A 72,089-nucleotide genomic window follows, 5' to 3' on the forward strand; every position below is an offset into this window, starting at 1 on the left:
CGCGCTGCTGAGACGTCACCTCTCTCACTGCTTCACCTCCCAATTTCGATAGACGCTCCTCGAGCGTTCATGGCTCATCCGAGCCACGTGATATTTGTGCAGAAGGTTCAAACACGATTTCCAACAGCATTCTCGGCGGCATCGACGCACTGCGAGATAACGGCAGAGCAGCGCCCGCCGCCGTGCGTTCACTGATCACGCGATCACTTCGTGGGGAGTAGCAGCTGTGTGCGATGACTGAGAAGACTAGTTCTCGTCGCTGCGCAAAATTTTGCAATAGAGAGTACAATAATTGGAAGCTGCTATTTTGCATCTTTAGCTTCCTACGTAATTTTCGTGGCTTAGGTTATTTATCGATGTTTTAAAAGATGGTTTAGGTTGGTTAGGTTATGCTATACCCCTGTCACACGGGCACTTTCATTCGAGATTGACGTGAATCGCGATCGAGTTTTCGAGCGCGCTCGCCGCTACTACACGGCACGTTTCAATCCAGATCGAGAATTTGCACCGGTTGCTCTCATGTACGCCAGATGGCGCTAACATTGCACTACGTGGCCGGCGTCTGGTAACTTCGCGCGGTCGTAGGTATGCGTAAATATGTAAATGTTACCGCACGCTTATTTGGGTCAAGCCCTTTGACAGTTTGGGACGTTAGTTGAAGTTGTTAGCTTTGTGCCATTACTTAGCGGGGATGAGAGTATCACCGCTTTCGTTCGATCGTGCTTGAAAGCCTCGATCGGGGTTGGAGGACCAGGATAGAGTTCCAGCGCGATCGGGCTCGAACGCGATTGAAACTGCCGTGTAGCATGCGCCTGATCGAGCTCGATCCGGATCGACTCAATCGCGATTGAAAGTCACCGTGTGACTGGGGTATTAGGTTCCTTTACGTTAGAGTACGTTAATGGAGGGCGAAGTAGTGCTGGACGAGGGAGTTTTTCATCACAACGCCGGTGGACTTCCCTTTAGTGGAGTGCGTACTACACCTTTGGCCGGCACTGTAGGCGTAGCCATAATCGTTTCGACATCTTTCCCCTTCTTCATCTTTCAGCCTATTACCCAAGCCTGCATTATAGGCCCTATTCAATGGCCGTAAACCGTAGCAAAAAACTTCAAGGTAAGCCTCCACTCACGCGCAACACTTGAGTGGCGAAGCTGCTGTAGATGAGCTTTCCTGGACAAATAGTGAAGTTTTGGTATTATTGTTGTAGTTCCCCGCGTGGTAGTAATCATCATCGTCGTCGAAGATTTCGTCGTCTTCTTCGTGGAGAGTGGCTGATGCAGTCATAATCAGCATTGTTCGCTTCTACCAGTTTACCTGGCAAAGCTTGCACTAAGTTGCCCAATTCTTAAACCATAGAAAAGCTGCATTTTCGATTGGAAAAAACTTTTATTCAGAAAAAACTTTTATTTGGAAAAACTTATATTTGGAAACATTTTTATTGAAAAGCGGCCGACTTTTTTTCTGCGTGAGCACTTAATGACACGTTGCCACGCATTTGTGCAACTTTAAAAAAATTATTAACATGTTCTGTGGATGTTATGCGCTATACATTGTAGTCATCGTCATGTGCCTCGATATGGTCATGGTCCTCATGGAAAGCCGTCAATGCACAGTAGCGCGTGACGACAGCGCTGGAGTCGCCAATCGTCCCGCAGCAGCCCCGGGAACCGCCATCATTTCAAGGAGTCGCCACAGAAGACCCAGAAGAGCGGTAGGGGAAACTGAAGCGCCTCGGGATCTTCAACGTGTGGAACGAAAAAGAGACTTTCTGGCATGTTTTCTTTTACTTACAAGACTCAGCTCAAACAATTTAAAAGCGAGTTGCTTAAGACCTTTACTACCGTGGTGAGAAAAGAACAAGCTGCGCTTTTGCTTGAAACTCGAACGCAGCACCCCAACGAAGGAGTCATGATCTTCGTCGAGGAGATGAAGTGACATTTTCGCAATGCGGACACAGAAATAACGGAGGAAAAGAAGCTGAGGTTTCTGATAAGAAGGGTAAAGCGAGAGCTCTTCGTGGGACGTATTTCATTTCATTTCATTTATTCGTCCTTAAGGGCCAGGAGGCATTACATAAGGGGGGGCGTACATCAAGGTTGTAACATCTTCGCAAAAATGTAACAAGGAATAACAGAAAAAAGGAAATAAAAAGACAAAAATCAGCACTCAAGTGATGGCGTACATCGGGGTTTCAACAACTTCGTAAAAAAGTAAAAATGTTCACAAGTTAACAAGGGACAACAAAAGAGGAGATAAAAAGGAAGGAAATTAACACTCAAGTGACAAGGCGTACGTCGAGGTTGTAACATATAAAAAAGCGACAATGGTCACACATAGTAACTAGAAACAACACTAGAAGGAAATAAAAGCAGGAATGAACACTCAAGTGACTACAGCAAGACTAAGAATAAATTTTACAGGAGTGTAATAACAGACAAGAAAAGAAGAGTGAAAAAGAGATACGAAGAAGGCAGGTGGGTTGTTTAGGTAGCATCGTTTGGGTTGCTGATATACGTTAGTTTTTCGCGAAATTTTGTGCGATCGCTGCACGAAGCAATGTTATCCGGCAGCGCGTTCCAAAGCGTGACGGTGTGGGGAAAGAATGAGCTGCTCATCGCCGTCGTGCGGCCCTGTATCGCCGCCAAGGGGCGAGTGTGAGATATACGGGACGATGTCCGAAACGGGCGTTTCAGGAGGGCGTGTCCTGACCGAGTGAAGTGAAAGGTGTGCAGGAGGCAGAGGCGAGAAATTATGCGCCGCGAAGCAAGCGGTTGAAGAGATAGAGTTTGTTTTAAGGCGGTTATGCTGGTTCGTCTTGAATATGCTGAAGCAATGAAACGAGCAGCGCGGTTTTGCACGGCTTCTAAGTCATCGCTGAGATAAGCTTGGAATGGGTGCCAAATGGATGATGCGTACTCAAGTTTTGGTCGAACGTATGTTAAATATGCAAGTTTTTTTATTTCGGAAGATGCGGATTTTAAGTTGCGTCGCAAGTACCCAAGTGTGCGTGAAGCTTCACAGCGGATTGTTTGAATATGTGTCACCCATGATAGAGATGGCGTCATATGAAGTCCTAGATACTTGTAAGCACTGGTGTGGTCAATAGGAACGGAGTGAATGCAATAAATGTTATTCATGGTGGTGTGTTTGCGCGTGAAAGACATTACTTTGCATTTTGTGAGGTTTAAAGACATATGCCATTTTTCGCACCAGGTAGCGATGGTGTCTAGACCATGTTGTAGGGCGATAGTGTCATTAGGTGAAAGAAGGGGGTTATACAGGACGCAATCGTCCGCGAAAAGGCGCAATTTTGATGTTATGTTGGTAGGGAGGTCGTTGACGTAAATCAAAAACAAGAGTGGAGATTAGCCTGCTCCCTGGGGAACACCTGAGGTTACATTGGTTAGAGCTGACTGGAAATTGTTGGCGCAGGTAAACTGGACGCGTCCAGTTAAAAACTGTTCAAGCCATTTTATAATGTTTGGACTGATACCAAGGGGAGTTAGTTTTGCAAGCAGATGTTTGTGAGAAACGCGGTCGAAGGCCTTCGAAAAATCCAAGAATATTGCGTCAATTTGAAGATTGTCGTCCATGTGTTGCAGCAGGTCATGTGTGAATTCGGCTAATTGAGTTTCGCAAGACAGAGATTTACGAAAGCCGTGTTGGAAGGGGTAAAAAAAGTTGATTGATTCTAAGTAAAACATTAGGTTAGATGCTATGATGTGCTCGAGGAGCTTACATGCCACACTGGTAAGAGAAATCGGGCGGTAATTGGAAGGTGCATCGCGCCTGCCTCCTTTAAAAATGGGGACTATTTTCGCTTTTTTTCCAATCGTCAGGCAAGGTTCCTGTGCTTAAGGACTGTTTGAATATAAGGTACAGAAATTTACTAGAGATATGTATAGTACCTTTAAGTAATTTTGCATTGATGTCATCGCAGCCTGCTGATGATGATATTTTAAGAGAGCGGATTAAGTTGGTTATGCCATCCAGGGTTATTTGTATTTCAGGCATTGTTTTGGGGGAGAAGTTGGGCAAGGGTTCTATAGGCCAAGAATTAAAATCGTGGAAGACCGATGTAAAGAATTCGTTTAGGGCTGCTGCGGAATCACTGACGCCTATGGGTTCCTCACTTGCATCGACCAGGTTTATCTGGTTAGTTTGTGGTTTGGTGGAAATGGTGCGCCAGAATTTATTTGGGTTTGTGCGGAGTATTGAAATCAAGTCAACTTGGAAATATTTGTCTTTGGCGTCATTTAATGCTTTGATGTATTCAGCCTCACAGAGGCGGTGTCGCTCCCATGCTTCTGGACTGTTTTTGCATTTTGCGGTTCTATACAGGCGCTTTTTCCGGTTTAGCAGTGATTTTAAGTGTTTGTTGAACCATGGGTTATTCGAGTCTGATTTTACAGTGATTGTAGGTATATATTTCTTTTTTAAGCTGAGCAACATGTTTTTATAGAGTTCCCAGTTGGTGTTTACTGAACGAGCCTCGTACGACTTTTCAAAATTTTCATAGTAGTGAGTAAGTTCTTTATTTATTAATTCAAAGTTTCCTCTATTATAGTCTGTGATTAATTTCTTCGTAGGTGACCGTCTTTTTATTGGCGTACAGAGGGCTACATGAAGAAGGTTGTGGTCGCTAAGTCCGGGCAGTACTGTTACACTTGATACATCATCAGGGCAGTTGGTGAGCAAAAGATCAAGTACGTTGTCACCTCTTGTAGGCGTCGTTATTGTTTGGTGATGGTTAAAGTCTAGTACCAAGTCTAGAAACTGTTTGTGTTCATTCGAGGGCGACTGATTAGCCACCGCGAGAAGGGACCAATTGATGTGAGGGTAGTTGAAGTCTCCAAAAAGGAAAATTGGCGCTTCGGGGAATTTATCTTTGACGTTTGTGAGGGAGTTGCGAAGGTGGTCACAAAAAAGCGGATTACTGTCTGGTGGTCGATAACAAATGCCGAACACTAATTTAACCGATGAATTGTGCACGCACACCCATGTGAGCTCAAGGTTGTCATCGCGGCTGACGAGTGAGGATGACAGGCTACTTTTAACTCCAACGAGAACGCCACCACCTCTCTTGTCCTTTCTATCATGGCGGTATAGTGTGTAATTTAGGTTCAAGGGTAAAACTTCACAATCTCTAATGTTGTCATTCAGCCATGTCTCAGTGAGAAGAATTACGTCGGCGTCAATGTCTGTGATAAAACTGTGTAACTGATCTCGTTTCGGGACTACACTTCTAATGTTGGTGAAAGCAATGTTGATGTCTACAGAAGAGGATGGACGGTTGTTTGAATGACCTTGGTTGTTTGCTCTGCGTCAGTTACCACATGCTTCGGCACTGAGATGATGCTGAGGGGGGAACGGCGCAAACGCAGGGAAGTCTTCGCACTCTAAAACGGTATCGGTTGCCGCGTCGTAAGAATAAGATTTACTTCTTACGTGCAGTTTATCAACGGAGAGTTTGAAGGCACACTTTTGAGGTCGGATGAATTGTATTAATTTGGAGCGCGCGTATCGAGTAGCGGGAGCGAAATATTCTCGGATGGCGTAATCAGTTCCCTTCAGTTGGCGGCCGCTAGCAAGGATATTTTCTTTAGTCTTGAAATGGTTTAACTTTACAATTATGGGTCTTTTTTTGTTGTTACTAAATTTGCCTAAGCGGTGGGCACGTTCGATAGCGTTCTCGTGCAATTGCAGCTTCAAGGTGGCAGAGCAAAATTCTACTATTTTTTTCTCAGCTTCCTGCCACGTCTCTTTTTCTGCGTCATCGATACCCAGGAACAAAAGATTGTTCCTCCGCATTCGGTTGTTAGTATCTGTGTGAGCCGCTTGGAGGACCGCGATTTCACGTTTGATTGCATTTGCCTCGTGCACAACTGGGTCGGGATTATTTGTTGGTTGCGTGATTTCCAGTGCGGCAAGCCTGTTAGTGATATCTGTGATCATTTTTTCCTGTGACAACTGTGTGGTCTTCAGATCTTTTAGCTCAGTTTGAATAGCATTTTGGCATTCTTGAAGCTTACTTATGGCAGCCAGAATTTCTGTGGTAGGACCAGGGTTTAGCTCAACGTCACCGGACAGAATCAGCAACAAGTGACACAGTAAATCAAATGTTCGTAACCCACCAAGACCGTGTCCGAATTCGCGTCTGAGGCCGCCGCGATGAAGAAGACGCTCGAAACTCGAACGAGGCAGTACGACCGCGCAATCCGTGCGCTGGTTTTGGAGGCGAGCGGAGCCGGGGATATTTGTTCCGATACACTAAGCGAGGCAATCTCCGCCGTAGTAAGGGAGGAGTTGCGGAAACTTTTCCGCACGACGCCGCAGCCCCAAGTCGCCTCCCTGACCGACACGATCAGAGAAGAACGCACTGGGAACTTCTACGCTGTCGGAAGCACCCCGTGAGCCACAAGCTATGGCCTATTCCGAAGCTCTTCGTCGACCCCGGCCAGCTCCAACTCATCGTCATGAAGCCCCGCTGTGCCGCCGTCCACTGCTGCCCTCCCGACTCCCTGTAAATCAAAACCAGACGCCGAGTAAGACGGACGTATGGCGAACCCCCGATAATCGTCCGCTTTGACCCGCCGCGCTGGCTCAGTGGGCAAAGCATTGCGCTGCTGAGTACGAGTTCGCGGGTTTGATTCCAGGCCGCGGCGGCCGCTTTTCTGATGGAGGCGAAAAGCAAAAACGCCCGTGTGTACGAGATTTCGACGCACGCTAAAGATCCCCAGGTGGTCAAAATTAATCCGGAGCCCTCCACTACGGCACGCCTCATCGCCTGCGCTGCGTCGGCGCGTTAAACCCTGCAATTAATCAACCATACAATCAATCAATCAATCAATAAATCAATCAATTAATACACACGTATTAAAAGCCACCTCAATCACGTTTCGTCCTACAAGTACCTTGGCGTGTATATTTCCAACAATCTTTCTTGGAATACAGATGTCGAATACATTACAAATAACGCAAGTCGCAGGTTAGGTTACTTACGCAGAAACTTTTCTTTAGCACCGACTAATCTCAAGCTTTTACTTTATCAAACACTGGTAAGACCTAAGCTCGAATATGCTTCATCGATTTGGGATCCTGATACAAACTGCCTCATTGACAGCACAGAATCGTTCCGCTCGTTTTATCCTGTCGAACTTTTTTCGTATGGCCACTGTTACCACTATGAAAACTATTCTTCACTTACCTACCCTTGCATTGCGCCGTAAAATCTCTCGCCTTTGTCTTTTCCATAAGATTTTCCATGGTATCACCTCCCTCAGCAACATTATTTGCAGCGCCCATCGTACATATCATCTCGTAACGATCATCATTTCAAAGTAGGCATTCCCAGCGCCCGCACAAATCTGTATTTCGAATCATTCATTCCGAATACTGCAAGCGAGTGGAACCACCTTCCAGCCTCGGTTGCCGCTATCAGTGACGTCACATTGTTTAAAAATGCGCTTGCTAATCATTTGATGTAAGTCTTCACAATATAACTACACGGCCTTTTCTGGTCTTAAACAACAGCGCAAAAGACAAGGACTAGGACAGAAGCACAGAAAAGTGCTGACAAACAACTTAGCGTAATTTAGAAATACGCTTGTCACACATAAAAATACACAAAAAACAGAAGATTTACAAAACCATAAGAAAACGTAATCACGTCTTGTCATATCTACAACCACACGTTTACCCATTAAGGTAATTTATCTCTTTTTGTATTAAAGCCACCGACGGCTTGCTGACGCATTTTTAGGGGCGAAGCTCCTAAAGCCATGGGTCTGTCCATCCCTTGTGTCTCGTGGTACGTGACCCCCGCATGCTTTCGGAGATGTCGCAAAGTGGGCCGCGTTGCACGCGCAAGAACCGGCTGCAACCGGCAGCGCAAACTCGGCACCGGGAGCGCGAGCTTGTCTGTGTTCGCCAACGGAGGCGCGAGCGCACGTGCACTGCGAGGGGGAGATCACGCAAGAGAGAGAGAGAGAGAAAATTTTATTTGCCCTTTTGGCTAAGGCCTCCTCATTCCAGGGGGCCATTGGAATTCCTCGTTAGTTGGTCTTCCAGGGGTCTAGCCGGGAAGGCGGGGTGCCTATGGTCTTTTGGACAAAGCTTGCCAACACACTAAACTTTTTTACACCCTTTTTGGCCGAAAAGGGTGTAAAAAACTTGTCCCATGGCTAACACCTTTAAAAGGTGTTTTCGCAAAAAAAGGGTGTACGGACGAAAAAAGGGTGTAAGAACAAAAAAAAAGGTGTTGAGGATGCTCAACACCCTTAAAGGGTGGTGAGGACGCTCAACACCCTTAAAGGGTGGTGAGGACGCTCAACACCCTAAATAAAGGGTGTTGAGCATCCTCACACCGTTATTTAAAGGTGATGGCATGCGCAGTACCATCGTGTTGCGCATGTCATCACCATAGCCTTGGAGGCTTGCGACCTATCACCATGGTGTCCTAATGCAATTCATGGCGACAGGTGTATGTCTGGAGGCTCTGTAAGTAAATGAAATGCAACAATTTATGACTAATGGCACAATTTTAAGTTATATATACAGTGATCCCTCGTGGCATCAAACTCGGATATCTTGAAATATCGGTTAACTTGACATGACACACAAAAAAAAAACGTAGTAGTCTGAACCAAAAAAGAAGAAATAATAGAACTTCACAATTTCATGCACGTGACGATCACAACATTGGTGCACTAGAGGGACCACTGAAAACCGTTATCAGTGTGCTCACTACACATTAGCATTCAAGTGATACAACTAGACAGAACTGGACCCCCACTACAATTGCAATCGTGTTTTCTGGTGGTAGCTTCCAAAAACAATATCCCATGTGATGTGCACCCGTAGAGAACTTGTATTGGTATTTGTCGTCACAACTTTTTTAAAAGGCAGACAATCACATTTATAAGTTCTATTGACCATAAATTGCAAAATTTCTTTTGTGTCAAAAATCTTGAGACTCAAGCCGAATGAAACCACGTTTTCCGAACAAACTTTTACAATCGACAGTAAATGTTGCAACACAAAAAAAGAAACAAGAATGTTTGCAAAATTCTGTGCATGAATCCTAAGACTAAAACTAATTCACAACCATAAACTATGATTGAGGTGTCTATCAATAAACATTTTGGCAACTTCCCTTAAAACTTTACAGCCAAGCACATACCAAATATTAAGATACAAGCAATTATGAACTTCCTTCCCTCCTAATGCAATGAGGTGGACACAGCAGTCTGAATTATAAAGAACATTTATCTTTGACCCATCCTATAGCCGGTATTCATTGAAAAGTTTAGCTGTCAATTTCTTCGTTTGGCAACACTGAAATAGCCACGAACATGGCTGACCGCGCGGCTCGTGCCACTGCGGCCGCACGCCGAAGAAAAATATAACACCGACGTGCGTCGCCTGCTCCGTTTCAACTGATTCTCAACAGTGGTGTCATCAAAGTTGTTATTAAAAGCACTCGCGTTGGAGTCAAGGCATTACTTTGCGTTCGGCGGGCTAGAGCTTGGAATGTCCAAACCATATCATGCGCTTAGCACGGACAAGTACCGCCAGAATCCAAGCACACCCTTTAGGGTGCTTGGATTCTTTCGCCGCAGGAGCACCCTTTTCTGCCCAAAATATCATAGGTAGGAGCTTTTCCTGCAAAAGCACCCACCTAAAGGGGTACAAAAAGGGTGCATCATCCTCGGTTCACAAATGGCGCTGCAGGTGTGCAGCCACATATGGCACAGTATGACACACAATTACGGTATGAAACATTCGTGCTTTCCAAGCTCCGTTCTATGAGACATTCCATTAAAGCTCAATGTCAGCTGATAATTTACTTGAACTTTTTGACCCACCGATTTTTGAAACATCCATTTATAAAGTCTAATATTACAGCCAAATCGCAGTACAGAAGTTGTATCATTAGAGGATGTTGATTATTCGAAACGGTGTTAAAAATTCAATTTTATGTTCATTTTACTAAACTGCAGCGCACATCCTTCGAGCTTCACTGCACAGCATAAACGTGTTATGCAGTGAAAGCAAGTAGGCGTGCAACAGATCAACTGCACAAAAGTTCTTCGAACCTTAAAACCCTTGGCTTCTCAGCATTGCATCAAACTTCCAATCACGGTAGCTACTCGCAATGTTTAGTGCCTTATTCTTGAGCTGAACAGAAAAGCTCATATTAAGGCAGACCAAATACAATATGTATACTTCCCTACTTACTGTGGCTTTATTCTACCCATAAAAGTTGGGTCCCCACTGCCACTTATTTTATTTTACATTATTCTTTTTGCTTCATGAAAAATGACCCCACATAGCAATACCAAGAACTGTAAACATCACAGAACAATGCATATGAGTTCCCTGGTTGAAATGTGATGACATTGTTGTTATAGCAGTATTTTATCATGAGTCTAGCTTGTGCATGGTGCCTTGCATTATGTCCCTGCTGGTGGATGTGGGGTCATTTTTCGATGCTGCAAATGAAAAGCCAACAGCCAGTGCCCATTAGTTTCGTCTAGTATTACGAGGTGCGTCATGGGAACCATCAAACCCGTCTATAGCCCTTTTTAGAGTTGACTAGAAGTAAAATCAGCAATATTATCGATAAAACGTTTAGCATCTTTTTATTAGTAGCTTTAGTGTTGCTACTTTCCATAGTTAGGTTTTTTCTGCTTTTCTTAATGACATTTTTGTTTCGCTGAGAAGGTGCATAACCAATGAAAGCTTTTCTGTAAACCTTTGGTAGCTATGCAATTGTTAGAAAATATTTTACTAAATAAGGCAGCTTAAACTTAGAATACTTGCATTTAGAAACATTAAAATCAATTTAAATTGATCATACATTTCTGGCTGTTTTTACACAAAGCTGCACATGGGATATTAAGTGCACCACGAGAAGGGCTCTGGATTAGCTTTGGCAACTTTGGGATATTTATTGTGGACTTAAATCTCCACACATGGGCATTTTCACTTTCTGCCTCCACCAGGAAAATGGCCACCAATTTAGAGAGCTATTCTTACTAGTATTTGATGTACATTTTAAAATAATCTCAAGTATTATAGCCACAAAATTATTCTCTACAACAGCACCCAGCGGGTGCTGTTATAGAGAGATTCTGCACTACACCAGACAATGTACTACTCTGTCGAGAGCTTTGACATCTACAAAGCAAGCTAATACTGGTAAAATGTTTCATACCATAATTACTGCGTGTTCAAAGCTCACGTGTGAAGTACAGATACTGGTGCCTCAGCAAGAACCGAGGATGAGCACCCTTCGTGGTTCTGAAAAAAAATAAACATGGAAAAATGCTTTAAGCAGGATTAAGAAACAGGGTTGAAAGAAAGTGAGCAAGCAATTCTTTCAAAATATGCAAAGCAATGTAAACAAATATTTATTTCAACTTCATGTCTACAAAAGACAATCTCATTAAGTCTTAGGTAAAAAAAAGAGCAGAGAGCACTTATATAAATGCTACAGGGAACCTTCAAGCCAAAAATTGCTTGAGCACTTAAACTGATCACTGTTCAACAAATTCATGAAAATTGAATGGATGAAAAACCAGCTGTAAACACAGGACACAGTTAAAAGAGAACAACGGGACAAGCTTATCCCGTCGTTCTCTTCCGTACCCTGTGTTTTCCGCTGGTTTTTCATCCATTCAAACATGTACCAACTAGCACAGTCCGATGCCTTGGTATCATAAAAAGACGAATTGTCACTCCTTACAGACAGTTGAAAAAAAAAGAAAGTATAAAGCAGGTGACAAAATTAAAATGACAGCAGATTGGTTAACTTAATTTTAAGTGATAATATAAAAAATAATGGCATGAATGAAAGTGAGCAGCAACCAAAGGACCATGATGCTAGGCCGACATTCCACTTTGAAGCAAAATATCCGCTTTCAACGCTACATAGGCCAAACATGCAATGAGGCAACCCTTTAGGCCCACAAAAACATACCATATACTTTAAAAAAGCTACAATTTAGTTGAGAAAAACTGACCACAACAAATTGGAATTGACAACTAGATACAGTTGTCACACCCAAGCAAGCCGGCGAAGATGAACAGATATCTAGCTGTCCTACCCCCTATTTGTGCCCTAGCCTCTGATCCGCTGCAGCAAACAAAAAAATTGTTTATATGTAGAACTACGGTCTACGCCCGTTAAAACGGATCCGGCAACAATGGACTTTCAGTTACAACAGACCATTTCTGTTGGTTTGTCTGGTACCCATGCATCTTAAATGGAGTCCACTCCGCTCACAACGGACCCGGCTAGAGCAGACTATTGGCTACAACAGACTAAATTTTAGGCGAAAATTGTTTCGACTGAACGTTTATAGCGGACTTCCGCGGGGACGGCGCCCGGTGGGGTTTTTCATTTATTTTCGCAAGAAAACTATTATGTCTGGCAACATTGCTGGCAGCCGGGTCGTTGGCGCAGCCAAGCCAAGCCAGTGGCTTTTTTTTTGTGCGACCAGCGGCATGAGCGGCAGGGTAGCTGATTTCACTGTCGGGTAAATTAATCGTAATTAACGCTGTTGAACACGAGGAAAAACAGGGTGACATCGCCAGAAGTACAGGCCTGTCTAAGCACAGTGTCCGCTGTACCGTCAAGAACAAGGCCGCTGCCGATAAACGCGACTCCGGTGAGATTGAACACAGGGCAATCCAATACTCGAAGTGGTGCACTCGGAGGCAAGTCTGCCCTCGTCAGTTTTTTTATGTAATAAAAAACTCGGGTTCAGTGAAGTTCGGCTTTTATTATTCCCACGCATGCACCGTTCCCGTTCCGTTCGGTGAAAAAGGTAAGAAATGCCTCAAGTAGGGGTTGTTCCCCATCCATTGTGTGCAATCTGCCAGTAACCGTGCGCAGTCCAACTGGTCTAACTTTCGATTTTACAGCTGACCGTCATCAGATTATTTCATTACATCTGTTTCAATGACCAGAATAAAATTGCTAAAAATGTGGAATCTGCCTTGAGGGAACGTCAGGCAGCGATCCGATTTGTTTGACGAACGGTTTCGGGAAGACCTGCCTCGTCGTGAGGGGATTTAAAAGAGCCTCGCCAATGCTGATGGGCACGACTGAAGTTTTATAGCTGGTTTTTAATTGCGCCTAGTTATATTCTTGCGTTATTTGCTCAGCTCATCTTGCGTCTTTACACGCTTGACCACATGCGCTAGGCCTTTCGAAGTGCCGGTGCTAAGTTTTGGAAACGGTGTTTACGCGATTCTTTGCCCTCGCGCGAACACTGTACAGAGGTGCTGCAGGCATGTAGAAAGAACAAAGTGTATGTACTATGCATGCAATATCGGTCAAAGCACCCACTGTAGGGCTCATAGCCCCCCCCCCCCCCCCCACGTCGGATACTGCATACTTCGGCTACAGCGGACGTTTTTTTCTGGATTCAGAGGGTCCGTTGTAACTGGCGTAGACTGTATTACTCTTGGTCAAACATAGACAGTTCTAATGACGGAGCCAAGTAGGTTCCGAATTGGGGAACGCTTTGGATAAAGTCCTTGGTTAGAGTATTATATTTGTTTCCATCAAACACAAAAAAATGCATGGTAAAGCGCTGACATTAACTTTGTCTACTGCGGTTCCTTCATGGTGACATCACTACAGCAACCAAAAATACAATACAGTGCATTAAAGGGGCCATTGGGACAACATAGAATTTCGTTTCGTTCGACATATTTCCTGTTTTATAAGTGCCCCCAGCACTTGACCGGCAGCAAATGATGCTGCATTCACTGAGAAATTAATTTAGGTTAAAAGTCTGATTCTGCCACCATATCGTGTGTTTTTGGGATGTCAGCAATGAAGCTATAAGTGCGTGTAATCAAACAAACTACTGCGTCACTCGGGTCTGCAGCCTTGCTAGCCATCAGTCCTCCCAGGTGGAGCTACCATACTCATCCACGAACCGTTGTTTGCCATTGCTTTGTTTTTGACTGCGTCTGCACCTGGCTTGTTTTCGTTACTGTAGAAAGTAATGGTTTTGTGAAACATGGGGTATCCTCGACAAACAGGGTCACGTAAGACAACATCGCCTATGCCAATCGGCCAGTGCCGTGCAAGCCAACTCCAAAGCGGCGGAGTGCTGTCCAGCTAAACAAGCATAGTGCACGCCGTACCAACAGCAGTGCACATCGATACTTGTATGTTTACGCGTATTTTCGTAACTTTCATTGTTTACTGCACCATTTTTACGGCTGTAAAATGAATATGCATTACATATAAGCGCAAATAGCTCATTCGGCATGTTTATAAGGCCTGCCCCATTTGCGCTTGCTTTTGCTGGCCTCAGCCAATCGTACAGCTGGGGACATATGACATCATAGATACTGCTGTGGGAAATGAGCTAGTGGGTCGCATGGCCATTCCCTTTTTCCTAATTATATAGCTTATTCGAGTGAAGTGCGCATTAAAAATGGTGTCAGTATGATTCTAACGAGGCAATCTGTCGAATGAACGAAACTTGTGTGTTGTCTGCATGGCCCCTCTAAGCAAAAGCAAGGCAGCCAATTTTTTTATTTAGGCTGCCTTCATGCACACATTAGTGCTCTATTACTGCCAGAAACTCATTACGGGACTCCTGATATATTTACAGTTGCAATAAAAATCAGAAATAGAACGAAAAATCATTGGACACTCCACAATGTCCTAAAAACAAAGGAATAATGTGCGAGTGAGCTACCTAAAACACTGCGACAGAAGATCATATTCATCAAGGCAACTAATAAAAACCATGGCTAGTGCATAGCCACCACGCAGCTCATTTGTTAAGAGCTTATGTGCGTCCCCACAAGTTGGCTGTGTAAACCCACTGACACCTAACAGAGTCCAAGGTTCGACGAAAACTCGTCAGGGGAGGGTGAGTTATTGATGAAATACAAGCAGGCACTCGCCTGATCAAAAACAAATAAACAAATAAAGACGTTTTGGGGCCCCTACTGGTCCCTTCATCACAATGGAAAGGGGTGAAAGGTCGCGATTATTTATAGGTTCGGTGGCGCAGAGTGTGCATGTATATCTCGGGGAAATTACCCCGCGACCGGTTAATCACGCTTTTAGTTGGTTGAATATGCACTGATTCTAAAAGTAGTCGTGTCGACAGGCGCTTCTCTGATGTGATTATAGTTGCGGAATCCAAATCGATGACGTGGTCAGTAGCCAGGTGATGATCCGCCAAGGCATTTCAGCTTGCATTGCCTTTTTATGACATCGTTCTGGTGCTATTGAATTCTTTTAAAAATTTCCAGTTTCACCTATGTAGGATTAGGAACGAAATAGAGACGCCGACCAGTCCACACAAAACGTACTGACGTTTCGGCTTCCAGCACGGAAGCCTTGTTTACAATAAATGCATCACCAGAAGTGGGTCGTTTAAGTGGGCTTGAATAATGGCTGCAAAGAGCGTGCGTAGATCGGGTTTAGATTTCAGTCGTTACGATGGACTGTGTTAGATGTGGTCTGAATGATTAGTGATTCCAGATGTAGCCGTGATGCGGTCACTTTTTCTGTAGCGACGATTCTTGCATTGTCCCAATCAATCTTGTGGTCACTCACGACGGCGTGTTTGGCTAAAGCATTGTTGCGGATGCTTTTATTCTTTGCGTGACGTGCATGCTGCTGCAGACGATTCTTATAATTTCCTGATTCCCCGATATACACGCCGTTGCAGTCTGCACAAGGTATCTCGTATACCACACCGGGGAAGCGCTCCTTGGGCAAGCGGTCCTTGACTCTCACGAGCTCATGGCGCATCTTTTTGGCTAGAACGTGGGCCACCTGCACGTCATATTCCCGTAGGACACGTGCCAAACATTCACTTGTTCCTGGAAAGTAGGGCACAGGAGCTCGCTTCATCGGGGCAGGAGGCACGTCCAGTTGTCCCCGTCGGGTAAGTTGGCTTTCCGTTGCATTTATAAAGTGCCTCGGGTAACCGCAGCTAGCCAGGTCGTCCCACCCCTTTGCCGTGTCCATCGCCGCATCCTCGGGCTTCGAGCACAATCTTTTCGCACGCTGCAGTAGCGTGCTAACAACAGCCCTCTTGTGGGAAGCGGGGTGCACGGAGTTGAAGTTCAGGTAGCGGCCTGTGTGCGTTTCCTAGCGGTATACGCTGAAACGTAGCCTCTGGCCCTGCCGAGACACGAGGACGTCCAGGAAGGGAAGTTTGCCATCGGCCTCCTCTTCTGACGTGAACTGAATGGCACGTTCCATACTGTTGAGGTGGGCCAGCAAGCTGTTCGCCGCGTTTTTCTGAACGACGCAGAAACAATCGTCGACATAACGCAAGAACACTTTTGGTTGAGGGGCAAAGGAGGCTAGCACGCGTGCTTCCAGCGCTTCGATGGTCAGGTTCGCCGCCGTGACCGAAATAGCGGCACCCATTGGAGTCCCCTGCCTTTGCTTGTAAAAATGGCCCATAAAGACGAAGTACATATTGTTCAGGCAAAAATCTAGAAGCCTGCGTAGTTCTGGCACATCCATCAGTGATCTCCCGGGCAACGTCTCATCAGCCTCGAGAGCAGCGGTGCATACGTTGACAGCCAGGTCAATCGGAACGCTCGTGAAAAGGGACTTCACGTCGAAGGACACCATCAAGTCGTCTTTCTCGATCACGGTGTTGCGAGTCTTCTCAACAAAATCGAAAGAATTACGAACGTGAGTGGTCCCTTTACCGACAAGCGGAGCCATAACTTGGTGCAGGAACTTCGACAGGTGGCCCACGTTCCAGCCAAAAAGATGCGCCATGAGCTCGTGAGAGTCAAGGACCGCTTGCCCAAGGAGCGCTTCCCCGGTGTGGTATACGAGATACCTTGTGCAGACTGCAGCGGCGTGTATATCAGGGAATCCGGAAATTATAAGAATCGTCTGCAGCAGCATGCACGTCACGTAAAGAATAAAAGCATCCGCAACAATTCTTTAGCCGAACACGCCGTCGTGAATGACCACAAAATTGATTGGGACAATGCAAGAATCGTCGCTACAGAAAAAGTGACCGCATCACGGCTACATCTGGAATCACTAATCATTCAGACCACATCTAACACGGTCAATCGTAACGACTGAAATCTGAACCCGATCTACGCACGCTCTTTGCAGCCATTATTCAAGCCCACTTAAACGACCCACTTCTGGTGATGCATTTATTGTGAACAAGGCTTCCGTGCTGGAAGCCGAAACGTCAGTACGTTTTGTTTGGACTGGCCGGCGTCTCTTTTTCGTTCCTAATGTACCCTTCCGGCCAGACAGGATTCCGTCATGATCTCGATTTTACCTATGTAGGATGCGTTGCAATCCTTGCATGGAATTTTGCAGGCAACTCTGGGAATCTTGATTTTTCTAAAGGGTCTTTCACGCATACCAGCTTCTGATTAAGCCTGTTCGTTGGCACGTGTGCAATTTTAACGCCATATGTGCCAAACCCCCTTTCAAGAGCTTCACTGATGCCTTGCGTGTAGGGGACGGCAGCGGGGTTTTGCCTGTATTCTTCAGGAACCCTTTCGGGGGAGGCAACTGAAGCCCGCAATTGTTGCGTCCTCACAAGCTTTGAAGGGTAGCCGTTGCTGCGAAGGTCCTTCCTTACCACGGCTAGCTCTTGCTTGCACAGACCAGGCTCAGAGCAGATTCGTGATGCGCGTGAGAAGAGTGCAGCGGCGACAGAGCGTTTTTGGCCTATAGGATGCGCAGAGTCGAACCCCAGGTATACCCGTGTGGGTCGGCTTTCGATACACACTGGTTGTAAATCCTTTGGCCGACCATCTCACAAGTATGTCGAGGAAGGCGATCTGTCCATTATTTTCTTGTTCCGTGGTGAACTGGATGCTTGGAACACAAGAGTTAAGATGCTCAAATAAAGGCATTACGTCTCGGCGGTGGATCACACAAAAACAGTCGTCTACGTAGCAGACAAAGATCTTGGGGCCGTCTTGTACGAGCATAGCGCAGAATTTTCTATAGCCTCTAAGGCAATATTCGCACAGACTACTGAAATGGAAGCTCACATCGCTGTTCGAAACCGCTGCTTGTAATAGTGTCCGCTGAAAACAAAATATGTGTTCTGCAGGCCAAATTCCAGGAGACGATATAAGTCTTGCGTCTCAATTGTCGACCATGAAGGCCGAGATACATCGTTCTCGAGTAGATCCTTGCAACTCCGGACCGCGTAATTTTGCCTGGAATTTGGCCTGCAGAACACGTTTTGTTTTCAATGTACAATGTTACAAGCAGCGGTTTGGAACAGTGATGGGAGCTTCCGTTTCAGCAGTCTGTGCGAATATTGCCTTAGAGGCTCTAGAAAATTCTGCGCTATGCTTGTACAAGACGGCCCCAAGATTTTTGTCTGCTACGTAGACGACTGTTTTTGTCTGATCCACCGCCGAGACGTAATGCCTTTAATTGAGCACCTAAACTCTTGTGTTCCAAGCATCCAGTTTACCATGGAACAGGAAAATAATGGACAGATCGCCTTCCTCGACGTACTTCTGAAACGGTCGGCCAAAGGATTTACAACCAGTGTCTATCGAAAGCCGACCCACACCTGGGGTTCGACTATAGGTCAAAAACGCTCCGCCACCGCTGCACTCTTCTCACGCGCATCACGAATCTGCTCTGAGCCTGGTCTACGCAAGCAAGAGCTAGCCGTGGTAAGGAAGGACCTTCGCAGCAACGGCTACCTTTCAAAGCTTGTGAGGACGCAACAATTGCGGGCTTCAGTTGCTCCTCCGAAAGGGTTCCTCAAGAAGACAGGCAAAAACGCACTGCCGTCCCCTACACGCAAGGCATCAGTGAAGCTCTTGCAAGGGTGTTTGGCACATATGGCATTAAAATTGCACACGTGCCAACGAACAGGCTTAAGCAGAAGCTGATATGCGTGAAGGACCCTATAGAAAAATCAAGATTCCCCGGAGTTGCCTACAAAATTCCATTCAAGGATTGCAATGCATCCTACATAGGTGAAACTGGAAATTTTTAAAAGAAGAATTCAATAGCACCAGAACGATGTCAAAAAAGGCAATGCAAGTTGAAATGCCTTGGCGGATCATCACCTTGCTACTGACCATGTCAACGATTGGGATTTCGCATGCATAATCGCATCAGAGAAGCGCCTGTCGACACGACTACTTTTAGAATCAGTGCATATTCAACCAACTAAAAACACGATTAACCGGTCACGGGGTAATCTCCCCGAGACATACATGCGCACTCTGCGCCACCGAACCTATAAATAATCGCGACCTTTCACCCCCCTTTCATTGTGATCAAAGGACCAGTAGGGCCCCCAAAACGTCTTTATTTGTTTATTTGTTTTTGACCAGGCGAGTGCCTGCTTGTATTTCATCAACACCGAACTAACCCGCCTGAATCACCACTTTATAGACATTGAGCAATTCTTTGAATTGGTTTATTGTAGAGAGCTGTCTTGTTTATTTCCTTATTTTTTTGGCATTTCCTGTCTCATTTGAAATTGGGAGACCAGATAGCTTTTACTACGGGTCATGCACTCGTGAGAACAAATAATTGATTTCACTTTAAACAATTTTCAGTTCTGTTTTATTGCTCACCAGCCAATGACCTGAAATATCAGAGGCTCTTAAAACATATGCTGGCATTTCTTTCCTGCACTGTAGTACAACTAATCATGACTTTTATTATATTTTGTTCACAAATTGGAATATTTAGAAAGTATTCAGCTGAATGAAAATGTTATTTCAGAAGCATGCGCAATCAACAAGTCCTCAATGACTCTCACCACATGGTTCACTTGTTTCTGTCACAAATAACCTGATTGCAGCCACATTCCACCCAAGACGAAGGTTACATACCCTCTGGGATGATGAATATTTAAAATGCCTTACGAGTAAGTGCTCAGCACATGAAATTGTGGCATTAAAATTAAAACAGAAGATCCCTCTGCGGCATCCTTCACTTGGGGCAGCGCTTGGTCACAAACTTTGAGAAGCTGAAAAATGCTCCATGCGCCGCTCCAGCCAGCAGAAACAATGCAGGACGCAAGTTGGTAGGTGGACCGTTGGCATCCTGCGATTGTGAAGATTTTTATTTAGTAGATGCTCTTCTTTTTGTACCACTGTTTATTTCTCCTTTAACAAGCAGCTGAACTCCTGCAGGTTCTACGAATCATGCAAGCATAATAAAATGCAGCAATGCCGAACAATTGGCAGGGTTACCTCAATTTTTCTTTTCTAGGAATGAAAACAATGTAGGTAATCTATGCACAACTACAATCAAACCTTTCAATTTTTACCTACTTCACTCCTAACAAGCACACATACACGTTAGACATGTGAGCAAGCTGCTAAATTAATGCCCACAAACTTAATCAGGCATCAGAAATCGGCAGAGAACGACGTGTCACCTTTAAATGGCACTTTTTTCGTTCAAAACACGTAAATGGGCGAGAAAGATACATAACTATGAGTTGGTACCCTCATCTGGTATGGTTTTCAGGCAATGCTTACATCTCACTTCAGTACCTTCAGGTGGTGGAGATCTTCGAAAACTCATTGCGGGCAAGTGGGTTGTGTTCAAGCTCTCGTATCTTGCCAGCATATGCTGGATTCCAGCATTCCCAAATCAACGTGACGACCCGAATGTGGTGGATGCAAGAAAGAATAAGCACACGCCAAGGGCGTAGCCGAAGGTAGGGTAAGGGGAGGGGGGGGGCGGTGCCCCTCCCATAATGTTTTATGCCAAGGCTGGGGTGCAGTTTAAGCAGCCTGAAAAACCGCCTAAAGTCACCTGCAGGCGCGGAACCTGCAGTTTTAAGGACATTCTTGCTCATATAAAGCTGACAACAAAGGCAATGTCAACGTCTGATCCATGCGCCCGCTCCAGATGCTGTACCTGTCAATATATACAGCCCGGCTGCATTTCGCGCCGGATACACCGACAAGCACCGGGAACCTGCCGCGAGCCGATCGAAACAGCCCCACTGTTTCACTGGCGGAACAGCATGGCCGGGGAATGGCAAAACAGCAGGAAAAGCCTCATATAGGCTTACATGTTGTCGGGAGCGTGTCATTCCTTGTCTTTACACTGATACAAAGTATAATCACATGACAGAGCATGTCGCTGTATTTTGTTCAGTCAACTATCAATCCTTGATATGTTTATTTTTCTACCGACATCGCATTTCATTGACTATTGCAGTTCCATAATTTCTGCTGCATAAAAAGCATTGCTCTGCCCATCTTGTATTTCCTCCACATCAACAAAACTACACAATTCTCCTTATTGCGGAGCTTTGTTTTTTTGGCACTATTCCACTGTTTCCTTGACCTCCCTTTAGAATCAGCATTCTGTATTTGCTTAACCGGAATTTTACTGAAGCCATGTCTGTTTCAATTTAACAGATAGAAATAACGAAATTTAATAAGAAACGTGCAACAAGCTCAACATTCAACAGCAGTGCAATAAGGTGTTCCGCTTAGCGCAAGTTAACTACTCACGTTACTAGCACAAAAAATAACAAAAGGCGATTACTTAAAGGAGCCATGGAGAGAAAACAAAAGTTTGTTTTATTCGAAAGATTAGGTGTTTCATAGTACCCCAAGCGCTTTTCCGGAAGCAAATGATGCTTTATTCACTGAGAAATAAGGCAATTTAAGCCAAAATTTTAAATCTCCCGCTAAAATTGCACATTTCGTCATGTGAACAGTGGCGTCATACGAGCCGGTCCATGAAACATATACTTAGTATGTAGACTCCATATAGCACCCACACGCGGGAGTCGACCGAGACGGCGGCCATTTTAAAAATACTAGTAAAACCTAGTGCACCCGCAGCCCTAGTCATGGAATCGCCTGATCCGGAGAACAAAACTCTCGCCGAGGAGCTCGGGCTTGCATTTAACAACCTTACACCACTTGAACGCTCAATGCTTCTAAGTGCACGAGCGGCAAGAGTTGTGGGATACGCGGTGGACGGGAAAGCGACCATTCCGCGATAGCCACAACAGACGAACGCCCAGCCGTCGGCACCGCTGCCTCGTCAGCCCCGTCGCGACGGATGAATACAGACTGGTACGTATGTGCCGTATTTTCAATTTTAGTAGCAGTATCGCTTATGCCAGTTGGCCGGTGTCGTGTATGGAAAGCCGTTCGCTCGAGCTCTCTGCTCCGACCAGAATGATTTGAGCGTCAATGGGCGGTGTGTACGGCAATTTTTTTCCCCAAGGTCAGAGCGCTTTGGCGGCGATTTGACGAAGTCGGCGACGAGCGCCAGCATGTCCGGGTCCCTGCCGTAATCACTTCCTCGGAAATGAAGCGAGCACACTCGTACTTCCTTTAGCTCTCTTTCTCATCCGTTTGCAAAGTTCACAAAACATAGCCACTTGCTTCGCCGAGATTCGTCGTTGGGCAGCACATGAAAGGAGATCTCACCGGCGGGGATGTCGCACTCCCTCGACGATTTGCCCGTACTACATGGGCATTTCAAAACACAGCAACGAAATTTCATTGTAAAGTGCTCGAACAAACCGAAGTTTTCAGTGGTTGTAAACTGTAAACGAGCTCGTAACGACAGCAGCAAGCCAACACGACCTCCATACCGAAACCTGTGCGACGAGTGGCACTATCTCGTTGCTGCTCTGTGTTCCTTACTCCCCTTGTTTCTATTTTTACCTTTCCTGGTTGGCGATATGGCGGCCAACCTCCTGTGAAGGGATTACGATACCAAGCAAGGTCACGGCTGTGCGTGCTGGGACGGTTCGTTGGCCCCGAAGAGCCTTGAACCCGAAAATTCGTCTGCGCGATGGTGGCGACGGCGAGATGTCGAGTTCGGCTGGCGGTAGTTTCGTACGCATTGGCATACACGCTTGCATGTTCGTTGGGAACTTCAACCATTTACTCCACCGTTCTTTGTCATAAAAAGAATGTGCAGTATGTTTCACGGGCATTTAGCTCGCTATGCAAACTGTAAGCCCTGCCTAATATGCGCTTGCTTTTGCCGGCCTCCGCAAATCGCAGAGCATTCTCGAGTGACATCATAGGTTTGTTGCGGAAAATGAGCTGGTGGGTCGTGTGATCATTTCCTTTTTTCCTAATTATGTAGCTTATTTGAGCGAAGTTTGCGTTATAAGTGGTGTCGTTATGGTTCTAACGAGGCAATCTTTCGAATGAACCAAACTTGTGTTTTCTCTTCATGGCTCCTTTAAGGACGAAGACGCACGTTTGCTAGCTTCACCGCCATAATATACGAATGCGCCGCATGTACAGTCCACTGCGATTCGAAGGTTGTCGCGGGAAAGCTACTCTTTCAAACGAAGCAGAAAGAACACCAGCTTTAGCAAATATTCCATGCAAGTTTCGTTATCGTCGGCGTAGATAAAGGGCAACCAAGTCCAAGTCTGTGCTTGATAACAGCGAATGTACAGCTTGAAACCCAAAGGGTGGCAAGTCAGTCGTGCGGGCCATTGTTGTATCATGGAACAGCCAACAAGGGAGCAAAGAGTGCGAAATCTCGATTTTCATGGTTCCGAAACGAAACCATGGGCTGGTGGAACGCTTGGCCGCTCGATGCTGGCGCGATAACCTTCAAATCGTGCTCGACTGTACTTCATAGCTGACAAGAAAACTTAATAGTCCCTTTTCTAAAGGAAAATCTAAAACATGAGAATCTTGACAGTAAACACCCTGTGTTGGCCTGCACTTCCGCCCGACGAACTTCAGGGACCGCGCGACACTCACGAGCGCACTCATGATCACGCTCACGAGCGTGGGTCCGCCTAACCACCTGCTCTGCGGACGAATGAATCGCCCGTGGTGTGCCCACAGACCAGCGAACGGCAATTTCGGTGATCATCATGATCATCACCATCTAAGCTCCTTAAGGTGGGCTTTACAGTTAGCATTGAGCATACACAAATCGCATGTTAAAGTCAGTTATTTGAAGCTTCGTTTCCAAAACAACGCGCAAGATGCCTTGCCTACATATTTCCCCGTCCCATCTTTTGGTCGACCACGGCCCCCCTCCACCCCCTCCCCCCCGAAAAAAATTCCTGGCTACGCGCCTGGCACATGCCCAATCAGGAGTACGTTCAGCATGCACGTCGGTTGTTTAAAAAAAAGGGTGTAATGTATTGCTCAGAAGACTCAATGCTTGCACGCATCTTGGAGCAGCAACGGCCTTAGCAGATGTGTTTGAGTGGCTTTCCTCTCTCATAACATCCACAGTGCTTTCAGGAAAAGCCCCAGGCCTTGCAATTAGCATGTTCCAGTTAAGAATAATGCAGCTGATACTTTACACTTTGAAATCTTTTTCTTTGTGGAAGGATGTTTCTTTATTGGCAGTACAGCACTAGCGTGCGTAAATCGCAGCCTTCAGAACCCCAATCAGGCCTCTGTAAATGGTACAGGCAGTTACATTAACTATTTCAAAAAGTGGACTGCAAGGACTGTCAATTCACATGATAAACATCCAGAAAATAGCTGAAAACAGAACTGGTAAGGCTTTATCGAAGACTAAACTACAAAGGTAATAACATTTTTGTGTCACCACCTAAGAAATATGGCTTCATCGTAAATATGACTAACACCAGGAAATTCGTATACATGGTGATTAACTGCTATGCCCACATTATGATTTTGGGTGAAATAGAGTTTTCCGAAATTAACAATAAAGGTTGCCATTTAGCAGCTACATATTAGGGTATGCATGAAACACCAATAATTGTTACGGGGGCGAGAACTTGTACATTCAAGTGATCGAACATTATTCAAGTATGGTAGCCCACTGTGCTACCAAAACTGTTTGAAAACTTACGTTCTGGCGGCCAAACACTGTTGACAATGGTTGTGGCTCTTGTCCGGTTGAATGGAGGGACGTGATGTGCTCAGACCGTCCAGAGGTCTAAAACAGGATGACACATGATTACCACTCAGGCAAGAATGGAAATTATTGGGTGCACGAATGTTACAACTCGGGCAACACAACATTCAGCCAAAATCAATACCCGCGTACAGCGGCACCGTACACATGGTGAGGTGGCTCGCCGCAAACGCAACGAAGCTTGCGAAGCGCGCACATTCGCTCGCAAACGATTTTCCCTCGCCATTTACAACACGGCACAAACGACAGCGGTGATTAACGAAGCCGTAAACGCTGCGCCGCACAAGTAGCCGCCCGTGTTCTGATCAACTACGCGTAAGACGTGGTTCGCAGTGGTGAACTCTGAAGCTGTTCAATATAGTGCTGCGGAATGGGAAACGTTACTGAGTTACTGAGCGCCACTGCGTTACAGAGCGCCAGTGCGTTCAGCGCTCAATGCAAGCACCACAATGTTCTTTCGCACATCGCCTTTCTAGAGACAAGCCCTCTAGGTTCAACCTAGCCAGTTCAGTTAAACAATTCACACACGCGGGCTCCTGTTAACGAATCCTTAAAGCGGCGATGACAGCTACAAACGACATCCAGTGACACGAAAGGCGGCAAATGTGACGAGACAGCTTACCTGACAGAGACCACGCAGAGGAGCGAGCGACGTTCAGGGGCAAGCGCCAAACTTAATTAGCCGTCTTCAGTTGGCAAAGTTGTTCTCAAATACTTCATCGCGAAGTCGAACCCGACAGGCATCACCGAAGACGACGAGGTGTCCAATTAATCATAATAACTGCGCTTGTTTAACCGCACGGTCGCACAGTAAACAATCTATGAAAGACGGGTCACGGGGTATCTGTTCCGGAATCCGGCCACGCCGCCGCGCGCCGTACTCAGGGTATCGGCCGTTGGCAGGGAGTTGCGTAAACAAATTAAAACGACAACAATAAATAATTGCATGTTTTACTGAATATAACATAATCTTTAAGTTTATTATTTATTGTGTGTGTTATAATAAAGAAGCTTAGATATTTAAAGTTTACAAACACAAAACGCGAACTGAAGCTTTTGGCGCTCGATTTGAACGTTAAAAAAAGCAGCAGAGTAAGATAACACTGCGCAATGAAATTTGGCAGTGTTCTAGTGTAAGTAATCGTATTATTATTTGGCGCCTGTTTATTTAGCGCCCGATTTCATGCCCCTCCCTTCCCAACTTTTGTTTTCTTTTGATATCTGCCTTGTTCTCCAAAGTTGCTTCTGCAGGAGAAACTAGGTGGTCTGTTTATTGCATTTGTACACAATATTTACGGTCGCTAACAATAAGAATGGAATAAAATTGTAATTGCTAGTACGTTATAACTCCACTGAGCGACGAGAATGACTGTTGTCAGAGGGGGCTATGATTGTGCTGGTGGGGCAGGAGAAGAACAGGGAACGACGGAATGATGATACAGATGTCACAGTTCAAGGTTGTGCTGTGCTCCGTGGAAGGCTGTAGAAAACAAAAAGTGGGAGGGGTAGTGTTATTCTGTCGATGTCGTAATAAGCAAGGGCTGATATTTTTTCCTGTTTCAACGTCGGTGCTGCCGCTGCTTTTTATTGAATTTGGCAGCTTTTTTTTTTTGCTTCTGAACATTTTTGACGAGGTTGGGAGGATGGTGCAATGGGGTGTCTTTTTGAAATTATATTGCATGCATGGCCTCAATCAATGAAGAGCTGAACACCTTTTCCTCACCCTTTCAACACCCTTCCAAAAAAAAGGGTGTTGAGGTTGGTCAACACCCTTTTTTTCACGCGAAAAGGGTGGAGAGCTACGAAAAAGGGTGTGGAGATTCAAGAAAAAGGGTGTAAGGGCCTCCCAACACCCTTTTTTCAATTATTTTACACCTTTTTTGGCCAAAAGGGCGTAAAAAAGTTTAGTGTGAACGATAGCTGCTGCTCTAGCGTGGCCGGTTGAGTCAGCCACTCCCTGCGGATACTGCTTCTATCTACCTTGGGGCATAGCCATAACATGTGCTCTTGATTGATCGGTACGTGGCATTCATCACACTCTGGCGGGGAAGTGTTCATACAGCCTTTGCAGATGTAAACTTTGTCGGGTGTGAGTAGCGTTTGCGTTTGCGTCAGCCTTATAGTGGTTTGCTGTTGCCTGGACAATTTCTTGTGCGGAGGAGTGAATTTTCGTTTGCTGTCTGCGTATTCTTTTTGCTGCAGTTTTGGCGGTGTCACGGGCTTTTGGGTTTGACCACAGTTGGCAGGTGCCCGGAGAAGCGCTTCGCGGGCGAGCAGGTTTGCTCTTTCGTTTCATGCCAAACCTGTGTGTCCCGGTACCCAGTGTACCCTTATCGTGCCTTTAAGGTGCTTAAGCTCTTCCAAAGACGGTTTGGGAATGCAGTCTTGTGTTAAAAGGGTCCAGACTTTCTTTCAGTCAGTGTATATGTTGGTAGAGTGTGCTGTGTCGCAGTGCAGGCGGCTGCCCAAGCTATTGCAGTAGCCTCGGCTTCTTCCACGGAATAGCCATTGCCTTGGTTTGTCCCTTCCTGGCCTGAACTGCTCGTGAATGCAATGTCATAGCTATATCCTTGCACTGCCGCGTCGGTGTAAACATGGATCTGATGGGCGTCTCTGGTGGCTTTCTTTGCGTAAAATTTGGCCCGGATGAGTCGTCTTGCTGGGTTGCGTTCCTTGTCCATATTTCTCGGGATGGGTGCTGTCTGAATGAGGTTCGACAGTTCTGGTGGCAGTATAGCCAGTTCTCCGGTAGGGGTTCGCAAAGGGTTGTAGCCCGCAGCGCGGAGAATGTCCTGGCCTTGCGGGGATTTTCGCAGTCGATCCAGTTGGTTATGTCTGTGGACTGCCAATACTTCTTGGAGTGTATTAATGGTACCTGTGTCGAGTAGCAGCTTGGTACTGGCGCACAAAGGTACGCCGAGGGCGATTTTTGTGGCCTTCCGCAAAAGCGTGTTAAGTTTGTTCTCTTGAGTCCTATTGAGATTGACGTACGGTATTTGATATCTGATTTTGGACGTGATGAGAACAACTCTCAGACGAAGGAGGTCGTCTTCTAGGAGTCTTCTGTTTTTGTTAGAGATTCTCCGAAACATGTGCAGAATCTGTTCTCCCTGTCTGATAATGTTATTCACCGCCATGTGTCCTCCTCCGTCACTCTGTAGTGGCAGTCCTAGTACCTTGATGTGCTTTCCCGGGACGACGGTGTGCCCGTTCAATAACAAGCGAAGTTTTGGAGGTTTCCATCGATGACTATGGACTGGCAGAAGCTCTGTTTTTTCCACGGAGCAGTTTAGTCCTATCCTTACGGCGGCAGCTTCTGTGGCGTCGAGAGCTTGTTGTAGCAGGTCTTGTATGTGCCCAGGACTACCTGTGTTGACCCATACGGTAACGCCGTCCGCGTACAGGGTGTTGCAAATGAAGAAGAGGGGAAAGCGGGCAGGGGCACGCGGCGCATTATCATCATGGGTAGTTGTTCGAGGACAGCGAATAAAGGAACACGTATCGCTCCGTCTAGGGCTCTGGGCCGTGACTCGCGGTAGCTTCCGGGACATCTTTGGTGCCGATCAACCCGGGAAATCGCCCTTCGGAGCATCTCCGCATGGCTTCGTCGATCGACCGCCTTCGAAAGACTCGTGGCGTTGTCAGGAGCGGCGTCACGCGAGCTCTCAACCAGCTGAACGACCTGCTGCAGCAGCCCTCTCCCGACGCGGCGACCCTTAGCTCCCACGTCGACTACATCGTGCAGCAAGACGCTGAGCTCACAGCGCTCAACGAGAAGATCGCCGAGGCAACGGATGATGACGCGCTGGAGCAAGAGCTCGAGGGAGCGGCAGAGTACAACCGCAAGGTTTCGTACGCCGTCTCTCGGGCACGGTTTCTTCTCAAAAATGCCCAGCCGAACGCTCCCGTAGCCAGCGAAAGCGGGACAACAGCTGCTTCAGCCCACGATCTGACAGATACGTCATCACGCATCGTGCCTGCATCACGGCATCGGACAGTCGCCCTTCCGAAACTTCAGATTCCAGCATTATCGGGAATTCTGCACGAGTGGCAACCCTTTTGGGATCACTACAGCGTGACCATTCATGACAACGTCGAGCTGGCAAAAATCGAGAAATTCAAGTACCTGCTGACGTACTTGATCGGTGATGCCAGGCGAGCCATCGAGGGCATCCGACTCTCGGAAGCAAACTACGATGTTGCGGTGAGCGCCCTCGTTCAACGCTTTGGCCGTCCAGAGTTGCTCATTAACGAGCATATTGATCAACTGCTGGCATTCACACCGATACGTAGCTCGACGAATATCGACAGGCTCGGCGAGTTGTACGACAAGGTTCATTTCCGCGTCAGCGCCCTGGAAGCCCTGGGAGTTCCGCAAGAGCAGTATGCCGTGGTTCTCAACCGCGTGCTCCTGCGATGCCTGCCCGATGACATAACCTTGATGTACCGGCAGAGGGCTAAGGAATTGGGCCAAGGGTCGACTGCTGGACCCGCGACGGAATCGGCAATAAGTCAAGGAAAAGGTTGCCAGGTGAAGCGACTACTGGAGTACTTGAGGATCCAAATTGAGACTCGTGAGGAAGGGAAGCAAGGGCAGCCTCTATCAACCGCAGCTCGTCGGTCCGTCCAGAACGCCGACTTGAACCCCCCAGGACAATCGGAGACACCCGTTCCCTCAGCACTGGCATTGACCGCGGAGACCGAGTCCCCAGCCACACCGGCGTGTCCCTTATGCGACAGCCACGGTCACAAGGTGGCGGACTGCCGGGTCAGCCAGTCGGCGGCCGAGAAGAGGGCACGATTGCGCAACGCTCGCCGCTGCTTCCGGTGCGGCAGACGCAACCATGTGGCTCGTCAATGCAGAGCGTCGCGCAACCTAACCTGCAGTACCTGCAACGGGCGTCACCTCACCGTGCTGTGTGACGTGCTCCGGCCATCTGACCACACCACGCCCAGACGAACGCCGCAGGTACAGGCTGGACAAGGTGCACCCCCAACTGTGGTAACGGCTTCGAGCGGGCACTCCGGGGCAACGTCAGTTCTGCTGCCGACGGCTCGAGCCTGGGCAGAGGGTGCTCGACGACGTTTAGTGCGAGTACTTCTGGATACCGGAAGCCAGCGGACGTTCATTCGTCAGGATCTGTCTAAGGCCCTTAAATGCACTGCTCTCGACACAGAAGAGCTAGCGTTGATAACGTTCGGCAGGACAAGGGCTCACCAGATATTACGCTGCCGGCGAGTAGAGGTGACGCTGCGTGGACAAGCTCGTGGAGATCGGGTCACTTTGGAAGCCTTGGAGGTCCCTGAGATTTGCTCCGTGACCATTCCGCAGCTGGACAGCGCGTCTGCAATCATCCTGGATGAAAGGCGGTACGACATCGCCGATGCCTTCCACCTTAACACATGGAAGGCAAATGAAATCTGCATACTGATTGGATCGGACGCCTACTGGAAGGTGGCCACAGGCAAAATAGACCGAATCAATGCAGATCTCACAGCTGCAGAAACGGCTCTAGGTTGGACAATTCATGGAGCACTCAGATCTACGGCTTGTAGATTTACTATCGCCGTGGTCCTCTCGGGTGGCACACGACGGCGTTTAAAATTTGACGCACGTGCTGTGTGGCGACGGCGGAACTGCTGTTCCAGTTCATCGCATGAACCCGAGTCGCCTAATGCCTACCCGAGCACTTGTAAAGAATTCAGCACCAAATGCAAAGTAATTAAAGACGTCATGATGGAGAAAGGGGCGGAAGGAACGGATAGCTCTAGCGAGCAAACACCGAAGGAAGAACCTGCCCAGAAGATGTCCACTTATCAATCCACACGCGGACTGAAGAAAAATCGATCCCCCGAAATGGCCCCGAAAGAATACGTACCTAAGGATCCGACGTCGAACCCGAGCGCGTTATCGAAAGAGGGCACCGTAAAGGCATGCTCGAGACGGGTCAGTTCTGGAAGTCCAGCAAAGGGGGAGACGAAGACAAACCGAACGCCCAATGCGTGTTCAGCCAACAGTAAACATACGCATGTGGAGAAAGGCCAGAAACTTAGCTTGGGCAGCAGTAGCGAAGAAACCAACAGGCAGAGCGTAGAGCGTATCAGCCATTTCTCAAAGCAAACCGAGGCCAAACAGTGTGCACCGCCATTTGTGTCTGCGGAGCCGGAACGTCAGGTTTCGGGTGGCTGCAGGAAACCTCATACGCTGGCCTGTAACCGGAAGGTTTTCACGCTGTCGACTCCATCCCCAAGCGAAGGAAGTCACACGTCGAATACCGACGATGGAGTTGGACGCCATCGCAATCGTGATCCTGGGCGACAAGGCTCTTCTATTGCAATGGGGACTTCGCCAAGTGTTACCGCCACATGAGAAGTTCCATGTGCAATCTTCCTGTGTAATAACTGCACGTTTTTGAACTCGCCGACTGACCATCTTGGGCGCGCGGGAAGATGTTGCAAATGAAGAAGAGGGGAAAGCGGGCAGGGGCACGCGGCGCATTATCATCATGGGTAGTTGTTCGAGGACAGCGAATAAAGAAACACGTATCGCTCCGTCTAGGGCTCTGGGCCGCGACACAGGGTGTGACGGATGTCTGGTACCGATTCCAAGGCCCTGTGAACCTTCAGCATAGCCAGGTTAAATAAAGTCGGAGATAGTACAGAACCTTGTGGGATTCCTCGCTGCGGGTGTGGAAATTCTTCTGATGTGTGCTCGCCAATTCCAACCGTGAGTACCCTGTCTCGTAAAAAGTCTCTGACATAATTATAGAGACGTGCCCAGCAGTCAGTCTTAGCGAGCTCCTCTAACATTGAATCATGATCCACATTGTCAAAAGCTTTCTTTAGATCTATTGCTAGTATTGCTTTGAGTTGCGAATTGCTGGGTTCCTTAGTGATATCTTCGTAGATCTGAAGTAGAGCATCCTGTGTGGAAACGTTTGCTCGGTACCCCACCATGTTGTATGCAGGGTGTCGAACCGGAACCGGAACCGAACCGAAAACCGGAACCGAACCCGAATTTACGCCCGGAACCGGAACTGAACCGGAACCGTATTTTTTCCGCCATTTTGGAACTGAACCCGAACCGGAACGAATCGAAGGAACCGTTCCGAACCGGTTCCGGGGCCTCAAAAATGCGATTTCTAGTTTTCCATTTCGGTACCCTACCTTGCGTCTGAAGATATTTTGCCACTCGCCAGACAGAACCATGAAATATTTTGCGCAGTCTGCAGTTCCCAAGGCCCATCATGTTCTCTTCTAATTACCGTAATTACCCGATTCTAACGCGCACTTTTTTTCCGGAAAAATAGGTCGAAAAATCGCATGCGCGTTAGAGTCGGATACGAAACCGAAACTGCCGAAACAGCGGAAATTTTTTCCCACCCATCACCATCGCCATATCAAGATGGCGCCAAAGCTACTTTTAGCAACGATTTCTCGGACGCAGGAAGCATAGGCGCCTAAGCTTTTCTATCGGCGTTCACACAAATCGTCAAATCGTTCCACTTGCGCGCTTGATAACAGAAATGGCAGAAGTGGCTCTCACGCGTTTAAAACGAGCGGTCGGCTGAAGCGTGCGCATCTGGAGAAGCTCGCGGGATGGGCGTGCGAGGCGTGGGCCGCGATCCCATCGACCATGGTTGAACGTTCGTTCAGAAATCGCGAACGCGCTTGACGGCACCGAGGACAAGATGTCGTGGTCAGCGGAGAGCGGCGAGGAGTGAGGTGAGTGAGATTACTTCGGAAAATAAATCGCCCGTTTCTCTCGCATTCTTTTTTCTTGCTCACATAGTTCCGTGCTCATTACAATCGGAGGTGCAAGTTTTTTAGTTTTTTTTTTTTTGCCAGGAAAATCGGGTGCGCGTTAGAATCGGGTAATTACGGTATTGCCCTCAATTTAATGTAAAGTTGTCCGTATATACAATCACTTTGCGTTAGGTACTGCCCATCTCTCCCAATTATCTTTTACATTTAGCATAACTTAAGTTATAACGCATATTGCGAGGCAACATATCATGGAATATTCTTCATGGTTTCTATCTACATGGTGTTTAAAATCGTGTAAAGTTTTCAATGTGTTGTTAATTCGCAGGCATACCTGTCCGCTTGTGAAGGCCTTCAGGGACACCGTCAACAATAAATCCATATCTTCCACTTATTCTAGTTTGAATGGGCAGTTATATATAAACAGCACTGAGACACCAACACTCGCAGTTCTCAAAATTAACGTCACTTTTTCTTGTATACAGAGCCGTTGTGTCCTTTGGTTACTGCTCTAAGAGAACATGAGATATAAAAAAATGGGGAATCCTAATTTCCACTTTTAAAGTATATTTGATAGCATTTTCATGTTATCTTGAATCTGCTCAACCTTAAACATACGAGGCGGATGGATTGAAGTCGATTAGTGTGGGTTAGCGGGTAGACTGGGGTGAATTAGGTGAGTGAATGAGCTAATGTGAATTAGTGGGACTGGTGTGTTGATTAATTTGGAATAAAGGAATTAGCGGGTCAGTTAAGGCGGATTCGAAGGTCGGACCAAACATGATATCTTTGGGGTCCTTGGCATTTAGAAATTTTGCAGCGTTCTCCTTCTCGACAAATCAGGAAATTTTGTGACGCACAAAGTATCCGCAAAGTTATGTGACGACGCCTGAATGCTATAAAAGTCTTTCTTTATGCCCGTATTGCGCTATTAGGTTTTTGCTATATTAACATTGAAATCTCGGACTAAAGTTACAAACTAATTGCTTAATGCATATTTTATATTCATTAAATGGTTTTCGAAACGTGTGTATATATGAGGGGAGACAGTTGGAAAGAAACTAAACTGCAAGAAAAAAAGGGAGGGACGATCTACTGGTTTGATGCAAAGACGCCCGATAGCATTCTTTAATACCTTCTCTTTGTGTTACCGTTCTGCAGCCTCCCAGACGTGTAGCATCTCAACCGCCGAACACAGCCCCCTCTAAGCTGAGGAAGCGGCGATAGCACGTGCGCTTAGCCAAAGCGGCGCCAAAACTCTCATAACAGACTCTTAGCAGGCATGGCCCAACTTTGCCAACGGTCGATTGCATGTTACAACACTTCCGATGATAAATTAGAGACCACCAACGTGACCAGTCACGACTGTATGAGCACCAGCTCATACTGGCATCCCCGGCAAACAAGATCACCAACCTCGTGGGTCGAGATTTGACTCGCTTAGCCAGCGCTGATGAAGCCCAGCCCGAGTGCATGCATCCTGCAGTCATAGACCAGGAAGTTACTCAGCACTATGGCCTCTTCCATAGAACGTATTCCTCCTAGCACAAATTGCTACCGATTAACCAGGAAAGATTACTCCGCACCCTGTGGGCATACACCTTCCCACACAACAATAGATTTCACCTCTTTGACGGGACACAACTCTCTCCATTTTGTTGCTTCTGTGGAGAGCCTGGGAACATCATACACATAGTAGGCGGCTGCGACAAGTGTGCCGTAGATCCATCCAACCTCCACGTTTTCATAGAGAATTGGGAGACAGCCATGGCCAGCTCCGGCCTGGAAGATCAGTTGCTCTTGATGGAAACGGCTGTCGATTCAGCCCCCTCGAATGAGGTCGCCTCTCTGAAACTTTGCCTCGATTGAATTAAACTTCATTCTCTCTCTCTGTCTCTCTCTACAAGTGATCATTACTGTTGCTTGTGACTTCACTTGGCTATCATCTTTCCTAGAGCCCAATTGCTGTCACCAGTCGCTGAAGGGCCATTAGCAACTCCTATCTCCGGTGCTTCCCTATCCAATGCCGTCCTATACACGCCGTCCAATGAGTCTTTGTATCCATTCTTTCTTTCTAACAGTTCTGTTAGCAGATAAAAAAGGAGCAGAAGGAAATTTCTCTAAATGCCACCTCCCACGCTTGGCAGTCGGCGCCACATACTCGTCACACTACCATAGAAAACATTTTGCAGGTACAGTTAAAGGAGCTCTTCAACACTTTAGATAAACTCGCCGCAGTGGCTCAGTGGCTAAGGCGTTGCGCTGCTGAGCACACAGACGCGATTTAGATTCCCGGCCGCGGCGGCCGCTTTTCTGATGGAAGCGAAAAGCGAAAACGTTCGTGTGTCCGAAATTTCGGCGCACGTAAAGATCCCCAGGTGGTCAAAATTATTCCGGAGCCCTTCACTATGACGCGCCTCGCCGTCGGCGTTGCGTGGGTGCGTTAAACCCAACAACAAACAAACAAATAAATAAATAAATAAATAAATAAATAAATAAATAAATAAATAAATAAATAAATAAATAAATAAATAAATAAATAAATAAATAAATAAATAAATAAACAAAAAAGCAGTAAATAAATAAATCAACACTTTCCATAAACGCTTTCACTCTTCTTCGCATCTGGAAGCACTGTGAAAACTACAGCTATTGCCAGCACAGAGCAACAGTGCGTGATTTGCTCGTCGCTGCGGACACACCTTCCGTTTCTGCTTCGCTTTTGTGGCTTTTTTTTAAGTGGCTATCAAATGCGCTCTATTCTGCAACTTAAGGAAAGCCGGCAAACAGCCGCTACACCACTGTAATGACGTCATTCAGCGGTCGAAGAATGCCAAGACCGGGAAGGAGAGAAAAATATTTTGAGCAAGTTTCTAAGTTATCTGACGAGGAGGTAGCAGTAATTTTTGGCTGAGGCACATTGCGACCCCATAATCTAATGTGTTGGTTGGCTACTTTCTGCAAGCACTCAAGATTTAGAAAAAAGTTGAAAAAAGTGTTGCAGGGTCGCATTAGTTTGGCGAAGACAAAATATTTGGACAAAGAAACCTTCATTATGACTGTTTTTATGCCGACTTTATAAGGAAACGAAAAACGAGCAAAAAAAAAAAAATTAACAGAAAAATCACGCCTGCTTTTTTTCTTCGAACCCGTTTGAACCGGTTCGAACCGGTTCGAACCGGTTCGAACCGGAACGGAATGGTGCTCTGGAACTGAACCCGAACCGAACCCGAAAGGCTTGAACCCGAACCCGAACCGAACCCGAAAAAATTCCGGTTCGACACCCTGGTTGTATGGCAGAGCTCCGTACTTTTCAAGGTGATCTTGAAGGCGGTATAAGGCCATACGTTCCATGATTTTGCCGGCGTTTGAGGTTAATGTAATCGGTCGTAGGCTTGCAAGTCGGATTGGCTTCCCTGGCTTGGGTATAAAAATCATGTTCCCAATCTTCCATTGCTTCGCAAGGGGTTGTTGCCCCAGCCACATACTGTTAATTTCTCTCAGAAGTGCCGACAAGTCTTCTTCCGCTAGGTTCCTTAGATGCACCGAGGTTATGGCATCTGGACCCGGTGCCTTGTTTCCTTTGCAGTGGCTGAGAGCGCGTTTCAGTTCTGTCATGTCGAATTTTTCATCGATGTCATTATTTGGGGCGCCCGTATACTCAGCGTATTGTGGTTGTCTAGGTGCTGGGATGTATGTGTCTTTGATGGATTCGATGAGCTTGTCCGGATCGTTTTCGTGTTCTTTCATGAGTGCCTGTAGCTTGTGCTGCGTCATAGTTTTCGTCGCGTCCGGGTTGATGAGCGCTCTGAGTATCCTCCACGTTTTCCCAGTGCTAAGCGTGCCTTGTAGGTGTTCACACGTTTCCATCCACTGCTCATGGCGTAGTTGCGCTGAATAGGTTTGTAGGTGCTTGTTCAGCTGATTTATCCGCTTCCTAAGTTTACGGTTGGTCTTATTCTTTTTCCAGCGTTTGACCAGCGCCTTTCTTGCTTCCCAGCAATGCGAGATGTGTTTATCCGCTGCTGGTTGGTCCTCCGTTTGAGAGTATGCTTTCGTGTGCTTATTCTTTGCTTGCTTGATTTCTTCAGTCCAGGCGTCTATAGTAGGTGGGTCGCAGCCTTGTCTGTCTAGTCTGTATTTGTACCAATCTGTGATGTGCTGTTTCTTCCACTTTAGACGCTTCGCCGTAGCATGAATAATCACTTGTATGACAGCATGGTCGCTGCCAAAGTATTCTTGAGTGTGTGACCATTGGATGTTAAGCTGTCTTGTGGAGACAGTGAGGTCCGGGTTGGTGTCTCTCTCGACAGAATTTCCCAATCTCGTATATTCACTGAAGTCGTTATGTACCGTGTATTCGGCTTCGTGTAGCAGACGAAGTACTCTGCTGCCCTTGGTAGTGTTTCTGTGGTAGCCCCAAGCTGTGTGCGGAGCGTTGAAGTCGCCTGCCAAGAGTGTTCATATCCTGCACGTGAGTCGTTGGGTTTGAGGAGTTCTTTTATTTCTTGTAGCTTGTCTTTCGGTGGACTGTAAACATTGGTAACGTGAAGAGGGCCTTGCTGTGTAGACACAGATATTGTGAGGCTTGCATCCGTGTCATGTTCAATGTTGGCGGGTATACGTTTGCTGACCAGAGTGGCGATATTGTGGCGTCTTTGATACGTCATGTAGCCTGGAATTTTCGGGTTTTTGCCTGCTTCTTGTAAAAGGATGATGTCCGGAGAGTGGGATAAGGATGTGGTCCAGTAGAAGAATGCTGCCTGTTTTCCTTTGAAACCACGGCAGTTCCACTGTAGGATCCTAATATCGTTATTGCTGTGTGTTTTCATCGTAGCTGGGCATGGGGGGGACCTCAAGGTGGCATGCTATTTGTTCTACCCTGGTAAATAGAGGCCTTATCGCCTTCAGAACACGTGCCTCAAATGTTTGTTCTTGCTGAGTAATTAGGTTGGTTAGTGTAACAATTGACTGTGCTTGAGATTCGAAATTTCGCTGCAAAGTCAAGCAGGCGGCTTGTAAGGCGTTGGCCTGTTCGCACATTTTTGTGTTGTTCTCTAGCAGGAGCTCCACTTGTTTTTCATTTTCGGCGATTTGCTTTTCGAGAGCCTCCATCCTTTTGCTGAGTTCGTGTGATCGGGTGGACGATGGCCTGCTTGGGGTTTGGGATCTGCTTCTCCTGGCGAGAGGCGCATGTTCAGTGTCGTGCGCATTGTTCTCACTCTCCGCGTCCATGTTGGCAGATTCTGAGGTCGGGTCTTCCTGAGTACCTTCCTCGAGATTCATTGGGATGTGTTCTGTCGTGTTGTTTGGTGTGGTGACTTGAGTGTGCTTGCCTGTTAGTGCATGTGCAAACGATGCGTACCTGGCGTTAGTTTCTCTACGATTTTTTACAGCAGGGAGTGGCTGACTCACCTGACCAGTTCGGTGCTCCTGAGAGGGCTTCGACACTTGCATGAGCCCCGTGCTCGTGGACGCTCGATGTTGGTGCGACGCCCGCTCTGTTGATGCTTTGGCATTCTTGAGTGGGGGTTCTTGTGACGCCTGCTCTGTTGATGCCTTGTCATTCTTGGTCGGTGGTTCTCGTTGGGACATGGAGAGAGAGAGAGAAAATGACATTTATTGAAAATTTCCGGCGGGGAGGCGGGTCAGGCCACGCAGGTCTTCGCCACCCCCTGTCTATGTACTAAGCAGACCCCGAAGCTATGCCTGGGCACCGGTTCAGGCTACTCGGCAAGTCCCCTCCCGAAGGAGGGTCTCCTTTTCGCCTTTGCCGGGCCAGAGCAGCCTCGAGCCGCTGGACTGCCAGCAGTTGCCGCTCGTATTCGGGCGAGCTCACGAGTCCTATAATGTCCGGTGGTAGCTCTTTTGGGCTCCCCACTGCACTGTGTCTTTCACATCCCCACATGATGTGGGCCAGGTCTGCAGTCACCAACGCGCACACACTGCACACTGCACTTTCGTAAGTTCCAGGGCACACGTGGCGCGCGAGCGCTGGAGTCAGCACGGATCCAGTCTGTAGTTGACGAAGGAGGACAGCTTCGCCCCTCTTGAGCCTCGGGTGAGGTGGGGGCAGGGCGCGTCTTCCCGCACGATGCCAGTGAAGGATGTCCACGTAGTTGGTCAGGGGCTCCATGATCTCCGCCGCAGACGATGGGCAGGGGGGCACCGCACGGTGCGCGAGCTCGCGTGCGATGGCGTCCGCCTCCTCGTTGCGGTTGACGGTGCCACCCGCAATGCCCCCCACGTGTGCGGGGAACCAGCATCCTTTCGGTGATTCCGTCGCCTTCCGAATGGCAAGCCTCTTTTGGTAGGCTTGAAGCCTTGTGACGGCGTCTGCTTCACGTCGGACCTTGCATTCTTTGTCTTCGGATGGGTGCGGGCCGCCACAAAGGGCGCACTTGGTGATGCATTCATGTTCTTCATGTTTCTTTGCTGATCCGCATTTAGGGCAAACAGGGTGAGATACTTGCGTGCAGACGTCAGCTCGATGCCCGAGCTTAAGGCACTTACTGCAGTATTGGGCGCGTGGTTTGTGTGGCGTACACCTATGTAGGCCGCCGTCATAGTCTACTTCCACAGGCACGTATGTACCGGAGAACGTGATGATCGCAGTTTGGGTAGAGCCCATCATGCGGGCGGCGAGGATTTCGTATCCAACAGCTTTAAGGTGCTTAAGCAGAAATTCCGGAGACGTGTGCCACGAACGCAGGCAGTCGTTCTCGGAGATCGAACGAGACGCAAGGACCTTTGCTCGTTTCCTCTCGTCTTGTTCGGGCACACGTTTGCCCTAAATAAAAGTCCTTTCTTCAAATACGCACTCAGATGTATCCATATGAACCCTACCACGATCCGATGAACGTGTGTAGACTTAGTGTTTGCAAAGTCCCCATTGCAGCCAGTACAAGAACCTCTTTCGCTTCATTTCACAGATCATAAAGCCGTCGTAATGAAGGGAGCTCGCAATCCAGTCATGACAACGACGAAATGAAAAGAACAAACGAAGAAACGAAACAACAAACGAACAAGAACAAAATAAAAGAACAAAATAAAAGATGATTTGTACAACGTACGCACACAGTCTTACGTCTTTCTTAATGATGTAATGGGCGAACTTTCCCGGGAGAGTTACGGTTACCGATGATCTCCCCCTCTCGAGCTTCGCCCCACTTATCATCATTCATTTCGTGGATACGGCGTAATTTTTCTTTCTTCACCGCAATCTCGAACGCTTCATGAATCTCCCTTGTGTCTGTATCTCTGTACCGCTTCAAAATGGCGCAGTCATCCAGAAAGGGCACACAGCCGCATGATGTGCAATGAAGAGCGAGGTTGCTTCCTGTGCGTGTTTTCATCGAGTTGGCGTGTTCACGCAGCCGGTCATTCACGCATCTTCCAGTTTGCCCGGTGTACGATCTACCGCAACGAAGGGGAATGTCGTAATTGATTGATTGTGGGGTTTAACGCGCCGACGCAACGCAGGCGATGAGGCGCGCCGTAGTGGAGGGCTCCGGATTAATTTTGACCACCTGGGGATCTTTATCGTGCGCCGAAATCTCGTACACACGGGCGTTTTTGCTTTTCGCCTCCATCAGAAAAGCGGCCGCCGCGGCCGGGAATCGAACCCGCGACCTCGTGCTCAGCAGCGCAACGCCTTAGCCACTGAGCCACCGCGGCGGGTGGGAATGTCGTAAACATTCCCCTTCGTAAAAAATTATGCTCAGTTGTTTGTCAGCACTTGTCTGTGCTTCTGTCCTAGTCCTTGTCTTTTGCGCTGTTGTTTAAGATCAGAATGAACCAACTGGCCCCAGTCGAGACGCTAATTCAGAACTTTTCTGTTTTTGTTCGACTATTTTGTGCGTGTGTTTCTTCACGCAACCATGCTGAGTATTGATATTTTTTTGTGTGAATCTGCCGTTGTAACTGCCCGGTATCTTGCCTACTGTATCTTGCTTATTGTTTCCGTATTGTTCTAGTTCATTTACTTTTGAGACTGCTATTGTATGTTTGTATTTCCTATATGCTGCTTTTTGGTTTCCCCAAACTTTGTACACCCGCTGCTCTCTTTAATAATTCGGCCCTGAGATAAATAAATAAATAAATAAATAAACCGTCCGCTTTGCTACCACTACGGAGAGGCCGCCTACATCTATCACCGCTGCTCCTACAAGAGGCTCAAATTTCGAGGGTTCTCCGTGGATGCACCAGGCCCCCTACCCGGCCAGCACCCTACTGAGATCGACGAATACCTGTCTAACACCAACCGAGGTCGAGTGCACTTCAACCACTCGCCGTCGCCATACCCATACCGGTAGCCAAGCCGGCGAAGCAATGCAGACTTCACGAGTAGAATATCCCCCAGCCCACGCAGGGGAACCTAAAAGCAGCAACTTCTGGAGGTGAATTTGCTCTACGGCGAAAAACCGGAAACCCTCCAAAGACGAAAGGACTAGCCAAAGACCGTGATTCACGATATGCTCTCATCCCGATAACCCTACCTAACTCTGACGAGACTCCCGAACACGATGACAGCCGCATGGCGCGACGCGTACCCGACATGACCAAGCCTTCTCGTAAGAAGACGACGAAAATGACGACGCATAGTTCCCGACCATCAACACGGACAAGCCGAGATACGACGCCGTGACGCACCCGGAACTCGAGGAATGCGTCGTCGGACGTCCACTTGTCTATCCGCGCTATGATGTAGTCCCCCTCATAGACACTGGAGCCGACTACTCAGTAATAAGGGGATCATTCGTCTAAGCTGCAGAAAGGTACCACCAGATGGGACGGTCCTCACATACGCACAGCAGGAGGCCATCTCGTAATACCAAGTGGAACGTGCACATTGCGCTAATTATAGATGGCAGCACAATCCCTGCTGCGTTCGTCATTTTACCTCACTGCTCTCGCGACGTGACTCTCTGAATGGACTTTTTGACAGATAACCGTGCAATACCTGATCTGCAGACACAGTCAATAACTTTTTCCGCCGATCATTCCATGACACCGGAACCAAACCCCAAACACGTGCTGCTGTAAGAATCGCCGATGATCTTGCCACCCCGCGCAAGCTTGATGATCACCGTTTACTTTGAAGATGCTGTCCTTGACGTCGATGCTATCGTAGAGGGTGACCAAAGTTTGCTTCTAGACCATGGTGTATCAGTCGCAAGAGGCATTGCATGCTTTAAGCAACGCGGATACCACGTTTTCGTCACTAATTTAACCGAGGACTGTGAGCATTTAAACAAGGGCTCTGCTATAACGCCCTTCGAAGAAACTTAAGTAGCAAGTGACGTGATCGCGGTCGCCCAATTTGAACGCGCAGCCGAAGACGCCTTCAAGCTTCCGCATTCCTTTGACGTGAACTCGGCACTACCGCAAGGCAAACGGAAGAAATTATTGGCTTTGCTACGTCTGTACAGTAAGTGTTTTTTCGTAGAACTGAAAATTTATTTATTTATTGTAGGGTTTAACGCCGCGACGCAACGCAGGCCATGAGTTACGTACTACCGGCTTTCTCGGACTATGCGCGTACTACTGGCTATTCGTTGCAAACTTCGCAGGCATTGCAGAGCCACTCAGGCGCTTGACGAAATATAGCATCCCTTTCGAAAGGGTCATAGTTTGGGCCTGTTGGTGATCCATAATGGAAACTGAAAGCGCAAATTAAACACTGACAAAGAAAAGGTACAACAGGATGAGCACTCGTCCTGTTGTCCACTTTCTTTGTCAGAGTCTAATTTGCGCTTTCAGTTTCCATCCCTTTCAGCTGGGAAAGCGCCCAAGAGGAAGCATTCTACGAGCTACAACAACGCCTGCAAAGCCCGCATGTGCTCACTTATTTCGATGAAAACGCGGAAACCGAAATGCATACGACGCCAGTGATATAGACTTGGGGGTCGTCCTCGTCCAAAAAGCAAAGCGGCTGAGAAAAAGTAACCGCCTGTTCAAGCCGTGGTCTGAGAAAGGAAAAAAAAACTACTCAGCCTCTGACAAAGAGTGCCTGGTTATTATGAGGGCCATTTCAAACTTTTGGGCATAGGGGCGTACGGATGGGCTAGGCGGCGCGCCGGAGTGATACTAATACCACCGCGCGCGGCAAATAATCGCCCTAGATCGGTGCACGCGTACCGGGCTGACGTGTGGCCGGTGTTGGTTTCGCCTGCTCTTGCGAATGCCCTGGCGCTCAGAGGCTAAGTTCACAAAGATGGGCATTGGCTTTTCGCATGCAGATCTTCGGTCATACCCGGTCCTTTGCCTCGGGGACGTTCTCTCGCAAGGCGGGAATTACCGGCCGCTGTAAGCATGCCACGGATGTGTGCGCCCACGCGAATGAGGCAACTGACGAGACCTGCACAAGCAGGCCCCAGTAATAGGTAAAACCACCGAAAAAACCGAAGCGGGACGTGAAAAAGAGCATCGCGGACCTGTTCCCAGGTATTTTGATTAGGAATGCATTCGCTCGACTCGCCTGTCCACCCTGGTTTTGTGATTTATTGACTATGAGGTTTAACGCGCCGACGCTAAACAGACGACGGGGCGTGCCGTACTGGAGGGTTCCGGATTTTTTTTAACCACCTGGGGAACTTTAACGTGCGCTTAAATCTAGAACACACGGGCGTTTTGGCTTTTCGTCTGCATCAGAAAAGCGGCCGCGAGCGTCGACTTCCATCTCAGTGAATAGCGGCAAGGCCTACTCCAAGGCTTTTAGTGGAGCCTTCGTGTCCGGCGAGCCGTCGTTCTCGGACGTGTTCGACAGCACGTCCACGGGTGAAGATTTGTACAGCGTATGTGCCGAGGTCACATTTCGAGTTGCAAATCGACTCCGCTTCGCCCATGCACCTGCGGTAAAAGGAAGGCGCTTATAAGCCAGTGCGAACATGTGGTCGATTATCCGCTTCGTCTTACATGTCATGCCTCTCACCGCTAACCCGCCGCCTTTTGCATACAAACATCGGGAAACACAGTCGGCAAGTAGGCTGTGTTGGCCTAGCGTTGTTTACGAAGTGCCTGCTCTATATTCGTGCCTTTTTTATTTGTCAGCCACGGGGAGCCATCAGAGCTATTAGAAAACAAGCTAATTTAGTGCAGTTGAGCTACTGTATCACAGGAGAAAGGCAGAGAAACGGTCACTCACTTTGTCCGCCGCGCAACGCTTACCCAGGCTTCTCGGCGGTCCGTCCCGATCCACTTGCCGAGGAACGCATAGAACTTCACGAGGGTCTCCTTTATCTTCGTGTTTAAGACGCTGTTGTGGCACCCAGCTACGCAAGAATATCTAGTGCCCTTTCTTTTTTTTTCCTCAGACGCGCTAGTTTCCATCACGGCGAAGCAGCAAGATGCCTACGACAAGTGAACCTCCGGAAGAGCGTACCCCGTGTACGCCGATGAAACGTGAGCAAAGCCTGCCAGGGGAGAAAACGGCGCTGAATATGCGCGGCGAAACTTGAGCCGTACGCCAATATACCTCCGCGATTTGTGTTGGCCATGTTGTCGGCCGAGGATTGCGAATACCCGCATAATTCTTCAATCATTTAAATGTGACTATCTGAATTTAAAACCGCACAAAAAGACTGGACAAGAAATGGCGACACACAATTCTTGTTGCGAATTGCACGAAAGTAGTTCCTAAAAAACATCCTCTACACGAACGCACGTGCGCATGCATGGACTCTAAAATCTTAGTCGTCGTCGATTACACCGCAAGATGAGTTTGTGTAATTTCGAGTTACTGGTGCAGACCATGCAGTTGTTGCGGCCGTCGCAGATCTCGCATGGTATTTTTCTTCCTCCTCACTTTAAAACTTACATACGGTATTGGCGACTGCACAAACAGAAAACCATGTTTATTTGCGTCTGTCTATGAAATTCAAACACAAACACAAGTTAAATAAAAAAATTACCCCATCTTTCCGTGGGGAACCCTGATGAGGATGCGAAGCATCGTGGCGGTTTCGTGTGGTTCCATTGTGTTGCCGTTATGTTGAGTGATCTGGTGTTTACTAGCGCCAGAGGGAATTCCGCATCCGGGTCCACACCGGTGGCAAAGGCACGCAAGTAGTGTTGTGTTACGGTGAGTACGCTGTGGTTCTCGAGGCGCCGAAACTCGTCCATCATGTTCTTGTCGATATTGTCGTCTCTGTGGTAGAATCGGTAGTCTCCGTCAGCGTTGGTGATGTAAAGGTTATTGACATTGGTGCGCCGGCTGAGAGCAATGTACACGCCCTCCTCTTCGCAGCTTCGTCTTCTCCTTCTCCTTCTTCATCGGTTCCCCTACGGGAAGATGACGACGGTGGTTGAACGCGAAGCTATCTCGTGATGGATTCTTCGGTTGGCCAATCCCTAGGGGCATCCTGCCACAATCAGCATCAGAGGCGCTGCGGACGGGGCTCGTTTAGCTGCAAGGCGCGTGGCGCTTCCCTCCACAGTTCTCCCACGGGACAGACGGACAGACAGACAAAGAACTTTATTAAAGGTCCTGAGGGACCATCCTGGATGGCCTCTAGGGGTCTTCATCAGGTAGTCGCTGGCCACACCCGCGCAGGAGGTGAGAGACCTTGGTCTTCCGCCCTCTCGCAGGCCCTCTGGACAGCCATGAGTTGCTTGTGCGGATCGTTGCTCGAGAGAGCGCTCGTCCATTCGTGCTCGGTGCTGTAGTCCGTGGCCGTACGTAACGCAGGACATTGCCAGAGCATGTGTTTAAGATTGCAGTAAGCCTCTGAGCAGTTAAGGCAATTAGGTTCAATGGAAGGCAGGATAAGGCTGAACCTGCTTCTAGTCCGAAAGGTATTCGTCTGCAGCATTCGGAAAGCTATGGATTGTGGTCGTGTGTGCTTGGGGTGAGGTAATGGGAGTGTCCTCCGGGATAGCTGATAGTGGAAAATGATTTCATGAAAAGTGAGCAAAGGGTCTCTGTACTCGCCCAGCCTGTCACTCGGGATAGCGTTGGGACCGGCGCGGAACGTGAAACCTCGCGCACGGTCGTTAGCTAACTCTTTGACGTTGGGGGTTTCTGGGTGTACTGTGTGCCCCATGTGCGCGGGGAACCATGTAATGCAGTGGAAGGCGTCTTCGCTGCGTGCGGTGAGAATTTTGGCTGCGTCCGTCGCAATCCTCCCCAACAGGAAGGCACTGGCCGCGGAGCGAGAATCCGTATACACGTTGGGCCGTGACAAGTCTTGCATTGCTTGAGCTATCGCCACTTGTTCGACTATGACTGCAGTCGGTGCTTTGATGGTCGCCGCGGATAGAACTGTCCCTGCGAGGTCCACCGCTACCGTCGTGAAAAGTCAGGGGGTTGCATGCTGGGCAACGTCTACAAACGCCGTTTTTGTGGTGTTCTTCGCCACGTGTTGTAGGAGGGCTCGCGCTCTGGCTGCGCGTCTTCCCTCATTATGCTGCGGATGCACGTTCCATGGGATAGGCTCAACATGTATGGTTTCCCGTATATGTGGGGGGAGCTGGACGGTATGTTTCTCCAGGTCTTCCGCTCTATAGCCGAGGGTGCGCAAGATCTGGCGACCCGCTCTCGTTGTGAGAAGACGTTGTGTCTGGGCAGTGCTCTGTGCTTCGATAACTTCATCCAGGGTATTGTGCACCCCTAGAAGTTCCAACCTTTCGGTGCTTGCCGTGATGGGGATACCCAGGACTCTCTTAATGCTCTTGCGCATAAGTGTATTGATCTTTGTTTCCTCCGCTTTGGACCAGTCAAGTGCCGCTGCCACATAGTTTATGTGGCTCATGAGGAAAGCGTAGTATAATCTGAGCAGGTTGCTTTACGTTAGGCCTCCACGTCAGTTGGATACACGGATGATGAGTCTAATCATGTTCTCTGTTTTAGTGGTGAGCTTCTCGATGGTTTTCATATTGCTGCCCTGTGCTTGTATAAGGAGCCCAAGGATACGAATACATTGATTGATTGATTGTAGGGTTTAACGCGCCGACGCAACGCAGGCGATGAGGCGCGCCGTAGTGGAGGGCTCCGGATTAATTTTGACCACCTGGGGATCTTTATCGTGCGCCGAAATCTCGTACACACGGGCGTTTTTGCTTTTCGCCTCCATCAGAAAAGCGGCCGCCGCGGCCGGGAATCGAACCCGCGACCTCGTGCTCAGCAGCGCAACGCCTTAGCCAATACGAATACATTACACTTTAGGGATGGGTTGGCTATTCTTTGTATGTAAGCTGATGTCCGTGTGCTCCGGCGGGGGCATGCCTCGTTCGCCTTTTCGGGAGGACCGGTAGAGAAGAAGCTCAGATTTGGAGGGTGAGAGGTTTAGTCCCGTTCCTACCAGGAAGCTTTCTGTGACTTCAAGAGCTTGTTGTAACCTCTGTTCGATGTCGGCGTCGGACCCGCCTTTGCTCCACACCGTGATGTCATCGGCGTAGAGCGCATGGTGTACCCCTGGAATCTGTAAATAACAGCGGCGAGATGACTGCCCCCTGTGGTGTGGCTCGTGCTCCCAGAGTGTACTCGGCAGACTTGACGTGCCCGATTTTCAGTGTGGCCTTCCTGTTTCGGAGGAAAGATCGAACATAGTTGTGAAAATTTTTACCCAGGTTCAACTGTGGTATGGCTTGCAGGAGATACTTGTGTGAGACGGTATCGAAAGCCTTAGTAAGGTCGAGGGCAAGGATGGCTCCCACGTCCTTGGTGTGACGGTTGATGATTTGGTGCTTGATCATTAGCATCGCATCCTGGGTGATCATTAGCTTGATCATTAGCATCGCAGACCTTGGCGAAAACCCAGCATGGGCATGTTATATAGGAAAAGGTCATTGCTCTCAATATATTGAGATATGCGGTTGTGTATAACATGCTCGATGACCTTTCCCACGCACGAGGTAAGGGAGATAGGTCGGAGGTTCTCGGGAGGTTCTCGGGTTTTCCGGGCTTGGGAATGAGGATGACCGACGCCAGCTTCCAGTCATCAGGCACCTCTCCCGTGTCCCATACACGGTTGGCTTCTTTGGTGAGTAGCTCGACCGAAGCGCTGTAAACGTTGCGTAGTAGTTTGTTGGAGATGCCGTCGGGCCCTGGGGTCGACCCCCCGTTTAGTTCTTGTAAGACTGCCCATATCTCCTGTACCGTGAAAGGGGACTGGAGTTCTGTGATGTCCGTACCCTGATAGTCTGGGTAATCTGCATCATCAGCTGGGCCCATGGGGAGATATCGATTAGCCAGATCCTGTAACAGAGCTGCATCGCCGATACCCGCCATCTTTTGCTTGTGGATGATGCGGTCGATTGCGAGTCGTTGATTCCCTTTGTTCTCTGAGTCATCGAGAAGATGCTTTAGGAGGTCCCATCGGCCACCTACCCTCATTCTCCCGTCCATTAAGGCGCACACTTCCGTCCACTGCTGCCGTGCAAGCTCCTCCGAGTGCCTGTTGATTTCTCTGTTGAGTTCGGCTATCTTTCTGCGGAGGCGTCTGTTTAAACGCTGTGTTTTCCACCGAGCGATGATGGATTCCTTTGCCTCGAGTAGGTGTGCTAGGCGGGCGTCCATACGGATAACCTCTAGGCACGTCTCGACGCATCTCGACGCGGTTTGTACATCCTCTTTGAGTCGTGCGAACAGACTTAGTGTGTCCTCGTAGGTTGTGTGATCACCGCTGGGGAGCTGCCTGAAAGCGTCCCAGTCTGTGATTTTGAAGGTCCGTTTCGGGCGCGTTTTAATAGGGACCGTGACTGAGGTTATGTAGTGGTCGCTACCCAAGTTCTCCTGGAGGTTGGCCCAGGTTTCACCCGCGATGTTCTTGGCGAAGGCAAGGTCCGGGTGGTGTCTCTTGCTACTGACGTACCAATCCTCGTGGGGTACTGTGGGTCTGTGAGCAGCTGCAGAGAGCAGTCTGTGGTTGCCTGTAGGAGGCTGTCCCCTTTCTTGTGAGATTTATGTCGTGGATGTCCCCATGCTGCGTGAGGTGCATTAAAGTCTCCAGCGATAATGAGCGGTTTATTCTTCGCCAGGGCGCTCGCTTTGTTTATGAGAGCCTTGAAAGACAGGTGGTAGTCACAAGGTGCGCTATAGACGTTTAGTATGAATAGCTGATCGCGCATCTGGCTGTTCGGTATAATTTCAACCATGATTGCCTCGATACGGGAGTTTCCCAGGTTAAGCTGGTGTTCTTGGAAGGAACAGTGCCGAGCGACAAGCGTTGCAGTGCCGCGTTGACCTTGTGTGTGCGATGCCACAGTACGAAAGCCCGGTAAGACGGGCGCGTCGCAGAGGGTTTCTTGTAATAAAATGACGTGCGGTTTCCTTGTCTGTGCTGCAAGGTACTGCTCAAGCGTGGTTCTGCGTTGTTTGAAACTGGCGCAGTTCCACTGCCATATTGTTAGTTCTTCAATGGCGACTGGCATGATGGTAGGTATGGCCTGTTACTTCCGTCACGCCCACTCGCGCATGTGCTCGACCGCTGGGTTCTTCCGGGGATAGGTTCATCTGGCTGCTTGGGCGAAGAGGGAGTTTTGCGCTTTCTAAGGTTGCAGTTCTCTGAGAGTATGCTGCTAGAGTGCTTTCAACTGCCGATATTCTTTGGTAAATCATGGCCATGTCGTCGGACATTGTCTTGATCGTGACTGTTAGTGTGGTTAGCGTTTCTTCGATTGTGCTTTTCGGAGTATCGTGTGGCGCGGCAGCCTTACGCTTACCTTAGCTTACCTTAGCTGAAACCCCTACTTGAGGAGATGTGGGGGGTGAGACTTTCTCAGCGCGTAGCGCCTCATTCTCTGCCTTAAGTCGAGCGTTTTCCTCTTGGACCTGAGTTAACGTTTTTATAAGCTTCTCTAGCTTGTCAGTGCCGTGATCGAGTTTCTGCGACATTTGTCTATTCTCAGCTACTCACTGGTCTACTCTGGGGTCGTTTACATGCTCTGGCAAAGGCCCTGGCGTTACCTGTTTTTATCTTGCGCCGTGCCCTCTTTGACCTTGTCCGCCCACAAAGAGGAGGTCTGGAGGTCCTGTTGCCCGGATCTTCCTCGAGACTCGGACCGGCGGCTGGCCTGGAACCGTCTTCTGGACTGGGCGCGGCTCTGGCGGGAATGCGACCGGCCCTTGGAGACGCTGCGTCTTCGGCTGCCGGGAGAGGGCGAGCGCTCTCTCGTGAGGGCGCTCCGGCGTTGCCCAGCTGGCGTGGACGATCGGTCTCGCCAGGTGACGTCACTGCTGGGATGGCGCGACTGGCCTCCAAGCTGCTGTTGTCTGCGCCGGCTGCAGCTGCGTTGCCGTCGGCGTTGACGCACGACGTACGGCACCTGGAAGCGGTGTTTGCAGGTCTTGCTGCCCGTTGGGTGTGCGCCTCCGCACATCGCACACTTTGGAGTACACGGGTGGCCTTCTGAGGGGGATTTGATTACGCAGTTTTTGCAGGCGTCGGTGTTGGGGTTCACGCACACATCTGCACGGTGCCCGGGTTGACCGCACGTGTAGCACACGTCGTTCTGTCTCTTGAATAACGAGCACCGGACCATGTAGATCCCGAACATGACGGCGGGGCACTCGCATTCCGTCGAATAGTAGTACCACCGTCTGCGAGGTCTTGATTCTCTTAACTTCCAAGATGGTCGGATTCCTTTCGTTCACAAAAAGTTCGTGCAGTTGAGCTGCGCTGAGGCTCGCGTCGATGCCACGAACGACTCCGTTGCTTGTGTTGTCGGGGGCCGCAATGTATGCGGCCACCGCGTAGCTCTTGCTCTCGAGATGAATGTGCTGTAACGAGATGAACGAGCAGCCGAACAATGATTCGGACGTGTTCCCTCGGTAATCGGGGAAGCCGTGATGCCGTAGCGAGGCGTTTCATTGCCCCTCTCGGGTCCGCTGTGCGGCGGCTGACCCGTGTGCCGGCACCCGCGTGAGCAACTCTCTCGGGAACGTGCAATTCCGACCTCGGTTTACGCTTTTTCGCAATAGCAGCGTTCCATGCCGGCCCGCGTGCTTCCTCGGGAGTGATTTCCGTGCCTTCCACCATTTCTACCTCGGGCATGATGAACTGGATAAGGCCTTCCCCGCCGACTAGCCGGGCGTGAAGCCTAGCCCGTTAGGCCTGGCAGTTGTTCGGCGTGGTCGCTTCGAAGATCTCCAATAAGTTCCGAAAGGGTCACTCACCAAAAATAAATCTTATATCGGCGTGTTCCGCTTCGATATCCGCTCCGAATGGTGCACAAATTCACTGGTTACGGTCGAAAAATACGCCACAAACATGAATTAAACGGGAGCCGGCGTGAGACATGTCCGCATCCGTTGGTCACGAGATAGGTTCGCCTCTCTCACGGGAAATTCAACATCCTCCTCTAAAGTTTTCAGTTCGTTGTTTCCGTTTACGTTCAGCTTCGCATGCCTTCGTTGTATCAGTAGCTTCTTGACATAGTTTTAATGAGTCAAGGACATAATGCGCGTTCGTAGCACTTGCTCCTGTCCCGGTTTTCTAGCGTAGTGGGAAGAGCACCGCGTACATCCCGTTGCGGCCAGAGAGTCGTGGGATTGAAAGTGGGCCCCGCCAACTATTTCTTTTTTTATATAGTGTAGGGGGTGCGGACAGCGGACGGACGCCAGACGCCGGACGTAGCCCAGAGCAAGAGATGCTTTGCATCTAAAAAAACAGCTGGTTGCGACTTAGCAACCAATTAACTATGTGTATAGTCGTCTTAAAATTCCAACTCGATTCTATTTCTTGGCGTGTGCAATGTTCACAGTACTCTTCCTGGGCTCCACTTTCACCAAGAAGCTCAATGATTGGCAAAAAATCAAGAAAGTCGCAGACTCGTGGGACGATTCGAAGCGGAGCTCAGAATACTCTGACGGTATTGCTGCCTTCGCAGACATTAATATTAGAAATGCATTTATATAACAATTTCATTTGAAACAATTTTTTTCTCTTGAATATTGCAGCTCAGTGCATGAGTAAGGTACTGCGCTAGTGAACACGCGCTTGATTTCTGGCAACGACAATTGCGTTTTCCATCAAGTAAAAACAAGGCAGCAGAACGATCAAGTAGCATACGCAAAAACGTATATGTACCTCGAGTGGTGAGCACGTGGAAGTCAATCAGTTGTCATAAATTGGTCCGTAGCCCCTCCTGCCACTCCTACGGCTGACCGCCAAGCCTCGCAGTATCTTTTCAGAAATCAGAATCAGAAATGTTTTTTTTTTATTTTCCTCAGTGGAAAAAACTTACACCATTTCCCGTGGGGAACCCTGATGAGGATGCGAAGCATCATGGGGGTTCCGCGTGGATCCATTGTGTTGATGTTATTTTGAGTGATCTGGTGTTTAGTAGCGCTAGAGAGAATTCCGCGTCCGGGTCCACACCGGTGGCAAAGGCACATAAGTACTGTTGTGTGACGGCGAGTAGGCGGTGGTTGTCGAGGAGCCGAAACTCGTCCATCAAGTTCTTGTCGATGTTGTCGTCTCCGTGGTAGAATCGGTAGCCTCCTTAAGCGTTGGCGAGGTAAAGGTGGCTGACGTTGGTGCACCGACTGAGAGCAACGTACACGCCCTCCTCTTCACAGCTTTGCCTCCTTCTCCTTCTTCTTCTTCTTCAGCGGTTCCCCTACGGGAAGATGACGGTAGTTGAACGCGAAGCTATCTCGTGATGGATTTTTTGGTTGGCCAATCACGAGGGGCATCCTGCCACAATCATCATCAGAGGAGCTGCGGATGGGGCACGGACAAGTGACATCCCCCCGAGCAAGAGATGCTCCGCATCTAAAATGGACCTTTGGCAAAAAGCTGCTCATTCAGCAGCTTGACGAGGCCTGAGGCCCTACACACAAGGTATAGAATAGCAAGATATTATGAAGGCTCGAAAAAAATAGGAAAGCAGATAGAGAAAAGAGAAAAAAAATATTGTTCCTAAAAAGGGTGTCATCAAGAAGAACAAAATATTAGGTAATAATTACATACGCACAAACGTAAATATAACATTACAGTTCCCTCACTTAGCATCAACACATGTACACGCGCAAAAAATTCAACAACCGTGATCGTATATACACCGGCACACGCGTATGACATGTATACAAAAGTCCAGTGCACGCATGCATAACTGCAGGAAAAATAACAATTTATAACAAGTTGCTTTCGAAAAAAAATGACAAAAAGACTTGGTACGCTTTATAACGAAATAATGATAAAAAACCCCTGAAGAATGTGACGTTCACACAACGTTCTGAGCAACGAAAAAAAAAACACGCACATAACTCAAAGGCAAATCCGACAGGTCGTTCTTGACTAATAAAAGTAAAACAGTGTAGCACGCCACGTGAGAACTCGCTGCTGTCTTCTATCCTTAAGAAATTGTGCTTAAAAATTGTGCAATTTAATCAAGTTTTTTTTTGGGGGGGGGGACCATAAAAAAAAGTTATATTAGTGTTGAGGGTGTAAGATAATATATATTTAAACATTTGTTGACCTTAGTTAGTGCATGACCGTAGTTTATGCGTGTTGTGGGAAGAAGCCACTTTTCTGTGTATCGAGTATTAGCGGCCGGTATGCGTTCTTGCAATGCTGACATTTTGATTAGGAAAGTAGAGCAGAGTGAGGTTCTAGAAGCGAACAATGAAACAATAATGTACTGCAGCATCATGTGAACGAGTAGGCATTTGTAGCGAATGAAGAGTATTATACTATGAGCACAGTACTTTTCGCCCGCAACGATGCGAATCGCTTTCTTTTGCAGGCTTACAATTGTATTCATGTTAGTGTGTGATGCGGTACCGCAAAAACGATGACCATATGTAATATGAGATGGCAATAGTGAATCGTAAATCTGCTTTTTTGTGTTAACTGGGAGAATGCCACGACACCAAAAAAGGGGCTCCTACAGCTTTTGGCAAACTTATGGCTACGTAATTAGAGTGTTCAATCCATCGAAGGTGCTCGTCAAATACAACGCCGAGTATTTTTTTAATAATAATAATAATAATATTTATTTCATGTTCCAAGTAGTACATGAGGGGGTGAAAGAAAAAGCTGTTCTTGGCTGCTTGACCAGCTCCCGCCCCCTGTTTGCAAGGACACCATACAGAAACAAATGAATACCAAGAATGTGCGGTTTTTTACTGCTTCACAGGTAACACTCGGTAAGGGGATGATAAATCTTACAAGATAATAGGTTGGAAACTTTTCTAAGCAATAATACAAGAGAAATAACCTGACAATTCACATTGTATTACAACAGCAAAATAATTATGCATATTAGCACACATGATCATTCGGTATCTTGAACAATACAGTACAGTACAGTATAGTAAGCGACAACATTTAACAAACAAAGAAAAAATAAAAAAACTAATTGCACACACAATATAGAAAATAACACCCATAAAGTTACAAGAACAATTAATAGATTTCCTTAGCAGTAAACTTGTAGAAAGGAATACCTTTCTCATGGAAGTCGTTTAAATTCTTTGGAATTACTGTTTGTAACATTTGATCTAAAAATTACCCCTTCTCCCCGAAGGGAACTATATGGTGATGCAAAGCATGGGGGTTTCCGTGCAGGTTCCACACCGGCGCAGAACCGGCGCAGGCGGTGTCTCGGAGCAGACTGAACGCCGAGGAACGCTTTTATAACCTGCTTTTATACAGCTGGAGGAGAGGAGAATGGAGGAGAGACGGGCATGCGCAGTGGGGATGTGGATGGCGCCACAACAAGGGAGTACATAGCCCCGAACATGAGATGGCTCCTGGAGCGACAGTGTCTCCGGTGTCTTCCTGGGCCGGCAAGAGATGAGCACGCTTCCCCTTTAAGGGCTCCTGGAGCGAGTGTTGCCGGTGTCTTCCTGAGCCGGCATGAGATGAGCCGAGCGGCGTTATCATAGCTGGTTAGGGCTCCTGGAGCGACAGTGTTGCTGGTGTCTTCCTGAGCCGGCACGAGACGAGCCGAGAGGCGTGGAGGAGAGCGGCATTATCATAGCTGGCGTGGAGAGGGGGGCGAGCAGAGGAGGTGCGGACGCCGGTCGCCGACGGACGGTGGAGGGTCGACTAAGAGATGCCTTGCATCTCGTGGCGGCGCCCCAGCAGCTTGCGTCGTCTGCTGCCGCAAACGGGCACGCTCCAGGAACGATGACGCTGGGCCTGAGCCACGAGTGGCGAGTGCTGACCACGCGCTTGCGGTGCGCGCTGGACACGAGCGTGGAATAAAGCGGGGACCCCAGTTTGTGTCCAGGGCGCTGTAGCGTGCAGACGTGTGTCTTCGCATCTCTCTGTCGCCGTCGCGACATTGGTGACCCGGACGTTCCAGCGGAGCCACGTACCCAGAATGGACCCTCCCCGCGACGCCAGCGGTTCTTCTGTGTCCTCTCTGTCGCCGTCGCGACAATCTAATAATTAGTTCTATTTAAACCCACCTTCCAATACTCCGCGCGACGTGTTGTTTGGACATGTTTATTTATGACTAAATTACCCAGACTGAATAGGTGGCTGGAATGCTTTTTTCCCCTTGTTCAAGGCTCTGCATAAACGGTACCTGTAGAGATTTCCTATACCAACTAAACGAAAATTATTCATCAGCGTGTCTACTTCATGATCAGGTGGAACGTTAGCAATATCCTAATTATTTAATTTGCATCCTAGTCAACCATGCAATATTTGTCTGCGTTGTCATGCCCCACACTCAGAACACACTCAGAAACAGTACTGTACATAAAAAAGAAATAGGGAATGGTATATAATAAACCTGATTCGAACTGTAAGTACGTCACTATTACGGTACAGTAAACCCACGACTCGCGATAATTTGTGCATAACGGGATCGCATTGCGTATCCCAAAGCAAAGTGTCAGAAAATACCACGCCTAATGTTTTAAAGCTCTTTACGATTTCAATTGGAGAACTGCTTATGCATAGGTTCCGGCTGGCACTTGCTTGCTTGCCTTTTGCACGGAATACCACGGCTTTCATTTTTTCAGAATTAAAGGGACCCTGCAACACTCTTTGAGCAGTGCAAGTAAACCTGCGCGACATTTAGATTACACTGCCAGGAATACCTGAGCCAAATATTACACGTGCACGTGAAGCGGTGAGCGCGCAAATCGATGTGAAAGACGCGGAATAACCAACCGCTCTCTCTTCAGTTGTCTTCATTATGCAACCCCTGGCATGGCCTAAGGGACGTCAAATAGGTCATGGCTTCCCCATCGGCTGTCACTGGTCAACTTCGCGGCTAGATTATCCCGTTTCCGTCGTCGTCATCGCTGTGTACGAACCTCTTCTATGCCTGAACCTGTAGGCACAGTTTTGCCGTTTCTTTTGTGTTTTGAGTGCGCGCGGAGTTTGAGTGATGAGCTCAATACTTCCCTTTCAACGGGAAAACTTGCCTACAAACGTTTATTGCTTCAAAAACGCCCTACCAGTCCGAGCGCGCACTTGCGAGCAGGCACCCATGCCTGCTTTTTTGTGGCACCAGACCGGAAATAGGCCCCTCCGCGTTGCGGAGAAAAGTAGAAAACTACCTGGCATGTGGTATACCGAAGGCCGCCGAAGAGAAGGCTGCGAGCCGCCCCCCCTCTCCGGGAGAGAGCGCGCAGCTTTCGTCGCGTTGTAGGCGGTCGAGTTGAGAGGGAACGATTATGCGCGATTTCTCATCGCGCGTAGTTTCGTTAATTGTGAACGGATTTTCATAATTCTTGCGGGAGGAGATTTCTGGGACAATAGACTTTATCCCAAAATACATTACTAGTAGTCGATGGCAAGTGTTGCAGGGTCCCTTTAAAAGCCATTACAGGAAGCTGATTCCATTATTTACGCAAAATTTCATTTCCTTGGTTGATTGACTTGTCGCAGTCGTCATTTGAAGTAAGCACGGTCGTGTCATGTGCATAGATGATGAATTTTACACGGGGGTCAACCTGTACAATATTGTTTCTATACATATTGAAAAGAAAAGGCCTTACGTTTGCGATAATTGAGCTCATAAGAAAAAGATCTATAAGGTGCAGTAACCCTCGTTGGCATTTCTATGGGATTAGTAGGACCAAAACTTTGAGACATATGCACAAGTTCTTTCGCTGGATGATACTCTGATAACATATCAATATTTAAATCTCACACCACAAAGAACGTTGAGCTTCTTGTTAAGGCAATTGTGAAAAACTGTTTCCAAATACGCGAAAAATGCACTCTAGTTTCCAGTGGGTGGCCGATATACAACCGAAATAACCAAGGTGCTTAATGAAAGGGACAAAATTTCGAAATCATTATTTGTACCATTGAAATCATGCAACAACTGGCAGAGATAATAATTTTTTACCAATAAGGCGATACCGCCGCCACGGCAAGACGGGCGGTTCATTAAGAAGTTATTGTATCCAGCCATCGAGAATACTGGATCTTCACTGGATAGCCAACTCTCCAACAGCATAATTATGTCAAAATCAAATCCTATCTGACTAAAGAATAAGTCCAAAGATACCTGTTTGTTCCGTATTGACTGCGCATTTAAGGGAAAAACTTTTAATCCGGCGAGATACTTCTTTCCTAAGTGGTGCCTAAGCTTATCAGGGGCAATGTACATGCTACTGAAAGATGCGAAGAACGCTGGTCTATGGCCTAAGCGATAGCCGACAGGTCATTTCGTGATCTGACGACCACCGCGCGCTCTCCCTCGCATCGACGCTCGAGAACCTTGCCATAGCTATGCCAGGCAATACGAAAGCCTTTTTCCTGTGCCCACTCCTTTGTTTCCCATAGAAGGTTTCGTGCCTGTTTCGTCATATTTTCTTGAATGAACACGTCCGACTTAGCTTCCAATAGTTCCTTTTTGTTCTGAAGCCAGTTGTCTCTCACGGTTTGTCGAGTGAAGAGAACGATAACCCCTGGCGTCTTATATGGCTTCGAGGGCAACCGATGCACGGCTGTGACGTCACTTTCAGTGAGTTCAGGAACGTTGAGCGATGCAGCAACCGAAGTGACTTTCTCAAGAAGGTTTTCATGCTCTTTTTTTATATGCCATGCAGCCCCAGATTCAGTTTATGGTTGTGCCGCTCGCGTTCATTCATCTCTTTTTTCAGGTTGCTTGTCTCTACGTTGCCTTGGCCTGTTTCCATTCGCTCAACTCGGCGCTTAATGTCAGCCATTTGCTTCTGCTGGTTCGTCATATCTGCTATCACCGTGTCGTATTTGTTGCACAGCAACTGCATGCTGCTTTCGATGGCAGTGACTGTTTCAGAAAAGCTTTTCACTTTCTCAGTCAAAGCCGCGATCGCTGTGATACTGTCGTAGCCTACAGTGGTTTAGATGCGACGCTGAGAGCATCTCTTGTCGGCGGCCCTGTCCTTCCTGCGTGCGTCCGTCGGCGTCGTCGGCGGCGGCGTCCGCACTCTCCTCTGCTCACCCCCTCTCCTCTCCGATAGCGAACTCTCTCGCGAGGGGCATTGGATTGGATTCGATTGGATTGGCTTGGCTTGGATTAGATTTGGATTGGATTGGATTAAAGTGGATTGTGTTGGATTGTGTTGCGTCTTAGCCGCGGCAGACGCACTGGCGCCGGCGCGTGCCCAGGCGAGAGCGAACACTCTCTCTCAACATCTGCGGTTGTGTGGCCCAGCGCGCTCTCACTCCACCGGTGGGCGGCGCTGCGCGCGGTGCTACGCATGCGCAGTACTCTCTCTCTCCGCAGTCTCCTCTCCTTCGGGCGCGCTGCGCATATAACCGGTGTGCCGCTCTCCGGTGGCCTTTCGGTCGACGGTTGCTCTCCGCTTGCGCTTGAACCCCCCTCAGTGTCTCAACACACCAGGGTTCCCGGGAGGGGAGGTGGGCGTAATTTTTTTTGGTTTGTTTCACGCCTCGGCACAAGAGACAACGCCGCTGCTTTCGGCATGAGTCACTTCGCGACCTAAAGACTTTATCTGACACGGCAATTCCCCAGATGGTACGCGCAAAACCATTAATTGCATGCCAGATAAGAGCCGTCAGGCCCGATTGGCACACCACACTCATTGCATATTCGGTCGCTCATTGCTGAGCAGCAGTGCGGTAGACATATTGTACAAAATTGTGCCGTTCAGGTGACTACGCACCTATAAAAATACAGGATGATCCGTGAGTTGACCGGTCCGTGCCGCCGCTGCTGCCCAAGTGCCGGCCGCTATGAATCCGTCGCTTCTTATAGAGCAAGGACGGCCTCGCCGCGCAGCGAAGGGTTTCACGGCGCAGGTCCGGGGAAATCGCCCAGTCAAGCTGGTGTTCCGTCAACAGCAGGCTAGACGAGCTGCAGGGTCCCATGCCATTGCTATTGGGTCATAGTGCTCAACACATAGCGGTTTCCGTTTCCCACAAGACTCAGCAACGAGAAATAGATAACATAATTCAACCTTCGCGAGTAAACCATGTTAAGGCGGAAATTATAGCGCCGTCTTGCTACAATAACTTGCGGCGGCGGCCAGCGAGGGACCCAAAAGGGCAATGCCAAGGGTACGTGTCTCCGCCATCGCCTCGTGTATTTTGCTCCGCCATTGCGGCAAACACGCGTGAATCGAGGCACTCTAGCAAAGAAAAGAGCGGAGTGACATCGCGGCTTTTGATAAGCAGAGAGCAGAGATATAGGGGAAAGAGCGTCGTGAAAGGAAGAAAAGCGGCTGTCCGGTCATCGCTGTGGGGCTGCGTCGTATGTGTTTCTGCGTTCGTCGGCGGCTTAACAGGAGCTTCGAATTCACGGTCCATCTGCCACCTGATCTTCGATTTCTCGCGGTGGGCGCGTCGGCGTACTGCTGCCGCGTGGGGCCGTCGTAGGTTAACTCCCGTCAGGAGTATCCACATGCTTGCTTCCGTCTATTCAGTAAGTGGTATGACCCGCCGGCGGACCTTTGCACATCACGCAGCGTCAAACAGGGATTAAGAATAAAGAAGGTCAGGACGGGCGGCGAAGCGGTGTAAAATATCGCAAAAGCTCCGGTTTATCCGCACCAGTCGATCCGTCGTATAAAGCGTGCCGTGTGCACCTGAGCGTCATATCATCGGGGTTTTTAATGCACCGTTTCTGCGGGTAGTTTTCCGGGACCACGGTGATCCGTCGTAAGAAGCTGGTCGTCGTAACTCCGGGGGACGTAGCACCAGGGTTGCACTGTAATTCACGGTGAGAAGAAAAGCACGAGTCGTGCTGCGACAACGTGAGACAACGTGGATGCTTTTCGCGTCACCGCAGTGGTTTTCTCAGGCCCATGGCACGCTTCGCAGCAGACGATCTTTGTTTATGGCTTCGTTTATAGGTCGCCCGGCCGCGTCATTTGGCCTACCAAGCATGGCGGATCATTGTAACGTATTGTTACAAGGCCCAAATACACCGCCCGATAGCCAGCACTTCTTGAATTTATATCCAGTCATGGTCCGAAATAAACGCTTTCCCAATGCCGGCGACTGTAACAAGCAGTTTTGCGGCGTATTCCCCGCTTTTCCCTGGGGGCCTCTCTCGTGCTCATCTAGGTACCCGCTGTCCCTATGTGATTTAGATCAAGCCCATTTGTCCGAAACTTATTTGCGGACTCATCGACGTGCGTGAATAAGACTGCACTGTGAATAAGACTTCCAATGAGAACGTTTGTTTGTGCAAGCGGGCCAAGCGACGTACCCGGAGAGCGTGCAGCAGCAGCAGCTAAAGCAGCGGCAGCACACAAAACCAGGAAGAATAACAGTTTACGAGGACTCTCGATACACGCTAGTAGGTTTGTATTTCGAAGGCGCGTGAGCTTGTCGGCTATTGCAGTGTTCAGAAGAAGAGCACTTGTTCGGCCTTGTGGCCGATGTGCGCGAGGGCCGGCCGACAGACATCGCTGATGAAGAGCGGCGGTCCGCAGCACAGCACCAGCGTGCTCGGGCTGGGCGGCGGCAGGTGCTCGGCGAGAATGCCAGCGGTCAGCCGGCCCTGGATGAAGTTGGCTGGCGCATCAGACGCCGGCATCTTGCTCAGCACGTGCCAGATCCTGCGCCGAGAGTGAAGACAAGGGGAAGAAGGCGCAAACGTGAACGCACGCATAGAGCGTCATAAGTAGAGACCGGAACTTTAGGCACGAAAAATCACGGTTTTAGGCGCCGATAACAGGCACTAAAAAGTGTGATTAGGCATGTATGGGCGTCAGACACTCCAGTTTCGACATATATAGGCCAAATTGGTATTCACTTCGGCAGCGTATGTTAGGAGAAATCCTTCACAAGCAATGGCAACAGCGGACAAATCTTCTGCTATGGGAAAGTAACTTTATTTTCTTCGTCGAAATGCTCGAGCCAGATTCGCCACTGAACATTTTTTCGTCAAATTTAGGTGATTTGGCCCTAAAAGAATGGCTTAAAAGCGCAAGCCACGACAGCGCTTGACGGCATGAAGTTGGGCCTCCTTTCAGTCGATATTTGTGAGGAAAATAAAGAACACTCAACGTCCATTTAAGTTGGCGCAGTGTGCTTGTACATGTTCCATGATTTAATTGCATCTGGAATATTGTAACGTGGAAGGGGAGCAGACGACACGATCCATCTGTGCTGATGAAGCCATTTATGTACAAGATGAGGCGATCTATTCCCAAGCGGCCATAAGGGTGTCCGCGCTTACTGCTCCCTCGCGCAGCTTCCTCGTCGTTGATGGTGGGCCATGGCGACAGCCCGCCACGTCCCGTGACAATATAAATGTTTGCCGCCCAGAATCGTCTCAAGTCTTTTACCACGTGTTATCTGGGAACTTTACCTAATATGTCCGGGTCATATTGATATGTCCTGGACATATTGATATCTCCGGGACATGGCGCTGTCACCAGCCGGTTCCTCAGGGATGGCGGCGGGCACCTTTGAAATGAGCTCAGCATTCCGATTTAGACTGGTGGCCGAGTTTTCCGCTTCTGAATGCCTTCTGCTGAGAATGTTAACTAAGCTCACAAATGTGCCAAATTATGCTCTAGTGTAGTGTGGTGTTGAGTAGTTTGGGCTGCGACGCTCTTGTCTGCTGCAAAGCAGTGAATATTGTAAACGTCTTACACACTTTAGCCGTGTTCCCGGGGGGTAACAACAGGCTTTGGCGACACCGACACCAACAGATGACAACACCGATGAATCTCAGGGATACAATCAGACAATATTGATGAATACCATGGATTGCGCAGTAACGTGCAATCATTCCCGACAAAACATTCAGTCATCCTGTCCAGCAGAACTGGATGCCCAGCGAAGCTATTGTGAACAAGAACACTAAGCAGCTGTGCTCTTCATATCTATTAACAATATTAGAGAGCATGCCAGGTTATTTTCAAGTAACCCTTGAAGCTAGATTGTAAGCGACTTGGAAAGCCACTCGGCGTGGCAGAGGGTTGTTGCGAAAAGATTGAAGAGGTGCTGAGAACCGCGTTCTCTTTCCTTTGTCTCATTCCTTCTTCGTACTATACGTGCTGCGTCTTGCCGACTAGCGATGTACCCGTGATCGGCTGCTGGTAGTGGTCGTATTGGTGACGTCGCCTTGAAACTTTGGTCGTCATCTTTGACCTTGGGCAGCACGTGCCCTGTTGTGTCACGTTCATTCCCTTCTTTGCTTGTTTTGTATTGCGTTAGCAATGGACAGGGCATGTCGTCAAAGGTTTTCGCCATTGATACCCGGATAAACCGCGACAGAATAACATCGTACGAAAAGCTTATGCTGTCTCCCCGCGGCGACGTTGGCCTTCTGGCGGCCTAGTTCAGTTGTTCGGGGTAACCTCAGGACGAGGTGGCGGAAGCTCGAGCACAGCTGTTCGTGTCATGGCGTGTTTGGCACGGCACGTGGATCCTCCTCGCAAACAGCGTGAGACAAGTGGTGGGTTGCGGGCTTCCGAACCGAAAACAGGTTAAGCGGAACGTGGACGCGAAAACCCACAAACTGAATGTATGGCACACATAGTGGCGTTTCTAGGCGCTCAAAAGCCCCTATAGGAACTAAACCCAAATCAGGCGCTGATAGGCACAGTAAAGTTTTGCTGAAAGTTTATTACTTCCCTCAGCTCATGGATATAGGTCGAATAGGCTTGATAGGGGCTCAACAAAAGAAACCATGTTGCCAAAGGTTCCGCCTGTAGTAATAATACAAGAGGGTGAATTCGGCCCCCCACCCTCCCCCCCATGAGCTCGTGTTGTGTCGGTCCAGTTTAATTTGCGCTGGTTAAACATGAATGTATACCAACTAGCCCAGTTCTCGACACCCCCCCCCCCCCCCCCCAACCCCTTCAGCCGAAAAATGGCGAAATCCGGGCTCGCACATTGCACTTAGACTCTAAATGGGTTTAACGTTGAATAATTCATGTTGGTGTATATTCAAAGAGAATTTCGGGCAAATCACTTTACGCAGCTATGGGTTGGTTTGACAAGCTTTGGTGTCTAACGCGCAAGAATTGGAACTCTACTAAGGAACGCTTAACCCAGTCACCAAGCGCAAAGGTTTGAAAACATTTCTCATGGATACCATTTGGGCAAGAGAACTATGTTGAAAATTTTATTGTTGCGAAATTCGCCGTCAAAATGAGCTGTCTATAGAGGCACGCTGCTGGCTTGTACCTGTGGCTGCTGGGTTGTAGTCATACTTGGCATTGTGCTCCACGAGGACTTATGTTCAAGGTTAACTTTACTACATAACTACGCACAGGACTGAATAACTTTGGACTATTGATTGGGAAAGTGATGCATCGCCACGAGAAGTCAAACGTGGTTGTGGTTTGCGTTGGATTTATTTATGCCTACTGTACCTAAACTGGTGAACCGCTGGCATGAGATTGTAGATTAGAGTGAGGAGAAAAGGTGCTTTTGTACAAATGATAGAGACTCGGTTAGTATTGCTGCAAGAAGAAAAAAAGGCGGCAGTGGTGCACTGCGCCATGCTGACCAGACTCTGAAAAGCAGAACCCCAACCGAGTGCCATGCACGGGAATTTTAGTCTGCAGTCTAGGGGCGCTGGCGCGAGTTTTGAAATCAATTCTCAAGTGCCGTCGTCCTTTCTGAATCTTTCTTGCCGATTTCCTATGATGTTTTGTGTGACGCTCACGCGAGATGGCTTGGCTTAACTGCACTATTGCGTAGCTCGCTGACCCTCATACATGGTCAGTCGGCCGGCCGCCAGGGGGTCTTCTCAATTATTTGACTCAATTGACACTAAGCCACGACATGATTTGTACTTGGAAGAGTGTGCTCTCTATTTTGTTGGTTTGTCGACTGTATCTCCACACAAGCGCAAAAGCGGAGCTTCGCTGACTGGTTCGCTAGTAGAAAATCTACGGCCAGTTCGAAGCTAACATAGGAACGTTTACCGTAAAGCGTAGAACCAAGGTGTGTGGGAAGCACTTTTTGCGCTGGGGGAAATAGCACAGCGGTCAGCACCACTACCACACATTTGCGATCGCTGTTTCTACCTGAGGAATGCTCTCGCTAGAGATAACATATTCGTGGGAATTTGGGGGACGCTTACTGCACAGGCGTTATTCAAGAACTAGTCATCTAGGGGGTCGATAATGCTCAAACTAAAAAAAGAAACAAGAAATACGATATATATTTCTGTTCTGAAAGGATTGTGGATACGGCTGAGTGGCGTGATTGTGCATTGTGCATTGTGTACATTGTGTGCATTGTTTCGCCCTCTCCTATCATGCAAGGGACGAGCCAAGAAAGCCCAAAGGTGGGGGTAAAGTGCCTCGCAGTTGAGCGTCTCCCATGGTGCGAAGGGCGTTCAGCTACTGCATACGCCTCGGCTAGTGAACGTTACGATTCTAAGCGGTGCTGGCAGGGTTGTGTGATGCATTCTACAGCTGTCAACATGGCAGAGGCACGGTATACCGACTCCTGAGATGTCTAAAATTCAGCCAACGATAACGTCGGGTGCCAAGCATGTTGTTTTACAGAACTGAGATCAAAACTGGTTTGAAATTTGATCTTTTACATCGTCCCACCACAGTGCAACTCGACACCTGTCACTGATGTTAGTCTTTGTGGCTGCCGCAAATGTCGCACGATATTTTTTTAGACTTTATAAATTAACTAATGCTTTATCGACCGAATAAATGATGAAAAGCGTGTTTATTTGAGCCCGTCTATGAAATACAAACCGAAACAGGTTTTTGACAAATTCACTTCCGCGTCCCTTTAAACCTCCGCCTCATACAACATGGTTCGTGCCTTCTGTCCTGCCGGCACGTATAAATCGCTCACAGTATATATCTCTCACGTTTATTACCCGCAGTGTCACAAGCGTTGTCAGTAAAAACAACCAATATCTATATAGAGAATGAAAATAGGCGCATTAAAATGTCCTCGGAAGCGACAACCTCGTTTCATAAGCAGAGGGCGCTCCCAATGTTTCCTGCAGCGTTGTGGGCTTTTTTTTTTTTTTAGCGCATCGTGCACTTCGATAGGCTGTCGACGAAGTACTCAAGCGAAATATGACTGCACCACGCCCGACAGGGAACTTGAGAACTCGCTCAGATTCTTTTCGCTGCCTCGACCCAGGCGTTCTTTAGTGGCTTGAGTGAGGTCTCCCAAGCCCTATTACGGCTGTGTGCCGGTTTCCCTTCGATTGTGATACAAGGGTGTGTCATAACCACTTCGAAAAATTGCAACAAAAGAACAGAAGAGACATTTAGTCCGTCAACGTAATCGTGCCATGCCGCCGTGTGTTGTCGTTAACTATAGCTTTTTAAGTGCGCCCCCGTTTGGCCCCAAATAGTGCAGGCGTTTACTGACACTACTGTAGGCGACCGTCAAACACACAGATGCAAAACAGACCAAACAGGCTGAAGGGCGAACTAACTACCGAATTGTAATCACACGGTGGAAAGTGTGTATACACGTACTTTGAAGGAGAAATGAAACTACTATCACTACTTGCTTTTCACCCGTTCCCTCGCAGGTTTTTCTCGAAGTACAGATGTATAAGAGACAGCCCTTCAGAAAAGATTTCTGCCTATAGGGACCGGGCGGCCGTTGTATGGCAAAAAACAGAGCAAAAAACAGTTGACATGCACCACCGTCGCATCAGCGAACAGCGCCGTCCGTGGCGAACCGCTCGTCAGTGGAATGCCGGTGGCGGTCAGCGCAGCGTTGTTGCGCGTGGCTTTCAGTTGTTCCGTTGCGGAGCGGCTTGCAAAGCGTACATACCCACAAGGACTTTTTTCAGATCGGTAAATCTGGAGCGTGGAGGCGACCTTTACGAGGCATGCCATGTATGTGATTTACGCCCATTCTCAGTAATTACAAATAGCAGACGACACTCGATGCGCATGCTGGAAGTCAAGCTGGAAGTAAAAGTCCGTTCCTTCGAGCGATTTTTTTCATGCGTGCACGCAGTTTGGCGTATGGATGAATTTATTGCAGCTAAATGCTCCTACAAAGCCGGTGTATGCAAACGATCCAGGAATGCTGCGGCGCTGGCCTTTGGCAGTTGATGACGAAACGGCGGAGCACACAAGCGAAATACAAAGTTGGGGGGTGCCTTCTACGATTTATCTCAAAACAGAAATTGTGATGGACGGCGTTTCTGTAACTTCATTACCTACGATAGAAATGCGTCTAATTTCACCGAAATACGCTTACTACAGTCATCGGGAATCATTTACAGAATAAATACCGCATGATAGCAGAACGTTATTGCTTCTCGTGGAAAAGCATCCATTTACAACAATTTCATTGGTTGCAGGCTAGTTGGTTAATGTTTTTTTTTTCCAAGAACTAATTCCTGCGTGGCTGAACGACGAGAGACGGGAGGGTGCCGAAAACCCGTATATTCACAACTGAATGCTGAGGTCGGTTTGAAATAATGCTTAAAAAATCATGCACTCCTCCGTCTAACGACGACGATGGTTTATCGCAAAGCTTTCTCGTGTGGGTTTCTTCGGTTGCCTTCTAGACTTAAACGTTGACTAGTTGCGCTTTGACCAGCTTTGACGAGCTTTGGATTTAAACTTTGACTAGTTAAGCTTTGACCAGCACGCAGTGGGGTTTTTTAATCGGAGCGTCTTTGACTGACAATTTTCCAATCGACTTCCCACAAAGAAAGCTTCGCGTCGTCGTTAAACGGAGGCTGGATGATTCTGCTGTTTAATTTTGCCATTCCATGCACCCCTCTCCAGATTCTAGCTGCTTCTAGCGTGTCGGAAATGCGTCTTTACTGGAGAACTCGGGCTGAGGCGGCCGAGGCAACTAGTCGCGCGTCTTTACTGTCTTCACAAGGCATATTAGGCGATTTTTAGGTGCTCCGTAAAGAATACCTAAGCATTAAAAAACATGGGCTGATGTTAACGCTGCCACATTTCCCGACTACCGGTGCCAGCCTTTATTCCACGCCGGTGCCAAAAAAAGAAGGGGAGGGTAGCTTGGGCTGTTTGGTGGTTGAATAACTTTCGATAGCATAGCCACTACAAACGTGGGAGCTCCGCTTCAGCTCTCAGGCTTCATGCTGTCACAGTGTCGCTCACCAAAACCGAAGGCACAAAGCCAACGATTACAGAAGGAAACTGTAAACTGCCACAACGTTTCCATGGCCACACGGTAGTCGATCTCGTACGTAAGCGCCTTTCTCTTCAAAGCACACGTATCGAGGTATCCCAGCGTTAAGGGTGACGGGGAAACCGTTGTCATTAAAACCAGCGAAGATAATTTAAAGTGGTAGACATGAAGTGGTAATTTAAAGTGGTAGTCCCAGGCCTCTGAGGAAGCACCGAGTCTCGTTCCCTTGCTCACATTTCAAGACATCACCAATCATTACCGCACATCGAGACAACATTTTCCTGCTCCTCACCCGCAGCTTACTAAAGCCGAAGAAGCAATGCTGCGGAGGCGTCCAACAAACACATTTCCCAACCCAACTTGGCTACATCGGATGTACCCCACCCGATACCCTGCCACAGGTACATTCTGCCCTAGCCCGTGTGCCCTCATACACATGACCTTGGTGTGCGCACACAACTACCCCTCTAACCTTTACCCGCTTCCCTCGCTTCCCTTCCCCTCCCTCAGCTTTGGGAGAACCTGACGACCAGCGCCAGCTTGGCTGCAGAGCAACTCCTGGTGGCCAGGGCTGAGACAGCACGTTCATCCCATGGTCCCTTGGACTAAGGAACCGCAGCGCTTTTCTGTGCTTCTTTCCTGGTCCTTGTCATTTGCGCTGTTGTTTAAGTTCAGAATGAACCAACTGGCCCCAGTAGAGACGCGAACCACTCCCACATCACGAGGCTCACAATAAAGTTTTTCATCCTCCTCCCCCGCCAGCTCTGCTGTTTCTCCACCCTTTTACCACTACTGCAAGCTGTGCCATTTTTTTTTCTAGAATTAGAAGCCAGTTTTGTCCATTAAGCTGCTTACAATCAATATATTGGGCGTTATTCACTTCATGATGTGGGTATTTCGGTCCGAAGTTCTTTCAGCCTCACACTACGCCCGCTTATTTATGTGTTGATAGGTGAGTACGTCTGCTCATTGATACCATGCTCTTACTCAATGTCTTCTTTGCACAACCAGCGAGCAATATCTTTTCTACACCCAACCAAACAACCCGTCGACTTGGAGCCAATCTTTAGTCCTAAAGTTTAAGACGTGAATTCGGATAAGAGGAGTAGCTGTTTTTTCTAGCGATATTTATTTGAGTAAGCCTTACATGGAGGGCCGAAAAATCGCAACACGTTCTTTAAGCCTAAGAAATGCATTCTCCGTTTTCACGGCCTCCGTATGTGAATTTTCCAAAAGGATTTATGAACAGTTTCGGAATCTTATTTTTGAGAAAGAAAGAGAGAGAGAGAGGGAGGGAGAGAGAGAGAGACAGAGAGAGATAGAGAGAGAGTGGTTCCTTTTTTCAGGAATCCACGCGCCGTCTTGATTCGACTGGCCCTTTCGACCAGCAGTAGTTGATCTCTCGGTAGGGAGCTGGAGAAGATATTCTCACATGTTTTAGAACTACTGATTAGAGACAGCTTTCTGAGACATTCATTTCCCCAATTTTAGGCAATTTGGCAATAGACACTGAACGAGAAGTCACTGGATGTCTACGCCGGTCCATATTGGACATCCGGCACTGAACAGTAATTCAGTTCGCGTGTATACGTCAGGCGCAGGTTCGACGTTGTGCCTGCGCTAGACGCTGCTGGCAGGCGTACCTGAAATGGTCGTTGAATTCCCGGGCGATATTCTCCAACTCTGCATGGGCGATGATGTCGTCCTCGCTGGAGTTGACGTCGACCAAGACGATGCAGGTGTTGTCGCGAGCATCGGCGAGCACGAAGCGCAGCAGCTGCAGCATGGGCGTCACTCCCGTGCCGGCGGCCACCAGGCCCAGCTGCGTGGCCGTCCGGGGACGGCGGCCGCTCCGGAGCACGAACTGGCCACGGCCGCAGTACGTGAAGGGGCCCTTCGGTCCCTGCACCTGGACAGGCGGAGAAAGAGAATGCTTTTACCGAGCACTTTAAACGGCGGCAGGGGAGCCGTTCTCCCTTTAACTGGAGACCGTATGCAATACACACCGCCTGTGCCCTGCGTACAAGGGCAACAGGGCTCTTTCATTGCTCCAATTTGCAAGTCGGCGGGAGAGGTGGAGGGTGCTCAGAGCTACAATCGCACACCCCGATGATATGGCAGAGTGCCTACTCTGGTGCACTTAGTGTCCTGGCGATTCGGGTGCCTGGAATGAAGACGTGTGGGGTGTGCGAAGTAGCGGTTATGTATGAGCCATAAGGTAGTTTCTTCTTCCCTAGATGGGTGAGGGTGAGGCTAGGGTGGGTTTCTTTTTCTGCAGCCGGTAATGTGGAGTTATGTCCCTGAACGTGACAAGCGGACATGCAAGCAGTGCGCGCGACACTGCCGCCCGACCACGCGAAATGCGAGCCTGCGTCATGTTATGGTTCAACTTCTGACGGAGGCCACATTTCGGTTCGATAACAGCGACGTCTGTCTTTCCGTTTTTGTTTATTTTATTTTCTTGCGATGTTGCCAGCGGCTCATGGTAAAGCACGACGAGCTTTTTGTACAATACAATAAAAGGTGAACAAGTGAAGCTATGAGGCGCCAACATTGCACTTAATCGGAGGAGGTGTAGTGGAGCAGTTATACCGAACTTCATGGTACCGCGACTCGAGCGCTGCGAGCATTTCGGACGAATTACACAGTATGTTCATATCTTTTACAGAAAAGGGGTGCATGAACCTGTTCTTCTTTCAGGATGATGATGTCTTGAAATAGTGCCTGCCCATCACGGGTCAGTATCCTTTTTTGCGCGGCGTGGGGTTGCAGTTGCAGAGTATACTTGTAGTAGTTGCTTGCTGGAAAGAGATGATTTCGTGTTTGTTGGAGTGTAGAAGACGTTTCTTTATGTTATATACGCTCATGCAAAAAGTGAGCTTTCTACGTTATTTCTTCTGCAATTTTATCCGCCGCAGTGACTAAATGGCTAAGGCGTTGTGCTAGTGAGCACGAAAACGTGGTTTCGATTCCCGGCCGCGGCGGTCACTTTTCTGATGGAGGCGCAAACCAATAAACAGACAGAAAAAACAGGCTCGAGTGATAATAACTGCTGCGTATGTTGGTTGTGGAGAGTCAGTGTCGTCGCACCTGAATGCTGTCTCCCGGCTTGAGGCTGTCCAGGTGCGTGGACATGAGCCCTCCGCTGGGGAAGGACGCCGACGGGCCGTACACCTTGATCATGAGGTCGAAGCTGCCGCGCTGGTCGCATGGGCTGACCGGCGTGTAGGGGCGCAGTACGGCCCGGCCACCGATCCTCGCGTGCAGGTAGACGTGCTGGCAGGGGCGCAGGCCCAGCCACTGCGGCCAGACAGCGAGGGAGATAGCATTGGCTGTGCCATGATCCAAAGCCAGAACACCATGTCCTTTGTGCGCAATAGAATTGCGATGTTAGGGTGCATTTTCAACTGCGACCTTGCGGCAGTGAGGTATTACAACTTTTTGTCTCTGGCGATTTCATTGTCGCACTAGGTTAGAGCCGACAGTGAGTTTGAAAGCAGCTTTCCGCACGCGTACGAAGACCTTTCTGCCCTACAGCACGAATGCTCTTTCTCCATGGCAAGAACCATTCAACCCAGTTCCAAGGATTCTCAACAATTTTCCTGATCGTCCAAACTCCCTATGCGCCTCTTCTCGCAAAACGAGAAATTCATGCAGCTGGGTTTACACAAATGACGAGGTGAGCGAACACCTGCCACCCCTAGGGTGCATCGATGCGCGCCCGCTCCGCTGAGGGTGGCGCCACTGTTGGAAGGGGTCGCCACCGCCAAGACCGGTTCTGGGAAGGCGCAGCCGCCATTTTCTTGCATCCCGCCCCCGCCGTCTTCCACGCTAGGCGCGCGAAAAGCGGCGCCCTTCCCAAAGTCTCTTTGCAGAGTGTCAGGATGCTGCGTTCCCCAGTGTTCTAATAGCACTAAAAATGTCTGGAGGATATTTTCGTTTCCTAGAGACCAAAAAAAGGCGGCTTCTGTGGTAGCTGAAGATCAAGCGGGACAAGTAGCAGCCGACGAACCACTCCTGCATATGCAGTGTAAGTACCCGGCTTCTCAGCAGTGCCAAATCCATTTGGGACTATTGTCAGCTTGTCTGTGTGGCTGTTTCTAGATACCAGACGTACGGTTTTGTGTGATTATGTTGGAGGTTTCTTCATGCTTTTGCGGCCTTTTTTATATTTGATTGATGCAAACGGACGTGGCCTCTTAATCGGGGGCCGATATAACACGTGTGGTGCTTTGCATCTTCAGTCATTGCACTTTGTATCACGAACTAAGGCGCTCGTTGTAAGAAGGTGTGGGACCTTTCTCACACCCGAAGCGTCATCCCGGTGCATCACGCTTTCACCAAAAGCCCATTTTTGGCAGTGTGAATGATATATCCCGAAGCGTAAAACAGCATGCGACGCGTTATGCTCGTGTTTCTCCGCATTGTCTCAACTTAAAGTCTGTTATAAATGTTGTTGTGCGTAAAAGTATGATATTTAAGACATTTATTCTCGCTTATTATGCCATAAAAATAGTGCGGGGGGGGGGGGTGAAAAGAAATGTGTCAATTACACCTCTATTTTGTGAATCATGTGCGGATGTGAGCCGATACGGATGGATGCCAGTTTGTTCGATTTGCTTGATTTCACGCAATTTATTCTTTCTTCTCGGGAGAAAAAAGCACCCATATTGACCATTTATCGTGCAGGCTCACTTTGAAGGATCCTGTTTTGAACAAAACAGGATGAAGCTGAAGCTGAATCCAGATGATGTGCCAACGCCTTTCCCAATCAGAGGTAGGCATTTACCATTTGATTCACTGCGTGTTTTCGTATAAGTGCGTACATTACTTAACAAATCGGTGGTTGCCGCTGGGAAACGTTCCAGTGGCATTTGAGCCATGGGTATGGCATGCTTCACTTATTTTGACTTTAACCCGTTATGCATGCATGCATGTAAGTACGTATATGTGCCGATGCAGCTTCTCCTGCTCTTATCGGGAGTAATTTCCC

The 72,089-nt window shown here is 48.4% G+C and overlaps 1 protein-coding gene and 1 long non-coding RNA gene across 2 annotated transcripts in view; both read right to left on the reverse strand.

Annotated features, from left to right (window-relative positions):
• Positions 1–20,006: 20,006 nt before the first annotated feature.
• On the reverse strand, positions 20,007–25,709 carry LOC144151470 (uncharacterized). Its single transcript, XR_013318880.1, has 3 exons — positions 25,510–25,709; positions 24,822–24,908; positions 20,007–20,078 (listed from the first exon to the last, which is right to left on the reverse strand). It is a non-coding gene; the product is annotated as an uncharacterized LOC144151470 (long non-coding RNA).
• A 34,632-nt stretch (positions 25,710–60,341) lies between these two features.
• LOC144153545 (NADH-cytochrome b5 reductase 3-like) overlaps positions 60,342–72,089 on the reverse strand; it is a 15,987-nt gene continuing 4,239 nt past the window's right edge. Inside the window, exons 2-4 of the mRNA XM_077685171.1 lie at positions 70,187–70,486; positions 68,740–69,005; positions 60,342–60,579 (exon numbers count right to left, since the gene is read on the reverse strand). Coding sequence (XP_077541297.1) covers positions 60,366–60,579; positions 68,740–69,005; positions 70,187–70,486 — 780 coding nt within the window. The 3' untranslated portion in view covers positions 60,342–60,365. The remainder of the gene's footprint in view (positions 60,580–68,739; positions 69,006–70,186; positions 70,487–72,089) is intronic.

Source organism: Haemaphysalis longicornis, unplaced genomic scaffold (genome assembly GCF_048455015.1).
Source record: "Haemaphysalis longicornis isolate Haplotype H1 unplaced genomic scaffold, Haemaphysalis longicornis Haplotype H1 scaffold_9, whole genome shotgun sequence".
In the NCBI taxonomy this organism is placed as follows: Eukaryota; Metazoa; Arthropoda; class Arachnida; order Ixodida; family Ixodidae; genus Haemaphysalis; species Haemaphysalis longicornis.